The following is a 72,089-nucleotide window of genomic DNA, read 5'->3' on the forward strand; positions in this document are numbered from 1 at the left end:
AAGCGCCCTTTACCTCAGTCGGTCGACACAGACCCAGACACAGACACTGAATCTAGTGTCGACGGTGATGAAACAAACGTATTTTCAAGTAGGGCCACACGTTATATGATCACGGCAATGAAGGAGGCTTTGCATATCTCTGATGCTGCAAGTACCACAAAAAGGGGTATTATGTGGGGGGTGAAAAAACTACCTGTAGTTTTTCCTGAATCAGAGGAATTAAATGATGTATGTGATGAAGCGTGGTTTAACCCAGATAGAAAAATGCTAATTTCAAAAAAGTTATTAGCATTATACCCTTTCCCGCCAGAGGTTAGGGCGCGCTGGAAAACACCCCCTAGGGTGGATAAGGCGCTCACACGCTTATCAAAACAAGTGGCGTTACCGTCTCCGGATACGGCCGCCCTCAAGGATCCAGCAGATAGGAGACTGGAAACTACCCTAAAAAGTATATACACACATACTGGTGTTATACTGCGACCGGCCATCGCCTCAGCCTGGTTGTGCAGTGCTGGGGTCGTCTGGTTGGATTCCCTGACTGAAAATATTGATACCCTGGATAGGGACAGTATTTTATTGACTATAGAGCAATTAAAGGATGCTTTCCTTTATATGCGAGATGCGCAGAGAGATATTTGCACTCTGGCATCGAGAGTAAATGCGATGTCCATATCTGCCAGAAGGAGTTTATGGACGCGACAGTGGTCAGGTGATGCGGATTCCAAACGACATATGGAAGTATTGCCGTATAAAGGGGAGGAATTATTTGGCGTCGGTCTATCGGATCTGGTGGCCACGGCAACTGCCGGAAAATCCACCTTTTTACCTCAGACCCCCTCCCAACAGAAAAAGACACCGTCTTTTCAGCCGCAGTCCTTTCGGTCCTATAAGAACAAGCGGACAAAAGGACAGTCATATCTGCCTAGGGGCAGAGGAAGGGGTAAGAGAGGGCAGCAAGCAGCCCCTGCCCAGGAACAGAAGCCCTCCCAGGGTTCTGCAAAGCCCTCAGCATGACGCTGGGGCCTTACAAGCGGACTCAGGAACGGTGGGGGGTCGACTCAAGAATTTCAGCGCACAGTGGGCTTGCTCACAGGTGGACCCCTGGATTCTGCAGGTAGTATCTCAGGGTTACAGGTTGGAATTCGAGAAGTCTCCCCCTCGCCGGTTCCTAAAGTCTGCTTTGCCAACGTCTCCCTCAGACAGGAAGACGGTATTGGAAGCCATTCACAAGCTGTTTGCTCAGCAGGTGATAGTCAAGGTACCCCTCCTACAACAGGGAAAGGGGTATTACTCCACACTATTTGTGGTACCGAAGCCGGACGGCTCGGTAAGACCTATTCTAAATCTGAAATCCTTGAACCTGTACATACAGAAATTCAAGTTCAAGATGGAGTCACTCAGAGCAGTGATAGCGAATCTGGAAGAAGGGGACTTTATGGTGTCCCTGGACATAAAGGATGCTTACCTGCATGTCCCAATTTGCCCTTCACATCAAGGGTACCTCAGGTTCGTGGTGCAAAACTGTCATTATCAGTTTCAGACGCTGCCGTTTGGATTGTCCACGGCACCTCGGGTCTTTACCAAGGTAATGGCCGAAATGATGATTCTTCTGCGAAGAAGAGGCGTATTAATTATCCCTTACTTGGACGATCTCCTGATAAGGGCAAGGTCCAGAGAACAGCTGGAGGACGGAGTAGCACTAACCCAAGTAGTGCTGCAACAACACGGGTGGATTCTGAATTTTCCAAAATCTCAGTTGACCCCGACAACACGTCTGCTGTTCCTGGGAATGATTCTGGACACGGTTCAGAAAAAGGTGTTTCTTCCGGAGGAGAAAGCCAGGGAGTTATCCGAACTTGTCAGGAACCTCCTAAAACCAGGGATAGTGTCTGTACATCAATGCACAAGAGTCCTGGGAAAGATGGTGGCTTCTTACGAAGCGATTCCATTCGGCAGATTCCACGCACAAACTTTTCAGTGGGATCTGCTGGACAAATGGTCCGGATCGCATCTGCAGATGCATCAGCGGATAACCTTATCGCCACGGACAAGGGTGTCTCTTCTGTGGTGGTTGCAGAGTGCTCATCTGTTAGAGGGCCGCAGATTCGGCATACAGGACTGGGTCCTGGTGACCACGGATGCCAGTCTGAGAGGCTGGGGAGCGGTCACACAAGGAAGAAACTTCCAGGGAGTATGGTCAAGCCTGGAGATGTCTCTTCACATAAATATACTGGAGCTAAGAGCGATTTACAATGCTCTAAGTCTGGCAAAACCCCTGCTTCAGGGTCAGCCGGTGTTGATCCAGTCGGACAACATCACGGCAGTCGCCCACGTAAACAGACAGGGAGGCACAAGAAGCAGGACAGCAATGGCAGAAGCTGCAAGGATTCTTCGCTGGGCGGAAGATCATGTGATAGCACTGTCAGCAGTATTCATTCCGGGAGTGGACAACTGGGAAGCAGACTTCCTCAGCAGACACGATCTACACCCGGGAGAATGGGGACTTCATCCAGAAGTCTTCCACATGATTGTGAACCGTTGGGAAAAACCAATGGTGGATATGATGGCGTCCCGCCTCAACAAAAAACTGGACAGGTATTGCGCCAGGTCAAGAGATCCTCAGGCAATAGCTGTGGACGCTCTGGTAACACCGTGGGTGTTCCAGTCAGTGTAGGTGTTCCCTCCTCTGCCTCTCATACCAAAAGTACTGAGAATTATACGGCAGAAGGGAGTAAGAACGATACTAGTGGTTCCGGATTGGCCAAGAAGAACTTGGTACCCGGAACTTCAAGAGATGCTCACGGAGGATCCGTGGCCTCTACCTCTAAGACGGGACCTGCTTCAGCAGGGACCGTGTCTATTCCAAGACTTACCGCGGCTGCGTTTGACGGCATGGCGGTTGAACGCCGAATTCTAAAGGAAAAAGGCATTCCGGAAGAGGTCATTCCTACACTGGTAAAAGCCAGGAAGGAGGTGACTGCACAACATTATCACCGCATTTGGAGAAAATATGTTGCGTGGTGTGAGGCCAGGAAGGCCCCCACGGAGGAATTTCAACTGGGTCGATTCCTACATTTCCTGCAAACAGGATTGTCTATGGGCCTCAAATTGGGGTCCATTAAGGTTCAAATTTCGGCCCTGTCGATTTTCTTCCAAAAAGAATTGGCTTCAGTTCCTGAAGTTCAGACTTTTGTAAAAGGAGTACTACATATACAGCCCCCGGTTGTGCCCCCAGTGGCACCGTGGGATCTTAATGTAGTCTTGGATTTTCTCAAATCCCATTGGTTTGAGCCGCTCAAATCGGTGGAGCTGAAGTATCTCACATGGAAAGTAACCATGCTACTGGCCCTGGCTTCAGCCAGGAGAGTATCAGAATTGGCGGCTTTATCATATAAGAGCCCATATCTGATTTTCCATTCGGACAGGGCAGAACTGCGGACGCGTCCTCATTTTCTGCCTAAGGTGGTGTCAGCTTTTCACCTGAACCAGCCTATTGTGGTGCCTGCGGCTACTAACGAGTTGGAGGATTCCAAGTTGTTGGACGTGGTCCGGGCATTGAAAATATATATTTCAAGAACGGCGGGAGTCAGAAAGCCTGACTCACTGCTTATATTGTATGCACCCAACAAGATGGGTGCTCCTGCTTCAAAGCAGACGATTGCTCGTTGGATTTGTAGCACAATTCAACTTGCACATTCTGTGGCAGGCTTGCCACAACCTAAATCTGTCAAGGCCCATTCCACAAGGAAAGTGGGCTCATCCTGGGCGGCTGCCCGGGGAGTCTCGGCATTACAACTCTGCCGAGCTGCTACTTGGTCAGGGGCAAATACGTTTGCAAAATTCTACAAATTTGATACCCTGGCTGAGGAGGACCTTGAGTTCTCTCATTCGGTGCTGCAGAGTCATCCGCACTCTCCCGCCCGTTTGGGAGCTTTGGTATAATCCCCATGGTCCTGACGGAGTCCCCAGCATCCACTTAGGACGTTAGAGAAAATAAGAATTTACTTACCGATAATTCTATTTCTCGTAGTCCGTAGTGGATGCTGGGCGCCCATCCCAAGTGCGGATTGTCTGCAATACTTGTACATAGTTATTGTTACAAAAAAATCGGGTTGTTATTTGTTGTGAGCCGTCTGTTCAGAGGCTCCTACGTTTGTCATACTGTTAACTGGGTTCAGATCACAAGTTATACGGTGTGATTGGTGTGGCTGGTATGAGTCTTACCCGGGGTTCAATATCCTTCCTTATTGTGTACGCTCGTCCGGGCACAGTATCCTAACTGAGGCTTGGAGGAGGGTCATGGGGGGAGGAGCCAGTACACACCACCTGATCCTAAAGCTTTATTTTTGTGCCCTGTCTCCTGCGGAGCCGCTATTCCCCATGGTCCTGACGGAGTCCCCAGCATCCACTACGGACTACGAGAAATAGAATTATCGGTAAGTAAATTCTTATTAATAGTAGCGGTCATAGTAGGAGGGGCCACAGATTTCCAATTGGATGCTATTAGACATTTGGCTGTGTTCAGAATATGTTTAATTAGGGGTCGTTGGTGGCGCGAGGTGTCAGGGATGGGGCGGGAAAGTAGTGAATAAAAGGGTGAGTCTGGCACGGTTAAGTGCGTAACTTCTAGAACCAATTTATGAATTTGTCCCCAATATTGACGAATTGTTGGACAAGACCACCAAACATGCAACAAGGTCCCCCTGCAACCACATAATCTCCAGCACTCGTCCGAGCACGTTGGATAAATAGAGTGTAATCTAGTAGGTACCAGCGATAGTACAATTTATATGAGTTTTCGGCTATACGAACTGAGATAGAGCTTTTGGTAATTTCCTGTCTAATATCCTCCCATTCCTCTACGGTTAAGACCTCCCCCACCTCCCTCTCCCACGCCAACTCGTGACTCTCCTTGGGGGGGATATTGTGTGACAGTAACACTCGGTATATGCGTGAAAGGAGTCCCTTCGTTAAGCGAGAGCCGCAACACCACATTTCCAAAGGGGTAAATTGAATTTAATTTTATTAATTTTATGTCTTCTAAGCGGAGCTGACAGCCGCATGTGTACCAGGTAGGGAGGCCAATCCCGGGCCATTTTTTCAATCCCGGGTATCGGGATTGAAAAATGCCCAATCCCGGGATTGGCTTTTAATTATATGGCCGCCCCCTTGCCCCGCCCCGCCCGCATAACTAACCGTATACCGCGGGTGAGGAACTCCACATTCTCTCTCCCCCAGCGGCGACTGACAGCGCAGCGTGACCTCACGCTGCGCCAGAGGAGCTGGAAGGAGGAAGCCGGGCATCGTCTGAGCGTCCTGTGGACGCTCAACGCTGATCCCTCAATCCCGACCATTTCTGGCCCTAGTACCAGGTACTTGTGCAGGAACAGTAACCGGATGGCATTAACACACAGATAAAACTAAAAACATCTAACAATTATGTCGTCACACTCACCCGATCCGGCAAGCAGAGTGTCGCCCTGATAAGAGCTGTCCTGTGCGATATGAAGACTTGCAGGTTTAAGACCCGGAAGACCTATTGCACATGACAAGCCCCCCACAGAAGACACTGGGAGGGATCTAATTGGATCCCTCTCAGTGCCCTTTGTGAAAAGAAGCACATAGGCTTCTGTTAGGCAAAGCCATCTACAGATGGCGTTACCTACCGGGTCCAAGCCCCAGAATGTATTGCATTCTTGAACTTGGTGCATATGAGAAATGACATTTGATGAGATAGGGTGGAGTGGTTCTGGATCATACAAATTTGGGTCTTTATAGGGACCTAGGAGTGCAGGGGGCATAACCACACCCACCATGATGCTGTGACCATGCCCCGTGGGTCACACACAGTGGCACCATAGACACTTACCATAAGAGGGGGCGTGGTCACAGCCACTCCTGGGGCCACACCCCAAAAGAAGCCTCAGTGGTCCTGAATGTTGACATAAATATATACTGCCGCTAGGTCATGCCACCAAGACATATTGGTAGTGGATTAAGGCCCTCATTCCGTGTTGTTCGCTCGTTATTTTTCTTCGCATCGCAGCGATTTTCCGCAAACTGCGCATGCGCAATGTTCGCACCGCGCCTGCGCCAAGTAAATTTGCTAAGAAGTTTGGTATTTTACTCACGGCTTAACGAAAAAATTTCTTCGTTCTGGTGATCGGAGTGTGATTGACAGGAAGTGGGTGTTTTGGGCGGAAACTGGCCGTTTTATGGGAGTGTGTGAAAAAACGCTGGCGTTTTCTGAAAAAATGCGGGAGTGGCTGGAGAAACGGGGGAGTGTCTGGGCGAACGCTGGGTGTGTTTGTGACGTCAAACCAGGAACGAAAAGGACTGAACTGATCGCAGTGGCAGAGTAAGTATCGAGCTACTCGGAAACTGCAAAGAAATTTCTGATCGCTATTCTATTCGCTATTTTGCGAATCTTTCGTTCGCTATTCTGCAAAGCTAAGATTCACTTCCAGTAGGCGGCGGCTTAGTATGTGCAAAGCTGCTAAAAGCAGCTAGCGAGCGAACAACTCGGAATGAGGGCCTAAAACATCTCAACAGGATTTACAGGAGAGTTCTGAGAGAAGATAATGGGATTGTGGGGAAGAGAAGGAAAGCAATGGTACCTGGCCTGAATAGTTAGCCCTGTAAACGGTATCCGGTCAGAAGGTCAACGTTAGAGGGTCAACATGGTTCAAAATGTCGACATCTGAACTGTCACCATGTCAAATGTCAACAGTCTGAGGATGACCAATCATATAAAACCCCTGTAAACAAGCTAACACAATCATAGAAACTACAGTATATAAAGTTCTGTCACAAGAATATTCTTACACGTCCATTGTTTAATATTTACTTGAGAGAAATACATAGTACATCTTTTCTTTTACAACTGCTAGAACACTGCTGAATGTGTCCCCCTCATTCGCATATAAATGGCGCCGGCACTAGGTTGGCAATGCCAGAAGTAAATGCAGAAGGGAAACACGTATATATTTATGATATAGGATGCTAGGCAGCGAGTCCATTAGTTGTGTGACCCCCCCCAAGTTCCTCCAGTCCTGTCGTTCCCCTCCGTGCTCTCTCCCAGGTGGGGCGTGCTTCCAGTCACCGGGAACAGGCATAGGATGTAGATATATGTTCTGTGGGACGCCTGTACACTGCCATGACTCTGAATCATTTGGTCAGGAGGGGAAGCAGAGGGAACAGCACTCCAAGCAAATGTCCAAGCAGTCTGAAGAGCGACAGCCCTCATCCAGTAGGGCACAGCCGGGCTCCGAGGGCCACAGCCTGGCACAGCACAGTCCATCAGGGCAGAGAGAGCCGCACAGAGCTCCGTCATCGCACTGCCCGCAGCTTACAATACCGAGGACGCTGGAACACAAGATGGAGACTTCACAGAACAGGCCGGCCAGGAGACAGCGAGCGCATCTGTCTAATGAGAGAGAGACTAACATGTTACAGCCAGGAGACAGCGAGCACATCTGTCTAATTAGAGAGAGACTAACATGTTACAGCCAGGAGACAGCGAGCACATCTGTCTAATGAGAGAGAGACTAACATGTTACAGCCAGGAGACAGCGAGCACATCTGTCTAATGAGAGAGAGACTAACATGTTACAGCCAGGAGACAGCGAGCACATCTGTCTAATGAGAGAGAGAGACTGACATGTTACAGCCAGGAGACAGCGAGCACATCTGTCTAATGAGAGAGAGACTAACATGTTACAGCCAGGAGACAGCGAGCACATCTGTCTAATGAGAGAGAGACTAACATGTTACAGCCAGGAGACAGCGAGCACATCTGTCTAATGAGAGAGAGACTAACATGTTACAGCCAGGAGACAGCGAGCACATCAGTCTAATGAGAGAGAGAGACTAACATGTTACAGCCAGGGGACAGCGAGCACATCTGTCTAATGAGAGAGAGACTAACATGTTACAGCCAGGAGACAGCGAGCACATCTGTCTGAGAGAGAGACTAACATGTTACAGCCAGGAGACAGCGAGCACATCAGTCTAATGAGAGAGAGATTAACATGTTACAGCCAGCGGACAGGGAGCACATCTGTCTAATGAGAGAGAGACTAACATGTTAAAGCAAGGGGACAGCAAGCACATCTGTCTAATGAGAGAGAGACTAACATGTTACAGCCAGGGAACAGCGAGCACATCTGTCTAATGAGAGAGAGACTAACATGTTACAGCCAGGAGACAGCGAGCACATCTGTCTAATGAGAGAGAGAGACTAACATGTTACAGCCAGGAGACAGCGAACACATCTGTCTATTGAGAGAGACACTAACATGTTACAGTCAAGGGACAGCGAGCACATCTGTCTAATGAGAGAGAGAGACTACCATGTTACAGCCAGGAGACAGCGAGCACATCTGTCTAATGAGAGAGAGAGACTAACATGCTACAGCCAGGGGACAGAGAGCACATCTGTCTAATGAGACAATGAGAGAGACACTAACATATTACAGCCAGGGGACAGCGAGCACATCTGTCTAATGAGACAATGAGAGAGACATTCACATGTTACAGCCAGGAGACAGCGAGCACATCTGTCTAATGAGAGAGAGACTAACATGTTACAGCCAGGAGACAGCGAGCACATCTGTCTAATGAGAGAGAGACTAACATGCTACAGCCAGGGGACAGAGAGCACATCTGTCTAATGAGACAATGAGAGAGAGACTAACATGCTACAGCCAGGGGACAGCGAGCACATCTGTCTAATGAGAGAGAGACTAACATGTTACAGCCAGGAGACAGCGAACACATCTGTCTATTGAGAGAGACACTAACATGTTACAGTCAAGGGACAGCGAGCACATCTGTCTAATGAGAGAGAGAGAGACTACCATGTTACAGCCAGGAGACAGCGAGCACATCTGTCTAATGAGAGAGAGAGACTAACATGTTACAGCCAGGAGACAGCGAACACATCTGTCTAATGAGAGAGACACTAACATGTTACAGCCAAGGGACAGCGAGCACATCTGTCTAATGAGAGACACACTAACATGTTACAGCTAGGAGACAGCGAGCACATCTGTCTAGTGAGAGAGAGACTAACATGTTACAGCCAGGAGACAGCGAGCACATCTGTCTAATGAGAGAGAGACTAACATGTTACAGCCAGAAGACAGCGAGCACATCAGTCTAATGAGAGAGAGACTAACATGTTACAGCCAGGGGACAGCGAGCACATCTGTCTAATGAGAGAGAGACTAACATGTAACAGCCAGGGGACAGCAAGCACATCTGTCTAATGAGAGAGAGAGAGACTACCATGTTACAGCCAGGAGACAGCGAGCACATCAGTCTAATGAGAGAGAGAGACTAACATGTTACAGCCAGGGGACAGCAAGCACATCTGTCTAATGAGAGAGAGACTAACATGTAACAGCCAGGAGTCAGCGAGCACATCTGTCTAATGAGAGAGAGACTAACATGTTACAGCCAGGAGACAGCGAGCACATCTGTCTAATAAGAGAGAGACTAACATGTTACAGCCAGAAGACAGCGAGCACATCAGTCTAATGAGAGAGAGACTAACATGTTACAGCCAGAAGACAGCGAGCACATCAGTCTAATGAGAGAGAGAGACTAACATGTTACAGCCAGGGGACAGCGAGCACATCTGTCTAATGAGAGAGAGACTAACATGTTACAGCCAGGGGACAGCGAGCACATCTTTCTAATGAGAGAGAGACTAACATGTTACAGCCAGGGGACAGCGAGCACATCTTTCTAATGAGAGAGAGACTAACATGTTACAGCCAGGGGACAGCGAGCACATCTGTCTAATGAGAGAGAGAGACTAACATGTTACAGTCAGGAGACAGCGAGCACATCTGTCTAATGAGAGAGAGACTAACATGTTACAGCCAGGGGACAGCAAGCACATCTGTCTAATGAAAGAGAGAGAGAGACTACCATGTTACAGCCAGGAGACAGCGAGCACATCTGTCTAATGAGAGAGAGAGACTAACATGTTACAGCCAGGAGACAGCGAACACATCTGTCTAATGAGAGAGACACTAACATGTTACAGCCAAGGGACAGCGAGCACATCTGTCTAATGAGAGAGACACTAACATGTTACAGCCAGGAGGCAGCGAGCACATCTGTCTAATGAGAGAGAGACTAACATGTTACAGCCAGGAGACAGCGAGCACATCTGTCTAATGAGAGAGAGAGACTAACATGTTACAGCCAGGAGACAGCGAACACATCTGTCTATTGAGAGAGACACTAACATGTTACAGCCATGTTACAGCCAAGGGACAGCAAGCACATCTGTCTAATGAGAGAGAGACTAACATGTTACAGCCAGGAGACAGCGAGCACATCTGTCTAATGAGAGAGAGAGACTAACATGTTACAGCCAGGAGACAGCGAGCACATCTGTCTAATGAGAGAGACTAACATGTTACAGCTAGGAGACAGCGAGCACATCTGTCTAATGAGATAGAGACTAACATGTTACAGCCAGGGGACAGCGAGCACATCTGTCTAATGAGAGACTAACATGTTACAGCCAGGGGACAGCGAGCACATCTGTCTAATGAGAGAGAGAGAGACTAACATGTTACAGCTAGGAGACAGCGAGCACATCTGTCTAATGAGAAAGAGACTAACATGTTACAGCTGGAGACAGCAAGCACATCTGTCTAATGAGAGAGAGACTAACATGTTACAGCCAGGAGACAGCGAGCACATCTGTCTAATGAGACAAGGGCCCTCATTCCGAGTTGTTCGCTCGCAAGCTGATTTTAGCAGATTTACTCACGCTAAGCCGCCGCCTACTGGGAGTGAATCTTAGCTTCTTAAAATTGCGACCGACGGATTCGCAATATTGCGATTACACCTCTCTTAGCAGTTTCTGGGTAGCTCCAGACTTACTCGCCATCTGCGATCAGTTCAGTGCTTGTCGTTCCTGGTTTGACGTCACAAACACACCCAGCGTTCGCCCAGACACTCTTCCGTTTCTCCAGCCACTCCCGCGTTTTTCCCAGAAACTGTAGCGTTTTTTCACACACTCCCATAAAACGGCCTGTTTCCGCCCAGAAACACCCACTTCCTGTCAATCACATTACGATCACCAGAACGAAGAAAAAAACCTCGTAATGCCGTGAGTAAAATACCTAACTGCATAGCAAATTTACTTGGCGCAGTCGCACTGCGAACATTGCGCATGCGCATTAGCGACTAATCGCTCCGTTGCGAGAAAAAAATAACGAGCGAACAACTCGGAATGACCCCCAATGAGAGAGACACTAACATGTTACAGCCAGGAGACAGCGAGCACATCTGTCTAATGAGAGAGAGAGACTAACATGTTACAGCCAGGAGCCGTCGAGCACATTTGTCTAATGAGAGAGAGACTAACATGTTACAGCCAAGGGACAGCGAGCACATCTGTCTAATGAGACAATGAGAGAGACATTCACATGTTACAGCCAGGAGACAGCGAGCACATCTGTCTAATGAGAGAGAGACTAACATGTTACAGCCAGGAGACAGCGAGCACATCTGTCTAATGAGAGAGAGACTAACATGCTACAGCCAGGGGACAGAGAGCACATCTGTCTAATGAGACAATGAGAGAGACACTAACATATTACAGCCAGGGGACAGCGAGCACATCTGTCTAATGAGAGAGAGACTAACATGTTACAGCCAGGAGACAGCGAGCACATCTGTCTAATGAGACAATGAGAGAGACACTAACATGTTACAGCCAGGAGACAGCGAGCACATCTGTCTAATGAGAGAGAGACTAACATGCTACAGCCAGGGGACAGAGAGCACATCTGTCTAATGAGAGAGACTAACATGTTACAGCCAGGGGATAGCGAGCACATCTGTCTAATGAGAGAGAGACTAACATGTTACAGCCAGGAGACAGTGAGCACATCTGTCTAATGAGAGAGAGACTAACATGTTACAGCCAGGGGACAGCGAGCACATCTGTCTAATGAGAGAGACTAACATGTTACAGCCAGGGGACAGTGAGCACATCTGTCTAATGAGACAATGAGAGACACTAACATGTTACAGCCAGGAGACAGCGAGCATATCTGTCTAATGAGGGAGAGACTAACATGTTACAGCCAGGAGACAGTGAGCACATCTGTCTAATGAGAGAGACTAACATGTTACAGCCAGGGGACAGCGAGCACATCTGTCTAATGAGAGAGAGAGACTAACATGTTACAGCCAGGGGACAGCGAGCACATCTGTCTAATGAGAGAGAGACTAACATGTTACAGCCAGGGGACAGAGAGCACATCTGTCTAATGAGAGAGAGACTAAGATGTTACAGCCAGGGGCCAGCGAGCACATCTGTCTAATGAGAGAGAGACTAACATGTTACAGGCAGGGGACAGAGAGCACATCTGTCTAATGAGAGAGACTAACATGTTACAGCCAGGGGATAGCGAGCACATCTGTCTAATGAGAGAGAGACTAACATGTTACAGCCAGGAGACAGTGAGCACATCTGTCTAATGAGAGAGAGACTAACATGTTACAGCCAGGGGACAGCGAGCACATCTGTCTAATGAGAGAGACTAACATGTTACAGCCAGGAGACAGCGAGCACATCTGTCTAATGAGAGAGAGACTAACATGTTACAGCTGGAGACAGCAAGCACATCTGTCTAATGAGAGAGACACTAACATGTTACAGCTAGGAGACAGCGAGCACATCTGTCTAATGAGAAAGAGACTAACATGTTACAGCTGGAGACAGCAAGCACATCTGTCTAATGAGAGAGAGACTAACATGTTACAGCCAGGAGACAGCGAGCACATCTGTCTAATGAGACAAGGGCCCTCATTCCGAGTTGTTCGCTCGCAAGCTGATTTTAGCAGATTTACTCACGCTAAGCCGCCGCCTACTGGGAGTGAATCTTAGCTTCTTAAAATTGCGACCGACGGATTCGCAATATTGCGATTACACCTCTCTTAGCAGTTTCTGGGTAGCTCCAGACTTACTCGCCATCTGCGATCAGTTCAGTGCTTGTCGTTCCTGGTTTGACGTCACAAACACACCCAGCGTTCGCCCAGACACTCTTCCGTTTCTCCAGCCACTCCCGCGTTTTTCCCAGAAACTGTAGCGTTTTTTCACACACTCCCATAAAACGGCCTGTTTCCGCCCAGAAACACCCACTTCCTGTCAATCATATTACGATCACCAGAACGAAGAAAAAACCTCGTAATGCCGTGAGTAAAATACCTAACTGCATAGCAAATTTACTTGGCGCAGTCGCACTGCGAACATTGCGCATGCGCATTAGCGACTAATCGCTCCGTTGCGAGAGAAAAATAACGAGCGAACAACTCGGAATGACCCCCAATGAGAGAGACACTAACATGTTACAGCCAGGAGACAGCGAGCACATCTGTCTAATGAGAGAGAGAGACTAACATGTTACAGCTAGGAGCCGTCGAGCACATTTGTCTAATGAGAGAGAGACTAACATGTTACAGCCAAGGGACAGCGAGCACATCTGTCTAATGAGACAATGAGAGAGACATTCACATGTTACAGCCAGGAGACAGCGAGCACATCTGTCTAATGAGAGAGAGACTAACATGTTACAGCCAGGAGACAACGAGCACATCTGTCTAATGAGAGAGAGACTAACATGCTACAGCCAGGGGACAGAGAGCACATCTGTCTAATGAGACAATGAGAGAGACACTAACATATTACAGCCAGGGGACAGCGAGCACATCTGTCTAATGAGAGAGAGACTAACATGTTACAGCCAGGAGACAGCGAGCACATCTGTCTAATGAGACAATGAGAGAGACACTAACATGTTACAGCCAGGAGACAGCGAGCACATCTGTCTAATGAGAGAGAGACTAACATGCTACAGCCAGGGGACAGAGAGCACATCTGTCTAATGAGAGAGACTAACATGTTACAGCCAGGGGATAGCGAGCACATCTGTCTAATGAGAGAGAGACTAACATGTTACAGCCAGGAGACAGTGAGCACATTTGTCTAATGAGAGAGAGACTAACATGTTACAGCCAGGGGACAGCGAGCACATCTGTCTAATGAGAGAGACTAACATGTTACAGCCAGGGGACAGTGAGCACATCTGTCTAATGAGACAATGAGAGACACTAACATGTTACAGCCAGGAGACAGCGAGCACATCTGTCTAATGAGGGAGAGACTAACATGTTACAGCCAGGAGACAGTGAGCACATCTGTCTAATGAGAGAGACTAACATGTTACAGCCAGGGGACAGCGAGCACATCTGTCTAATGAGAGAGAGAGACTAACATGTTACAGCCAGGGGACAGCGAGCACATCTGTCTAATGAGAGAGAGACTAACATGTTACAGCCAGGGGACAGAGAGCACATCTGTCTAATGAGAGAGAGACTAACATGTTACAACCAGGGGACAGCGAGCACATCTGTCTAATGAGAGAGAGAGACTAACATGTTACAGGCAGGGGACAGAGAGCACATCTGTCTAATGAGAGAGACTAACATGTTACAGCCAGGGGATAGCGAGCACATCTGTCTAATGAGAGAGAGACTAACATGTTACAGCCAGGAGACAGTGAGCACATCTGTCTAATGAGAGAGAGACTAACATGTTACAGCCAGGGGACAGCGAGCACATCTGTCTAATGAGAGAGACTAACATGTTACAGCCAGGAGACAGCGAGCACATCTGTCTAATGAGAGAGAGACTAACATGTTACAGCTGGAGACAGCAAGCACATCTGTCTAATGAGAGAGACACTAACATGTTACAGCCAGGAGACAGCGAGCACATCTGTCTAATGAGGGAGAGACTAACATGTTACAGCTGGAGACAGCAAGCACATCTGTCTAATGAGAGAGACACTAACATGTTACAGCCAGGAGACAGCGAGCACATCTGTCTAATGAGACAATGAGAGAGAGACACTAACATGTCACAGCCAGGAGACAGCGAGCACATCTGTCTAATGAGACAATGAGAGAGAGAGACTAACATGTCACAGCCAGGGGACAGCGAGCACATCTGTCTAATGAGAGAGAGAGACTAACATGTTACAGCCAGGAGACAGTGAGCACATCTGTCTAATGAGAGAGAGAGACTAACATGTTACAGCCAGGAGCCGTCGAGCACATTTGTCTAATGAGAGAGAGAGACTAACATGTTACAGCCAAGGGACAGCGAGCACATCTGTCTAATGAGACAATGAGAGAGACATTCACATGTTACAGCCAGGAGACAGCGAGCACATCTGTCTAATGAGAGAGAGACTAACATGTTACAGCCAGGAGACAGCGAGCACATCTGTCTGAGAGAGAGACTAACATGTTACAGCCAGGAGACAGCGAGCACATCTGTCTAATGAGACAATGAGAGAGACACTAACATGTTACAGCCAAGAGACAGCAAGCACATCTGTCTAATGAGAGAGACACTAACATGTTACAGCCAGGAGACAGCGAGCACATCTGTCTAATGAGAGAGAGACTAACATGTTACAGCCAGGAGACAGCGAGCACATCTGTCTAATGAGAGAGAGACTAACATGCTACAGCCAGGGGACAGAGAGCACATCTGTCTAATGAGAGAGAGACTAACATGTTACAGCCAGGAGACATCGAGCACATCTGTCTAATGAGACAATGAGAGAGACACTAACATATTACAGCCAGGGGACAGCGAGCACATCTGTCTAATGAGAGAGAGACTAACATGTTACAGCCAGGAGACAGCGAGCACATCTGTCTAATGAGACAATGAGAGAGACACTAACATGTTACAGCCAGGAGACAGCGAGCACATCTGTCTAATGAGAGAGAGACTAACATGCTACAGCCAGGGGACAGAGAGCACATCTGTCTAATGAGAGAGAGACTAACATGTTACAGCCAGGGGACAGCGAGCACATCTGTCTAATGAGAGAGAGACTAACATGTTACAGCCAGGGGACAGAGAGCACATCTGTCTAATGAGAGAGACTAACATGTTACAGCCAGGGGATAGCGAGCACATCTGTCTAATGAGAGAGAGACTAACATGTTACAGCCAGGAGACAGTGAGCACATCTGTCTAATGAGAGAGAGACTAACATGTTACAGCCAGGGGACAGCGAGCACATCTGTCTAATGAGAGAGACTAACATGTTACAGCCAGGGGACAGTGAGCACATCTGTCTAATGAGACAATGAGAGACACTAACATGTTACAGCCAGGAGACAGCGAGCACATCTGTCTAATGAGGGAGAGACTAACATGTTACAGCCAGGAGACAGCGAGCACATCTGTCTAATGAGAGAGACTAACATGTTACAGCCAGGGGACAGCGAGCACATCTGTCTAATGAGAGAGAGAGACTAACATGTTACAGCCAGGGGACAGCGAGCACATCTGTCTAATGAGAGAGAGACTAACATGTTACAGCCAGGGGACAGAGAGCACATCTGTCTAATGAGAGAGAGACTAACATGTTACAGCCAGGGGACAGCGAGCACATCTGTCTAATGAGAGAGAGACTAACATGTTACAGGCAGGGGACAGAGAGCACATCTGTCTAATGAGAGAGACTAACATGTTACAGCCAGGGGATAGCGAGCACATCTGTCTAATGAGAGAGAGACTAACATGTTACAGCCAGGAGACAGCGAGCACATCTGTCTGAGAGAGAGACTAACATGTTACAGCCAGGAGACAGCGAGCACATCTGTCTAATGAGACAATGAGAGAGACACTAACATGTTACAGCCAAGAGACAGCAAGCACATCTGTCTAATGAGAGAGACACTAACATGTTACAGCCAGGAGACAGCGAGCACATCTGTCTAATGAGAGAGAGACTAACATGTTACAGCCAGGAGACAGCGAGCACATCTGTCTAATGAGAGAGAGACTAACATGCTACAGCCAGGGGACAGAGAGCACATCTGTCTAATGAGAGAGAGACTAACATGTTACAGCCAGGAGACAGCGAGCACATCTGTCTAATGAGACAATGAGAGAGACACTAACATATTACAGCCAGGGGACAGCGAGCACATCTGTCTAATGAGAGAGAGACTAACATGTTACAGCCAGGAGACAGCGAGCACATCTGTCTAATGAGACAATGAGAGAGACACTAACATGTTACAGCCAGGAGACAGCGAGCACATCTGTCTAATGAGAGAGAGACTAACATGCTACAGCCAGGGGACAGAGAGCACATCTGTCTAATGAGAGAGAGACTAACATGTTACAGCCAGGGGACAGCGAGCACATCTGTCTAATGAGAGAGAGACTAACATGTTACAGCCAGGGGACAGAGAGCACATCTGTCTAATGAGAGAGACTAACATGTTACAGCCAGGGGATAGCGAGCACATCTGTCTAATGAGAGAGAGACTAACATGTTACAGCCAGGAGACAGTGAGCACATCTGTCTAATGAGAGAGAGACTAACATGTTACAGCCAGGGGACAGCGAGCACATCTGTCTAATGAGAGAGACTAACATGTTACAGCCAGGGGACAGTGAGCACATCTGTCTAATGAGACAATGAGAGACACTAACATGTTACAGCCAGGAGACAGCGAGCACATCTGTCTAATGAGGGAGAGACTAACATGTTACAGCCAGGAGACAGCGAGCACATCTGTCTAATGAGAGAGACTAACATGTTACAGCCAGGGGACAGCGAGCACATCTGTCTAATGAGAGAGAGAGACTAACATGTTACAGCCAGGGGGCAGCGAGCACATCTGTCTAATGAGAGAGAGACTAACATGTTACAGCCAGGGGACAGAGAGCACATCTGTCTAATGAGAGAGAGACTAACATGTTACAGCCAGGGGACAGCGAGCACATCTGTCTAATGAGAGAGAGACTAACATGTTACAGGCAGGGGACAGAGAGCACATCTGTCTAATGAGAGAGACACTAACATGTTACAGCCAGGAGACAGCGAGCACATCTGTCTAATGAGAGAGAGACTAACATGTTACAGCCAGGAGACAGTGAGCACATCTGTCTAATGAGAGAGAGACTAACATGTTACAGCCAGGGGACAGCGAGCACATCTGTCTAATGAGAGAGACTAACATGTTACAGCCAGGGGACAGCGAGCACATCTGTCTAATGAGACAATGAGAGACACTAACATGTTACAGCCAGGAGACAGCGAGCACATCTGTCTAATGAGGGAGAGACTAACATGTTACAGCCAGGAGACAGCGAGCACATCTGTCTAATGAGAGAGAGACTAACATGTTACAGCCAGGGGACAGCGAGCACATCTGTCTAATGAGAGAGAGACTAACATGTTACAGCCAGGGGACAGCGAGCATATCTGTCTAATGAGAGAGAGACTAACATATTACAGCCAGGGGACAGCGAGCACATTTGTCTAATGAGACAATGAGAGAGACACTAATATGTTACAGCCAGGAGACAGTGAGCACATCTGTCTAATGAGAGAGACTAACATGTTACAGCCAGGGGACAGCGAGCACATCTGTCTAATGAGACAATGAGAGACACTAACATGTTACAGCCAGGAGACAGCGAGCACATCTGTCTAATGAGGGAGAGACTAACATGTTACAGCCAGGAGACAGCGAGCACATCTGTCTAATGAGAGAGAGACTAACATGTTACAGCCAGGGGACAGCGAGCACATCTGTCTAATGAGAGAGAGACTAACATGTTACAGCCAGGGGACAGCGAGCATATCTGTCTAATGAGAGAGAGACTAACATATTACAGCCAGGGGACAGCGAGCACATTTGTCTAATGAGACAATGAGAGAGACACTAATATGTTACAGCCAGGAGACAGTGAGCACATCTGTCTAATGAGAGAGAGACTAACATGTTACAGCCAGGGGACAGCGAGCACATCTGTCTAATGAGAGAGACTAACATGTTACAGCCAGGGGACAGCGAGCACATCTGTCTAATGAGACAATGAGAGAGACACTAACATGTTACAGCCAGGAGACAGCGAGCACATCTGTCTAATGAGGGAGAGACTAACATGTTACAGCCAGGAGACAGCGAGCACATCTGTCTAATGAGAGAGAGACTAACATGTTACAGCCAGGGGACAGCGAGCACATCTGTCTAATGAGAGAGAGACTAACATGTTACAGCCAGGGGACAGCGAGCATATCTGTCTAATGAGAGAGAGACTAACATATTACAGCCAGGGGACAGCGAGCACATTTGTCTAATGAGACAATGAGAGAGACACTAATATGTTACAGCCAGGAGACAGCGAGCACATCTGTCTAATGAGAGAGAGACTAACATGTTACAGCCAGGGGACAGCGAGCACATCTGTCTAATGAGAGAGAGACTAACATGTTACAGCCAGGAGACAGTGAGCACATCTGTCTAATGAGAGAGAGACTAACATGTTACAGCCAGGGGACAGCGAGCACATCTGTCTAATGAGAGAGACTAACATGTTACAGCCAGGGGACAGCGAGCACATCTGTCTAATGAGACAATGAGAGAGACACTAACATGTTACAGCCAGGAGACAGCGAGCACATCTGTCTAATGAGGGAGAGACTAACATGTTACAGCCAGGAGACAGCGAGCACATCTGTCTAATGAGAGAGAGACTAACATGCTACAGCCAGGGGACAGAGAGCACATCTGTCTAATGAGAGAGAGACTAACATGTTACAGCCAGGAGACAGCGAGCACATCTGTCTAATGAGACAATGAGAGAGACACTAACATATTACAGCCAGGGGACAGCGAGCACATCTGTCTAATGAGAGAGAGACTAACATGTTACAGCCAGGAGACAGCGAGCACATCTGTCTAATGAGACAATGAGAGAGACACTAACATGTTACAGCCAGGAGACAGCGAGCACATCTGTCTAATGAGAGAGAGACTAACATGCTACAGCCAGGGGACAGAGAGCACATCTGTCTAATGAGAGAGAGACTAACATGTTACAGCCAGGGGACAGCGAGCACATCTGTCTAATGAGAGAGAGACTAACATGTTACAGCCAGGGGACAGAGAGCACATCTGTCTAATGAGAGAGACTAACATGTTACAGCCAGGGGATAGCGAGCACATCTGTCTAATGAGAGAGAGACTAACATGTTACAGCCAGGAGACAGTGAGCACATCTGTCTAATGAGAGAGAGACTAACATGTTACAGCCAGGGGACAGCGAGCACATCTGTCTAATGAGAGAGACTAACATGTTACAGCCAGGGGACAGTGAGCACATCTGTCTAATGAGACAATGAGAGACACTAACATGTTACAGCCAGGAGACAGCGAGCACATCTGTCTAATGAGGGAGAGACTAACATGTTACAGCCAGGAGACAGCGAGCACATCTGTCTAATGAGAGAGACTAACATGTTACAGCCAGGGGACAGCGAGCACATCTGTCTAATGAGAGAGAGAGACTAACATGTTACAGCCAGGGGACAGCGAGCACATCTGTCTAATGAGAGAGAGACTAACATGTTACAGCCAGGGGACAGAGAGCACATCTGTCTAATGAGAGAGAGACTAACATGTTACAGCCAGGGGACAGCGAGCACATCTGTCTAATGAGAGAGAGACTAACATGTTACAGGCAGGGGACAGAGAGCACATCTGTCTAATGAGAGAGACACTAACATGTTACAGCCAGGAGACAGCGAGCACATCTGTCTAATGAGAGAGAGACTAACATGTTACAGCCAGGAGACAGTGAGCACATCTGTCTAATGAGAGAGAGACTAACATGTTACAGCCAGGGGACAGCGTGCACATCTGTCTAATGAGAGAGACTAACATGTTACAGCCAGGGGACAGCGAGCACATCTGTCTAATGAGACAATGAGAGACACTAACATGTTACAGCCAGGAGACAGCGAGCACATCTGTCTAATGAGGGAGAGACTAACATGTTACAGCCAGGAGACAGCGAGCACATCTGTCTAATGAGAGAGAGACTAACATGTTACAGCCAGGGGACAGCGAGCACATCTGTCTAATGAGAGAGAGACTAACATGTTACAGCCAGGGGACAGCGAGCATATCTGTCTAATGAGAGAGAGACTAACATATTACAGCCAGGGGACAGCGAGCACATTTGTCTAATGAGACAATGAGAGAGACACTAATATGTTACAGCCAGGAGACAGTGAGCACATCTGTCTAATGAGAGAGACTAACATGTTACAGCCAGGGGACAGCGAGCACATCTGTCTAATGAGACAATGAGAGACACTAACATGTTACAGCCAGGAGACAGCGAGCACATCTGTCTAATGAGGGAGAGACTAACATGTTACAGCCAGGAGACAGCGAGCACATCTGTCTAATGAGGGAGAGACTAACATGTTACAGCCAGGAGACAGCGAGCATATCTGTCTAATGAGAGAGAGACTAACATATTACAGCCAGGGGACAGCGAGCACATTTGTCTAATGAGACAATGAGAGAGACACTAATATGTTACAGCCAGGAGACAGTGAGCACATCTGTCTAATGAGAGAGAGACTAACATGTTACAGCCAGGGGACAGCGAGCACATCTGTCTAATGAGAGAGACTAACATGTTACAGCCAGGGGACAGCGAGCACATCTGTCTAATGAGACAATGAGAGAGACACTAACATGTTACAGCCAGGAGACAGCGAGCACATCTGTCTAATGAGGGAGAGACTAACATGTTACAGCCAGGAGACAGCGAGCACATCTGTCTAATGAGAGAGAGACTAACATGTTACAGCCAGGGGACAGCGAGCACATCTGTCTAATGAGAGAGAGACTAACATGTTACAGCCAGGGGACAGCGAGCATATCTGTCTAATGAGAGAGAGACTAACATATTACAGCCAGGGGACAGCGAGCACATTTGTCTAATGAGACAATGAGAGAGACACTAATATGTTACAGCCAGGAGACAGCGAGCACATCTGTCTAATGAGAGAGAGACTAACATGTTACAGCCAGGGGACAGCGAGCACATCTGTCTAATGAGAGAGAGACTAACATGTTACAGCCAGGAGACAGTGAGCACATCTGTCTAATGAGAGAGAGACTAACATGTTACAGCCAGGGGACAGCGAGCACATCTGTCTAATGAGAGAGACTAACATGTTACAGCCAGGGGACAGCGAGCACATCTGTCTAATGAGACAATGAGAGAGACACTAACATGTTACAGCCAGGAGACAGCGAGCACATCTGTCTAATGAGGGAGAGACTAACATGTTACAGCCAGGAGACAGCGAGCACATCTGTCTAATGAGAGAGAGACTAACATGTTACAGCCAGGAGACAGCGAGCACATCTGTCTGACGAGAGAGAGACTAACATGTTACAGCCAGGTGACAGCGAGCATATCTGTCTAATGAGAGAGAGACTAACATGTTACAGCCAGGAGACAGCGAGCACATCTGTCTAATGAGAGACTAACATGTTAAAGCCAGGGGACAGCGAGCACATCTGTCTAATGAGACAATGAGAGAGACTAACATGTCACAGCCAGGAGAGACAGTGAGCACATCTGTCTAATGAGAGAGTGACTAACATGTTACAGCCAGGAGACAGCGAGCACATCTGTCTAATGAGACAATGAGAGAGACTAACATGTCACAGCCAGGAGACAGCGAGCACATCTGTCTAATGCAGAGGTTCCCAAAACTGTGTGCTGTGGCTCCCTGGGGTGCCTCGGGACACTTGCAGGGGTGCCCTGGGTTGGTGGTCCAGGACCAATTCAAATTATTCATGGTCGATATAATTGGCAAAATCAGTGCTGGTGGCCACCAGTCATAAAATATGTGGCCAGACAGAAGCAAATCTTGTCCCTCACCACACAACTGACCCTAAGGATGACATATAAACACGATCTACTTAATGTAATATTTCTTTCTAAATTTCTCAATAAGACATTTTTGGCCTAGGGGTGCCGTGAAAAAATAAGAATTTACTTACCGATAATTCTATTTCTCGTAGTCCGTAGTGGATGCTGGGGACCCCGTAAGGACCATGGGGGGGATAGCGGCTCCGCAGGAGACTGGGCACAAAAGTAAAGCTTTAGAACTACCTGGTGTGCACTGGCTCCTCCCCCTATGACCCTCCTCCAAGCCTCAGTTAGGATACTGTGCCCGGACGAGCGTACACAATAAGGAAGGATTTTGAATCCCGGGTAAGACTCATACCAGCCACACCAATCACACCGTACAACTTGTGATCTGAACCCAGTTAACAGCATGATAACAGAGGAGCCTCTAGAAAAGATGGCTCACTACAGCAATAACCCGATTTTTTGGTAACAATAACTATGTACCAGTATTGCAGACAATCCGCACTTGGGATGGGCGCCCAGCATCCACTACGGACTACGAGAAATAGAATTATCGGTAAGTAAATTCTTATTTTCTCTAACGTCCTAAGTGGATGCTGGGGACTCCGTCAGGACCATGGGGATTATACCAAAGCTCCCAAACGGGCGGGAGAGTGCGGATGACTCTGCAGCACCAAATGAGAGAACTCCAGGTCCTCCTCAGCCAGGGTATCAATTTTGTAGAATTTTACAAACGTATTTGCTCCTGACCAAGTAGCTGCTCGGCAAAGTTGTAAAGCCGAGACCCCTCGGGCAGCCGCCCAAGATGAGCCCATCTTCCTTGTGGAGTGGGCATTTACAGATTTTTGGCTGTGGCAGTCCTGCCACAGAATGTGCAAGCTGAATTGTACTACAAATCCAACGAGCAATAGTCTGCTTAGAAGCAGGAGCACCCAGCTTGTTGGGTGCATACAGGATAAACAGCGAGTCAGATTTTCTGACTCCAGCCGTCCTGGAAACATATATTTTCAGGGCCCTGATAACGTCTAGCAACTTGGAGTCCTCCAAGTCCCTAGTAGCCGCAGGCACCACAATAGGTTGGTTCAGGTGAAACGCTGAAAACCACCTTAGGGAGAAACTGAGGACGAGTCCTCAATTCCGCCCTGTCCGAATGGAAAATCAGATAAGGGCTTTTACAGGATAAAGCCGCCAATTCTGACACGCGCCTGGCCCAGGCCAGGGCCAACAGCATGACCACTTTCCATGTGAGATATTTTAACTCCACAGATTTAAGTGGTTCAAACCAATGTGACTTTTGGAACCCAAAAACTACATTGAGATCTCAAGGTGCCACTGGAGGCACAAAAGGAGGCTGTATATGCAGTACCCCTTTTACAACGTCTGAACTTCAGGGACTGAAGCTAGTTTTTTTGGAAGAAAATTGACAGGGCCGAAATTTGAACCTTAATGGACCCCAATTTCAGGCCCATAGACACTCCTGTTTGCAGGAAATGTAGGAATCGACCCAGTTGAATTTCCTCCGTCGGGCCTTACTGGCCTCGCACCACGCAACATATTTTCGCCAAATGCGGTGATAATGTTTTGCGGTTACATCCTTCCTGGCTTTGATCAGGATAGGGATGACTTCATCCGGAATGCCTTTTTTCCTTCAGGATCCGGCGTTCAACCGCCATGCCGTCAAACGCAGCCGCGGTAAGTCTTGGAACAGACAGGGTCCTTGCTGGAGCAGGTCCCTTCTTAGAGGTAGAGGCCACGGATCCTCCGTGAGCATCTCTTGAAGTTCCGGTTACCAAGTCCTTCTTGGCCAATCCGGAGCCACGAATATAGTGCTTACTCCTCTCCATCTTATCAATCTCAGTACCTTGGGTATGAGAGGCAGATGAGGGAACACATACACTGACTGGTACACCCACGGTGTTACCAGAGCGTCTACAGCTATTGCCTGAGGGTCCCTTGACCTGGCGCAATACCTGTCAAGTTTTTCCCAACGGTTTATAATCATGTGGAAGACTTCTGGGTGAAGTCCCCACTCTCCCGGGTGGAGGTCGTGTCTGCTGAGGAAGTCTGCTTCCCAGTTGTCCACTCCCGGAATTGCTGACAGTGCTATCACATGATTTTCCGCCCAGCGAAGAATCCTTGCAGCTTCTGCCATTGCCCTCCTGCTTCTTGTGCCACCCTGTCTGTTTACGTGGGTGACTGCCGTGATGTTGTCCGACTGGATCAACACCGGCTGACCTTGAAGCAGAGGTCTTGCTAAGCTTAGAGCATTGTAAATGGCCCTTAGCTTCAGGATATTTATGTGAAGTGATGTCTCCAGGCTTGACCATAAGCCCTGGAAATTCCTTCCCTGTGTGACTGCTCCCCAGCCTCGCAGGCTGGCATCCGTGGTCACCAGGACCCAGTCCTGAATGCCGAATCTGCGGCCCTCTAGAAGATGAGCACTCTGCAACCAACACAGGAGGGACACCCTTGTTCTTGGTGACAGGGTTATCCGCTGATGCATCTGAAGATGCGACCCGGACCATTTGTCCAGCAGGTCCCACTGGAAAGTTCTTGCGTGGAATCTGCCGAATGGGATTGCTTCGTAGGAAGCCACCATTTTACCCAGAACCCTTGTGCATTGATGCACTGAGACTTGGCTCGGTTTTAGGAGGTTCCTGACTAGCTCGGATAACTCCCTGGCTTTCTCCTCCGGGAGAAACACCTTTTTCTGGACTGTGTCCAGGATCATCCCTAGGAACAGAAGACGAGTCGTCGGAACCAGCTGCGATTTTGGAATATTGAGAATCCAATCGTGCTGCCGCAACACTACCTGAGATAGTGCTACACCGACCTCCAACTGTTCCCTGTATCTTACCCTTATCAGGGAATCGTCCAAGTAAGGGATAACTAAAACTCCTTTCCTTCGAAGGAATATCATCATTTCGGCCATTACCTTGGTAAAGACCCGGGGTGCCGTGGACCATCCATACGGCAGCGTCTGAACTGATAGTGACAGTTCTGTACCATAAACCTGAGGTACCCTTGGTGAGAAGGGTAAATTTGGACATGCAGGTAAGCATCCTCGATGTCCCGAGACGTCATGTAGTCCCCTTCTTCCAGGTTCGCAATCACTGCTCTGAGTGACTCAATCTTGAATTTGAACCTCTGTATGTAAGTGTTCAAAGATTTTAGATTTAGAATCGGTCTCACCGAGCCGTCCGGCTTCGGTACCACAACAGTGTGGAATAATACCCCGTTCCCTGTTGCAGGAGGGGTACCTTGATTATCACCTGCTGGGAATACAGTTTGTGAATGGCTTCCAAAACTGTCTCCCTGTCAGAAGGAGACATCGGTAAAGCCGACTTTAGGAAACGGCGAGGGGGAGACGTCTCGAATTCCAATTTGTACCCCTGAGATATCACCTGAAGGATCCAGGGGTCTACTTGCGAGTGAGCCCACTGCGCGCTGAAATTCATTGAGACGGGCCCCCCACCGTGCCTGATTCTGCTTGTAAAGCCCCAGCGTCATACTGAGGGCTTGGCAGAGGCGGGAAAGGGTTTCTGTTCCTGGGAACTGGCTGATTTCTGCAGCCTTTTTCCTCTCCCTCTGTCACGGGGCAGAAATGAGGAACCTTTTGCCCGCTTGTCCACGAAAAGACTGCGCCTGATAATACGGCGTCTTCTCATGTTGCTTCCAAATGCCGTTTGAAATCCGCATCACCTGACCACTGTCGTGTCCATAACCCTCTACTGGTAGAAATGGACAACGCACTTAGACTTGATGCCAGTCGGCAAATATTCCGCTGTGCATCACGCATATATAGAAATGCATCTTTTAAATGCTCTATAGGCAAAAATATACTGTCCCTATCTAGGGTATCAATATTTTCAGTCAGGGAATCCGACCACGCCAACCCAGCACTGCACATCCAGGCTGAGGCGATTGCTGGTCACAGTATAACACCAGTATGTGTGTAAATACATTTTAGGATACCCTCCTGCTTTCTATCAGCAGGATCCTTAAGGGCGGCCATCTCAGGAGAGGGTTGAGCCCTTACAAGCGTGTGAGCGCTTTATCCACCCTAGGGGGTGTTTCCCAACGCACCCTAACCTCTGGCGGGAAAGGATATAATGCCAATAACATTTTAGAAATTATCAGTTGTTATCGGGGGAAACCCACGCATCATCACACACCTCATTTAATTTCTCAGATTCAGGAAAACTACAGGTAGTTTTTCCTCACCGAACATAATACCCCTTTTTGGTGGTACTCGTATTATCAGAAATGTGTAAAACATTTTTCATTGCCTCCATCGTGTAACGTGTGGCCCTACTGGAAGTCACATTTGTCTCTTCACCGTCGACACTGGAGTCAGTATCCGTGTCGGCGTCTATATCTGCCATCTGAGGTAACGGGCGCTTTAGAGCCCCTGACGGCCTATGAGACGTCTGGACAGGCACAAGCTGAGTAGCCGGCTGTCTCATGTCAACCACTGTCTTTTATACAGAGCTGACACTGTCACGTAATTCCTTCCAACAGTTCATCCACTCAGGTGTCGACCCCCTAGGGGGTGACATCACTATTACAGGCAATCTGCTCCGTCTCCACATCATTTTTCTCCTCATACATGTCGACACAAACGTACCGACATAGAGCACACACACAGGGAATGCTCTGATAGAGGACAGGACCCCACTAGCCCTTTGGGGAGACAGAGGGAGAGTTTGCCAGCACACACCAGAGCGCTATATATATACAGGGATAACCTTATATAAGTGTTTTTCCCCTTATAGCTGCTGTATCTTTAATACTGCGCGTAATTAGTGCCCCCCCTCTCTTTTTTAACCCTTTCTGTAGTGTAGTGACTGCAGGGGAGAGCCAGGGAGCTTCCCTCCAACGGAGCTGTGAGGGAAAATGGCGCCAGTGTGCTGAGGAGATAGGCTCCGCCCCCTTATCGGCGGCCTTATCTCCCGTTTTTCTATGTATTCTGGCAGGGGTTAAATGCATCCATATAGCCCAGGAGCTATATGTGATGCATTTTTTGCCATCCAAGGTGTTTTTATTGCGTCTCAGGGCGCCCCCCCCCCCCCCCAGCGCCCTGCACCCTCAGTGACCGGAGTGTGAAGTGTGCTGAGAGCAATGGCGCACAGCTGCAGTGCTGTGCGCTACCTTGTTGAAGACAGGACGTCTTCTGCCGCCGATTTTCCGGACCTCTTCTGTCTTCTGGCTCTGTAAGGGGGCCGGCGGCGCGGCTCTGGGACCCATCCATGGCTGGGCCTGTGATCGTCCCTCTGGAGCTAATGTCCAGTAGCCTAAGAAGCCCAATCCACTCTGCACGCAGGTGAGTTCGCTTCTTCTCCCCTTAGTCCCTCGATGCAGTGAGCCTGTTGCCAGCAGGTCTCACTGAAAATAAAAAACCTAAAACTAAACTTTTCACTAAGCAGCTCAGGAGAGCCACCTAGTGTGCACCCTTCTCGTTCGGGCACAAAATCTTAACTGAGGCTTGGAGGAGGGTCATAGGGGGAGGAGCCAGTGCACACCAGGTAGTTCTAAAGCTTTACTTTTGTGCCCAGTCTCCTGCGGAGCCGCTATCCCCCCCATGGTCCTTACGGAGTCCCCAGCATCCACTTAGGACGTTAGAGAAAAATTCTGATATTCTAGGGCGCCGTGATTCAAAAAAGTTTGGAAACCACTGGTCTAATGAGACAATGAGAGAGAGACTAACATGTCACAGCCAGGAGACAGCGAGCACATCTGTCTAATGAGACAATGAGAGAGAGAGACTAACATGTCACAGCCAGGGGACAGCGAGCACATCTGTCTAATGAGAGAGAGAGAGACTAACATGTTACAGCCAGGAGACAGTGAGCACATCTGTCTGAGAGAGAGAGACTAACATGTTACAGCCAGGAGACAGCGAGCAAATCTGTCTAATGAGAGAGAGACTAACATGTTACATCCAGGAGACAGCGAGCACATCTGCCTAATGAGAAAGAGACTAACATGTTACAGCCAGGGGACAGCGAGCACATCTGTCTAATGAGAGAGAGACTAACATGTTACAGCCAGGAGACAGCGAGCACATCTGTCTAATGAGAGAGAGACTAACATCTTACAGCCAGGAGACAGCGAGCACATCTGTCTAATGAGAGAGAGACTAACATGTTACAGCCAGGAGACAGCGAGCACATCTGTCTAATGAGAGAGAGACTAACATGTTATAGCCATGAGACAGCGAGCACATCTGTCTAATGAGAGAGAGACTAACATGTTACAGCCAGGAGACAGCGAGCACATCTGTCTAATGAGAGAGAGACTAACATGTTACAGCCAGGAGACAGCGAGCACATCTGTCTAATGAGAGAGACACTAACATGTTACAGCCAGGAGACAGCGAGCACATCTGTCTAATGAGAGAGAGAGACTAACATGTTACAGCCAGGAGACAGCGAGCACATCTGTCTAATGAGAGAGAGACTAACATGTTACAGCCAGGAGACAGCGAGCACATCTGTCTAATGAGAGAGAGACTAACATGTTACAGCCAGGAGACAGCGAGCACATCTGTCTAATGAGAGAGAGACTAACATGTTACAGCCAGGAGACAGCGAGCACATCTGTCTAATGAGAGAGAGAGACTAACATGTTACAGCCAGGAGACAGCGAGCACATCTGTCTAATGAGAGAGAGACTAACATGTTACAGCCAGGAGACAGCGAGCACATCTGTCTAATGAGAGAGAGACTAACATGTTACAGCCAGGAGACAGCGAGCACATCTGTCTAATGAGAGAGAGACTAACATGTTACAGCCAGGAGACAGCGAGCACATCTGTCTAATGAGAGAGAGAGAGACTAACATGTTACAGCCAGGAGACAGCGAGCACATCTGTCTAATGAGAAAGAGAGACTAACATGTCACAGCCAGGAGACAGCCAGCACATCTGTATAATAAGTGGTATGTTTTTGAAGCTTTAGTAAACTTATGACAGAGAGACAGAGAGAGAGAGAGAGAGAGAGAGAGAGAGTAATGACATGTTCATGTATATGCGTTACTCTTATTTCCGCTAATGAATCCCAGGCTTGGAGGCCACACGAGCTGCAGTAACTATGCTTAGAGCTAATGCACAGATGTCAGTATAGTGGTCAGGGAATTAATGCTAGAGGGTCCGTGCACTCAGAAGCCAGAGAATTATCCACAAGCACGATCAGGGCTGATACCAGAGGATCTGTACAGTATACTTGGACATCAAAAGAGTTATCAGTATGCAGGGTCAGAGTTTGGCACCCCTGAGGAGACTCTGGAGGACATGAGGTTATACAAGTCACTGGTATATAGACAATGTTATCTGGCAGCTCTACAGCCAATGTGTTGGGTGAATATAGTGTCTGGGGCTCCCCAGTCCATATAATTACTTCCATCAGACCATACATACACTCATTGGAAGAAATGTATTTTTTGGAGGAACCTCTACCAGCATCTGAGACCCATGCAAACAACCTCTCCTGTGCCTTCACATCTCTGCCCACCTAGTGCTCACTGACATGGATGGTCCTCGATGACTGACAAGGTGGCGAAATGCGTTAGAGAATACCATATCTATTAATAAAGATTTTATGAACTTGGTCAAGAATGAAGATCGGCCTTCTCACTCAGCCCTAGTTACAACCCTGGAGGATACTCCAACAATTGTAGCACGATTTGTGAAAGCCACTGCCTAATTTTAAATTGCCAATAGGACTGAATGTTAAAGTACGCTTGTGTAGATTTATATTAATTGTAGACCTATGTGTTAAACATTATATTTATCATTAATAATTATCATTAATTGTAATTCTATTTATTTTACATATTATGTATTTACATATGTTTATATGTCTTTAGCTATTACAGTTCCATCTAGACTTGTTTTTTATGCTCACATCCTCTATCCCTCTTCCTTCCAATCTCTGTCCTAGTCCTAGTTTTCTGTTCCAATCCTTCTCACCATTTTCTGACCACCCAGTTGTCCCCGAACCATCACATTCCCATTAAACCAACTCATGATACTCCAGACTGTGCTGCCTTGTTGTCTCCCATATAGTATGATTCTACCTTTCTGCCTCCGCTCTTCCCTCCTAGTCCTTGATCTCTATTTTTCCCCACTGAAACATCCTCGCTCCTTCGTATTCTCATCGCATTATCCTTGCCATGTTTGGAGCACGGTTTATCTTCCATCCGAGGAGACAAATAATGTGAGGTAGGCATCCAATTTTGGTGGTCATTCCGAGTTGATCGCTCGCTAGCAGTTTTTAGCAGCCGTGCAAACGCTATGCCGCCTCCCACTGGGAGTGTATTTTAGCTTAGCAGAAGTGCGAACGAAAGGATCGCAGAGCGACGGCAACATTTTTTTGTGCAGTTTTAGAGTAGCTCAATACCTACTCAGCGCTTGCGAACACTTCAGAATTGTTCAGTTCCTGTTTTGACGTCACAAACACGCCCTGCGTTCGCCCAGCCAAGCCTGCGTTTTTCCTGGCACGCCTGCGTTTTTCCGAACACTCCCTGAAAATGGTCAGTTGACACCCAGAAACGCCCACTTCATGTCAATCACTCTGCGGCCAGCAGTGCGACTGAAAAGCTTCTCTAGACCTTGTGTGAAACTACATCGATCGTTGTAATAGTACTTCGCGCGTGCGCATTGCGCCACATACGCATGCGCAGAAGTGCCGATTTTTTTGCCTCATCGCTGCACAGCGAACGAATGCAGCTAGCGATCAGCTCGGAATTACCACCCTTGTCCATAACCGCCAACGTGCACCCTCCATACCTCCATAACTTTCTCTTTCATCTCTTCCTTTGGAGTCCACACTAGCTGCCTGTCCAATGTGCTCCACCACAGTTCTGCTGTCTTTGATCGTCCCAAAGGTCCAATGTCCCAATATATTTGGCTCCTTGTCTCACAAATGTCTTATCTACCTAGTCTCATCGTTGGTGATTCCAACATTTCCACTGTCAATCCTACTGTCTCTGCCATCACGTAAGTCTTTTGCATTCTTTCACCTTTGGTCTCTCACTATGTACTTTCTCTCCTACCCACTGTGATAGACACTCAGTTGACTTGTCTCCTCCAACCTCAGCCCCAACTCAATCTTCTCTAACTTGGACTTCCTGCTCTTTCAGTGTAACTTCCTTTCCTTCAGCCTTACCTTATCTTATGCCACTCCATACGTAAACTACACATATATAAATTATTGCTCAATACAAAACCAGAATATGCAGGGTCACCCGCCCAGCGGACGACTCGCTGTGACTGAGATATAGAGGACTAACCAGGCCTGGGTGGGCAGACTGAGGAGTTCCAGAGCTAGGTTTTTGAGAACATACAATTACACCACGTCATATATGCCAGGGACTACTTATATAACAGAGTCCTACTAAGGGGACATCTACCACAAAAAGTGCGGATCCACATTGCTTCTTTACAGGCGTATCGGCTTGTACACTACTTAGCGTATATAAGTGACCCACCCCCTGTACAATGATTCACCATCTAGCTTTGTGGGTTTGTCGTTATACTGGAAAATGTACATGATGGAAAAAGGACAAGGTCACTTTAAAGACCGTCTAGTACACAAGCACCGTCATTCATTTCATTCATATTGTCCCCTAAAATACAGCTCAGTTCCTACGTTTCTTCACATTTGTAAGGTTAAAGGTGTAAGTTATCGTACCTGCATCTACAAAGCATCACCTTCACTGTCACCGAGGGGATGTAGACAGCGTGCCGACAATCAAGAGGTTGATACGATAATGTGTCACAGAATTATGTTGCCATGGTTAAAATGTCGACACAGTCAAAATGTCTACATATGAAATGCTGACACTATCAAAATGTCGATAGAAATTTTAGGATTGGAGTTAGTGCAAGAGTTAAGGTTAGGGGTAGTATTAGGCTTAAAATCGGGGGCCGACATTATGTAACTGTCGACATTTTGTCACTATCAACATTCCAAGTCGACACAGTGTTTGTCGGCATGCTGAACATGACATTTTTTCTGTCTACACGTTGTTCCTGTCGACATTCTAAATAGTGACTGCTGACATTCGATTCTCGACAAAAGTGCATCGCTAGCGTTGACAGCTGGACTGGAAACAAGCAAGGAGCCGGGCTCCAATTGGCTGGAGTTGTTCAAGTGCCTAAGTGGTATTCAGTGGTAGGACATATGCGCAAAAGGAGGCTCCCACAAGAGTCCGCGTGTAGATTAAGATACATTTATTAAGTGTTCAGTGCAGGGCTGACAGTAGGCAGCAGTTTGAGGAAACAGACAGCCATCATTTGGCACAGGCAATAGACAGAGGGGGAACTAGGGACCCGCGGTTAGTCAGTGATAGCACACTTCCGAGATTTCCATGGCCAGTTCCAGACACTCAGCCGTGTTCTGACACAGGTCCAGGAACTCACAGTGTAGGTTAGTGCAGCATTCTGAGGGACAGCAGCAAAGGTCTTGGAGGTCTGGGAGACAGATGAAGGAGCAGAGAGAGTACAGGCCCGTGCTACAGGTGCCCGGAATGAGAACGAGACAGTCGGAGAAGTGGCAGAAGAGACATGCGAGGATCAGAGAGGCTGAGAGGTCCGACACTGCCGGGAAAGAGATACAGTAAGGGTTAAACACACTTATGGACAACATAAACCTGCCTAGGCCTCACTAGCGTTCCTATCTTAGGTGCAATGTGTGTAGCTCACACGGGCCCCTGAGTCCAAGGGGGGCCCACACCGCACACATTGCACCCATATTTTCATGCTCACCTCTTCGAAGTTCACCGCCGGGCGCTGCTGCGGCAGCCGTCGCGGCAAAAAAAAAAACACATAAAAAATGGCCGTCGCGCATGCGCAGTTCTACTTTTGTCTCCAAAACACGGCGGGCGCCATGTTTCGGAAATTGTGCGCATCCGCAGTAGACTCAGGCATATTGCCAGAGCCTACGGCGCTGTGGAGAGGAGGGGGCCCACCCGTCTTAAGACGCACCTCCTACCACCAATAGGTCAGGGCCAGATTAACAATGGGGCAGATGGGACTACAGCACTAGGCCTGTACATAACAATAGGCCCGTCACCATGACAGCATGACGGCGACCAGCCGTCCTGATGGCCACACGGTCAGCCATAAATCATAGCTATTCTATAATGCTCACAAAATGATTGACATATTTAGCCCACGTGGCTCTGGCCACACCCACCCATCACTGGCCACACCTCCTCCACCTCTCACAATAGTCCCTAGATCATTTTTAAACCCAGGCCCTTCATCCGGCCCTGATAGTGAATCATCATTGAGAAATAAACTGAAACAGGGAAAGCATTTATTAGGTGACGGAGAGTAAGGCGGTACAGGAGAAGAGGTCTGGTCAGAAGACAATGAAAACGTGTTTATCGGCATTGTAAAGCAGGGGGCGTGGCTACGGTGCAGCGATTCCGCACCGCCCACTTTAAGGCAGGCAGCTGTGGGAGACTCAAATGCTTTTAAGGGCGCCCCGGGAGACCTGATTGGCCCATTTGCCCAACCCTGCACAATTTACAATCTTTTGATTAATTTTTTTTTCTTTAAGTATAACAAGCCCATTTTATTGTGTTAATAGTTGTTTGTTGCAAATTTTAATTAATTTAACATAATTAGGCAGCAAGTAATGGCCGCAATTTATTACTATACCTATACTGAGCGCATTATTGGCTTGTATGCAGCCTGGCCTCTTGGATGCTGCCAGTGTGCGTGCACCTTCCCAGCAGGCCAGCTGCTCCTGATTGCACGCTGTACCATCCCAGCCTAAGCTTGGTGCCTGTCGCTGCCTGCAGGGGAAGATAAATGGTTGCTGGCAGGCGGCAGGAGACCAGTAATTTATTTCCTCCCCCAAACGTGTCTCATAAAAAAGAAATAGCTGCATGTGCAGGTTCCACGGGCCCGCTGATTGCAATGTCAGTCTCCCTATACATTAAAAAGAGTAATTTCCACATGCATTACGCAGAGAAGACTTCATTAGGATGCACAGCGAGCGGCTCTATGCAGCCTCTAAAGTCATTCCGTTTAAAAGGGTTGTGCGCTCTTAGATAACTTTCATTTATTGGCCTGAGACGGCCCCTCGCTATCTATCATGTATCCGACAGCTGCGTATCGTCAGCCGGGATACAGCTCAGAGCTGTCTTAACAGCAGTGTAGGCCCCTGGGCACAGAAATGCACTGGGCCCCCTACCCACCCATCAGCGGTAGGGGTGGGGGTGCTATCAGCGGCAGCTTTGATGTCCCGCGGGCAGTAGGGGGTTCTATCTTTCGTTCAGCATGTAGGACCCAGAGAAATAATTTCTGCTAATTACTCTTTTACTGCACAGATGGGACAGGGAGGAGAGCACTAAACTGTAGAAGGGGACATTGGGCTGAATGAAGGGGCCAGGGTATGTGACTTCCAGGGTGGTACGGGGTGTTTAATACACATGGGAGGGGTGGATAGTGGACTGGGCTTACTATTCATTGTTTTCCGGTGGGGGGCAGCTCGCGTGACTGCAGATATATCCAATTCCTGGAAATGGATTTCTTAGCTTTAATGGGATAAAAATAAACTAGATAGTTCCACCTGTCAGAAGGTTCTGGGGACTTGGGGATCAGAGTTCAGGAGCCAGAGCAATCCACCAAAGAAAATATAAAACTGCATACCAGGAGTGTGGAGCTGGAGCAGGGACCAGTTGCTGGAAGGCTGATATCTCTGGTTCTGGGCATAGCAGAGACAAGCTGCCAGTGTCCACCAAAAGAGGAGAGTCCCAGCTTTTGGAGTATACCCTCAGAAAAACTCTAAGTCAGACAGAACTCGAGGTATCTGGCTGGAAAAAGCAATTAACAGGCTTGGATGGGGACCACTGCTTTGAAGTCAGATATCTCCGGTTCCTCATGGCCGATTTTCAAAAATCTGGTACCCCTGGAAAGAGGGGACCCTCAGCTATCAGATAAGGGCCCTTTTACTCCTGGGGCCCTAGGGCAAGAGCCCATTGAGCCCATACGAAAAGACGGCCCTGATACAGCTGCATGTGCTGGGCTTTGTGGAGCCCATTGTGGGCCTAAATTAGGAGCAAATCAAAAACACGGAGCCGTATAATAGCAAAGGGCCCGATTCAGATGTGGGCGGAGGAGCAATAATATGGTAATGCGGCGTCAAGCCTCCTGCTTCATTACTGATCTGAGCTGAGTCCTACGACGCACAATCAGATCTTCTGTGACCCCAATGGCCGGCTGCATGACCCAAAGAGGCCAGGAAATCTCCATTCTCGGGCGAAGATCCTGGCCCATCCCTCCCTAACAACAATGGCGACACGCCTCCATTTTGGGAAACAGAAGCCGCCACCGCCCAGCCCCTACACGGCATCAGACTGTCAATCACTAACAGTCTGATACCGTAGTGCGACCGACCTCATGTACCCATACGTCACATGTACAGTACAGGTCTGACACACGTGCAAACTACCGAGCATTGTCACTTTTCTGCATGTCAATCAGGCAGGGGCGGGAGGGGGGCGGCAACGCTCCGTTTCTTAGGCGGAAATGGAGCGTTGCAGGGGTGGGGGCCAGCAAACGTGGGGCGGTGCGAACGGGGGCGTGATTGCGGCGTCTGCGTGACTTCACACGCAGCCGCCGCAATTGCAAATATAGTGGCAGGCCTACTGTGGCAGGAGGCATCCTTAATTTCTGCCAACAAGAAGAAATTGCGATGCGAAGGGGGGGGGGGGCGCTCAGCATGGGGGGGAGGCGGCGGTCAGCATGCTGGGCGGCCTTGCCCTGCGATGAGCGCCCCCAGCATGCGAACAGAAGGATTGCAAATAGCAGAATTTGCAATCCTTACTGAATTAGGGCTATTGATTTTATTTTTTGCACGCAGGGTAAATACTGGCTGCTTTGCATGTAGCGAACAATGGCAGCTTTGCTTTTACACTGCAATTTAAAATGAATCTAGGACACGTCCCTTCCCAATTTTTAGGGGCAAGCTTATCCATCACCCAGATCAAGCCTTGAAAAGTGATAAATAGAACAGGGATACAGGGGTCTATTCATGAAGCAGTGAAAAGTGTGGAGAAGTGAGCTTGTGGAGAAGTTGCCCATGGCAACCAATCAGCTGCTCCGTACAATTGTATAGAATGTAAATTATAAATGTTACTTCAATGTTGATTGGTTGCCATGGGCAACTTCTCCACTGTCTCACTACTCCACACTTTTCACTGCTTCATGAACAGACCCCAAAGTACCAGCCAACCGGCTCCTAACTGTCATTTTTCAAACACAGCATGTGACATGGAAGTTAGGAGCTGATTGGCTGGTACTTTATCTCCATCCACTTTAGCGCTCTCCAAAGGTTGATCTATCTATCTATCTATCTATCTATCTATCTATCTATCTATCTATCTATCTATCTATCTATCTATCTATCTATCTTTAAATCTAGAGATGAGATGGCCGGAATTGTCGCACAACTCGCACCCTGATGATCCCCTGTCTGTCTATCTGTCTGATATCTCTCATGTATGTATTTTCCTGTAGTTATCCTCCTTATTAATCCTCGTTTCCCTCCTATAAGTTTCTTCCTCGCCGCTCACCGTCTCCTGCGGCTTCCTCTATGTGGCTGGCGGAGAGTTTGGGCCCCTTCCTGCTGCTCCTCCGGGAGGGTCTCTGAGATGACTTCTGTTTCTTGCAGGCGGTTTCTGGACCTCTGAGGGTCGGCTGTACAGGAGGCTGCGTCACTGCCGGAACATCTCCTGGGGAATATAATAGATATCACTACCATACACTGACATACTGTATATACGACTGAGGCGGGCACAGCTGTCAGACATGTTTGCTTTGTATTCATTCCTGTGCCCGTCATATGAGCGACCCCCCATTAAATAACCATTACTGTAATATGGACGTTACATTGCTTACTTTATCTGCGAATACAAACCAGGGACGTGTTTGGTGCAATGTGAGCAGGGTTTTTCTGAGAAAGCACGCAGGTAAACTGGGTCGATCCGTGCCGCGTACAGCTGCAAGTCTGAAAGGGGTGTACAAAATCCCGGATGTGACCCGACTTTGTAACCTGAAAGGGGTATAAATGTGGTGTATATGGACTCACACCACAGCATATGCCGCTGGACTGCCATGCTTTTATATACAGTATGTTTATTGTTTATACTTGCCGATGCTCCCTGAATGTCAGGGAGACTGCCTGAAATACTGGTGATCTCCCTAACTCCCTGAAGGGTCTAGCAATCTCCCTGAGGCAGGGCCTTGTAGGCATAACAGTGATGACATCATCACTCTCCGCCTACCATGGAGGAATCCCTGGGACGAAGAATAAAGGCTGTGTGCTACAATAAAATGGCCGCCACTCTCCTGCCCACTGATGGCTACAGGAGTGGCTGTGTCTCAAGATGTGTGATGATTTACAGGTGAAGTGTGCTCATTTACTGGCGATTAGGGATGGCCATTGAAGGGGAAACCATTGATGTATTAACCCATTGATGGGCATTCCTATTGTGGGCGGCAGGCCAATCAGGGAAGGGGGGGAGGGGGACTGAATGGGGGCAGATGTAAGGGAGAGAGTGCTACATTACAAGGGGTGAGTGCTGCATTACAGGGTATGTGTGCTGCATTACAGGGGGATGTGTGCTGCATATTCAGGGTGTGTGTGCTGCATTACAGGGGATGTGTGCTGCATTACAGGGGATGTGTGCTGCATTGCAGGGGATGTGTGCTGCATTAAAGGGGGGATGTGTGCTGCATTACAGGGGATGTGTGCTGCATTACACAGGGTGATTGCTGCATTACAGGGAGAAAGTGCTGCATTACAGGGGATGTGTGCTGCCTTACAGGGGTGTGTGTGCTGCATTACACCGGGTGATTGCTGCATTACAGTGAGAAAGTGTTGCATTACAGGGGATGTGTGCTGAGTCCAACGGATCCACAAACACCACCTGCCCTGACAGGGAGAGAGTGCTGCATTACAGGGGATGTGTGCTGCATTACAGGTGTGTGTGTGTGTGTGTGTATTGCATTGCAATGCAGTGTGTGTGTGCTGCATTACAGGAGATGTGTGCTGCATTACAGGGGATCGGTGCTGCCTTACAGGTAGAAAGTGCTGCATTACAGGGGATGTGTGCTGCATTACAGGTAGAAAGTGCTGCATTACAGGGGATGTGTGCTGCTTTACAGGGGATGTGTGCTGCATTGCAGGGGATGTGTGCTGCCTTACAGGTAGAAAGTGCTGCATTACAGGGGATGTGTGCTGCATTACAGGTAGAAAGTGCTGCATTACAGGGGATGTGTGCTGCTTTACAGGTAGAAAGTGCTGCATTACAGGGGATGTGTACTGTCACTGACCTAGGTTGGGGGTGTTGTGAACTCGGGGGTTCTCCCGATGGTAGGGGAGAGGAACCACAGTTGGGTCGGAACAGGGATGGCTTGATATAGGTCTTCCTCATACAGGACTCTGACAGTAAAGCTTGGTGAAAATATTAAAGAACTTTATTGCAGGAAGGGAGCAACACAATGTCACATAGCAGAGAAGGAACGTATGGGGGGAATGTCCAGGCCTATAGGAGAACTTGTAAGCAATGTTAAAGATTCTGGGAAAAGAAGTACTTGTGAGTGTTGGTACAAGATAATAGTGGGTGAAGAACTTGTGAGTGATGTTTTTAGAAATACGGATGATTTGAAGAACTGGTGAACGGTGGTTAAAGACTCTGATGATTTGAAACACTTGTGAGCGGTGGTTAAAGACACTGATGATTTGTATGACTTGAGAGCGGTGACTAAAGATACTGATGATTTATAGAACTTGAGAGCGGTGGTTAAAGACACTGATGATTTGTATGACTTGAGAGCGGTGATTAAAGACACTGTAGAACTTGAGAACGGTGGTTAAAGACACTGATGATTTGTATGACTTAAGAGCGGTGGTTAAAGACACTGGTAACTTGCAAAACTTGGGAGCGGTGGTTAAAGACACTGGTAACTTGCAAAACTTGGGAGCGGTGGTTAAAGACACTGATGACTTGTAGAATTTGAGAACGGTGTTTAAAGACACTGATGACTTGTAGAACTTGAGAGCGGTGTTTAAAGACACTGATGACTTGTAGAACTTGAGAGCGGTGTTTAAAGACACTAATGACTTGTAGAACTTGAGAGCGGCGTTTAGCCCGCAGCCCACGCTGACTCCAAGAAGCACTGGTGACCGGATTGCAGAGGAACACACCAGCCGCTGTATACGCTGGAACTGTGCAGCAACTGGCACCTGGAAGTGCCGGAGACACTGGGTTACGACAGCAGAGAGATTCTCCGGGAACAAGAGCCCTGGTATCCACTTCAGGGGAAAAGACGATACTCAGGCGCCGAGGCTCTGCCCGGCGTCTGCCTTTGAATCTCCCGCCTCCGCTGGATTGGCGGAACAGTCTGATGACATCACCTGCTCCCTGCCCACGTGATGCCGGGTGTCATGGCGGCGCCCCTGCCCCGGGGAACCGCCGGGAGCCGCGCCAGCCAGACGCCGGAGCCCGTGGACCACCGAAGGTGGAGGCCGCAACACAGACCAGCAGGCACGCAGGGGTAAGCGCGGTGAACGCCGCCTATGGCGTGTGACAGTACCCCCTTCTCCAGGAGTGGCCCCCGGACACTTTCCAAGTTTTGTTGGATGTCTGGAATGGAAAATCCGCACCAGTCGGGGAGCCATAACTTCAGTAGCCTTGACCCAGCTCCTCTCCTCGGGGCCAAAACCTTTCCACTCCACCAAATACTGTAGATTCTTGTGAAGATAACGAGAGTCAAGAATAGCTTTGATTTCAAAGTCCATTCCAGCTTCAGACTCTGCAGAGGTTGGCCTCGGGGACTTTAAATGGAACCGGTTTAAAATAATGGGGCGTAGGAGAGAGACATGAAAGGAATTTGGTATCCGGAGGTGGGAAGGCAATCCCAATTTGCAGACAACCGGGTTCAGGACTTGTAACACGGGGTAAGGACCAATAAACTTTGGGGCGAACTTCATAGTGGGCACCCTTAACCGGAGGTTGCGGGTGGAAAGCCATACCCTGTCACCAACCTTGTATTGGGGAGCTGCTTGTCGCTTCCTATCCGCAAAGAACTTATAGCGGCCGGAGACTCTCTTGAGATTAGCATGAACTCGACTCCAAATTTGGCTGAAGTGCCGAAGAGTAGAGGCTGCAGCAGGAACATCCTCCGGAGGACAAATGGGTAATTCAGGAACTTGAGGATGGAACCCATAATTAATGAAAAATGGGGACTCACCAGTCGAAGAGTGGTACAGATGATTATGGGCAAACTCGGCCCATGGCAACAGTTCCACCCAATCATCTTGCGAGGGAGAAAGATAAACACGGAGAAAAGTCTCTAAATCTTGATTGACGCGTTCAGTTTGCCCATTGGTTTGTGGATGGTAAGCGGATGAAAACTTGAGTTTTATTTGTAAGGCCATACAGAGGGCTCTCCAGAATCTTGCAGTGATTTGTACCCCCCGGTCAGAGACGATTTCCTGAGGTAAGCCGTGCAGGCGGAAATGTCCTCGGATAAATAACAAAGCCAACTTGGGAGCTGATGGTAACCCGGTCAAAGGTACAAAATGTGCCATCTTAGAGAAACGGTCGATAATTACCCAGACAGTATTGTGACCCTTGGAGAGGGGCAATTCGGTGACAAAGTCCATAGAGATATGGGTCCAAGGCCTCTGAGGAATGGACAGTGGATGCAACAACCCCGCAGGAGGCAAACGAAGAATTTTGTGCTGAGCACACTGAGGACATGAGTTGACATAATCTTGAATATCCTTCTTCATAGTGTCCCACCAGTAAGACCTTCGTAGAAACTCCCACATCTTTTGAACTCCAGGATGACCGGATAACTTGGAAATATGAGCCCACTGCAACAACCTTGGTCGAAATTTAGCTGGCACAGACATTCTCCCAGGAGGAGGACCCAGAGCGGTGGGAGCCGCTGACATAGAAACTGGACTGAGAATCAAAGACTTCTCAAAGGAATTCTCCTCATCCGAAGCTGTTAAGGAACGGGATAAAGCATCAGCCTTGGTGTTAAAAGTCCCAGCCCGGTACTTAATAACAAACGAAAATTGGGTAAAGAAGAGCGCCCATCTAGCTTGACGGGGATTCAAGCACTGGGCCGTCTTGAGGTACAGCAAATTCTTATGATCAGTGAAAATTGTAATTAGGTGTTTAGCACCTTCCAAAAGATATCTCCATTCCTCCAAGGCAGATTTTATTGCCAAAAGCTCTTTGTCTCCAATGGTGTAATTCTGTTCCGCAGGAGAGAATTTGCGAGAATGGAAACCATATGGATGTAACTTCCCATCTGGAGCGTACTGCGAAAGCACGGCACCTATGCCTACCATGGAAGCATCAACCTCCAAAAAGAATGGTTTTGAAAAATTTGGTTGTTGAAGTACTGGAGCGGACATAAAGGCTGCCTTTAACTGAGCGAACGCTGCTACAGCTTCAGAGAACCAATGACTTGGGTCAGAACCCTTCTTGGTTAGGGCAGTAATAGGTGCCACGATGGTAGAGAATCCCTTTATGAATTTCCGGTAGTAATTTGCAAAACCCAGAAATCGTTGTACCGCTTTCAAGGAAAGAGGCTGAGTCCAGTCCCGGATGGCAGTGAGTTTCTCTGGATCCATACGAAGCTCCGTGCCCGAAATGATGTAACCAAGAAATGGAATAGAAGGAACCTCAAAAGTACATTTGGAAATCTTGCCATAAAGATGATTCTCTCGCAATCGAAGAAGTACCTCTTTGACCTGTATTCTGAGCTCTGTGAGATTTTTAGAAAATATCAGAATGTCATCCAAATATACCACTACACTTAGGTATAGCATATCCCGAAAGACTTCGTTAATGAATCCCTGGAAGACGGCAGGGGTGTTGCTGAGGCCAAACGGCATTACCAGATACTCGTAATGGCCGTCCCTGGTATTGAAGGCCGTCTTCCATTCGTCCCCCTGTCGGATACGTATCAAATTATAAGCTCCCCTTAAATCAAGCTTGGTGAAAACTCGGGCTCCGTGAACTCTATCAAAAAGCTCCGTAATGAGTGGCAAAGGATACTTATTCTTAATGGTGACATCATTTAGACCACGATAGTCAATACATGGTCTCAGCCCTCCGTCCTTCTTCTTCACAAAAAAGAAACCCGCCCCCGCCGGGGAGGTAGAGGGGCGGATGAATCCTTTCTGCAGATTAGACTTGATATAGTCCGACATAGGTCATGGGTCTCAGGCAATGATAAGGGATAAGTGCGACCCCGAGGTGGCATTTTCCCCGGAATGAGCTCAATGGGGCAGTCCCAGGGTCTATGCGGTGGTAGCTGATCAGCCGCTTGCTCCGAGAACACGTCAGAAAACTCCCGATAGGCCTCCGGAATGAGCCCTTCATCTGACTTGGAAGATACACGGAGCGGATAGACAGGGATGAGACAATTCGAATAACAAAAAGAACTCCAAGATATTATTTGTGTCGAACTCCAGTCGACGTGAGGGTTGTGAAGTTTAAGCCAAGGAAGGCCAAGAACCAGATCGTGGGGCATCTCCCGAATCACTAGGAACTCCAGGTGTTCTTGATGCAGAGCTCCCACTTGCAGTTTGATTGGTACTGTACAACTTGAAATCAGACCGTTAGAAATTTGGGTACCATTGATAGCAGTCAACGTAATAGGTCGTTCGACCGACCGTAGCTGAAAACCCAGTTCCTGGGCACAGGAAAGGGAAATAAAATTCCCTGCAGCCCCTGAGTCCAGCAGAGCCTTAACGGGTTTGGCTATTGACTCGGAGAACAGAGACACAGAGAGTAAACAGTCCACTGACGGAGAAGGTTTAGAAGAAACCCCTAGCTCGACTCCTCCGGAACAAGCTAGGACTGCCCGTTTCCCGGACGAGACTTGCAAACCTTGAGAAAGTGATCCGCGGCTCCACAGTAGAGGCAGAGTCTACCCTCACGACGACGCTGACGTTCTTCTGGGGACAGCCGAGATCGATTAATCTGCATAGGTTCATCAGGACTTGGAATAACCGTTTGCTTAGACGGAAGAGATCGGACCCTTGATCGATCTGACCGACTACGTTCGCCACCTCGTTCCTGCATGCGAAGATCCACCTTTACACAGAGCGAGATCAACTGTTCTAAAGAATCTGGCAAATCTCTAGTGACCAACTCATCCTTTAGACGATCGGAGAGCCCGTTCCAGCAAGGGCATCATTATTCCAGCGCAGTTCTGAGGCTATGGTCTGAAAATTAATTACATACTGTCCCACTGAACGAGAGCCTTGTCGAACACGAAGCAAGTCTGCAGAGGCAGCGGTCGTCCTGCCGGGCTCATCAAAGATCCTCCGGAATGATGTAATGAAATTGGTGTAACTAGAAACCAATGGATCAGATCGCTCCCATAACGGAGACACCCAATCCAACGCTGAACCCTCAAGCAAAGAAATAATGTATGCCACCTTGGACCGATCAGTAGGGAAGTTATGTGAAAGAAGTTCAAAATGTACCTCGCACTGATTGAGAAAACCACGGCAATTCTTTGGATTACCATTATATCGAGAAGGAGTAGGGAGCTGAAGGCGTGACCTGGTTCCAGAGGAGGATGGAACATTACTAGAGACAACCACTGGAGCGGGTACTGGAGCTGGGGCCGGTACTACTGAAGCCAGAGAAGTCTGAATTTGATCCAGCCGGCCAGATAATTCCTGGAGATAATGCATCACCTGGCTCTGTGCTGCTTCCTGACTTTGTACTCGAGAAATCAAGTCCTGGATGGTACTTGCCTCTGGGCTCCGATCCCCCGGGTCCATGAGGCCTGAGTATACTGTCACTGACCTAGGTTGGGGGTGTTGTGAACTCGGGGGTTCTCCCGATGGTAGGGGAGAGGAACCACAGTTGGGTCGGAACAGGGATGGCTTGATATAGGTCTTCCTCAGGGTGTGGTTCGTCAAATCAACAGTGTCTAGGTCGACAATGTTTAGGTCGACCACTATAGGTCGGCAGTCACTAGGTCGACATGGATGGAAGGTCGACAGGGTTTCTAGGTCGACATGTGCTAGGTCGACAGGTCTAAAGGTCGACATGAGGATTTTTTTTTATTTTTTTGGTGTCGTTTTCTTCGTAGAGTGGCCGGGATCCCAAATTAGTGCACCGCGTCCCCTCGCATGGCTCGCTTCGCTCACCATGCTTCGGACATGGTGCCTTCGCTCCGCTACCGCTTCGCTCGGCACACTTTACCGTTCCAGTCGTAGTCCACGTGGATTGTTAAGTATGAAAAAATTGAAAAAAAGAAAAAAAAATTGAAAAACTCATGTCGACCTTTAGAACTGTCGACCTAGCACATGTCGACCTAGAAACCCTGTCGACCTACCATCCATGTCGACCTAGTGACTGTCGACCTATATTGGTCGACCTAAACATTGTCGACCTAGACACTGTCGATCTTCAGACCGGATCCCCTTCCTCATACAGGATTCTGACAGTAAGGCTTGATGAAAATATTAAAGAACTTTATTGCAGGAAAGGAGCAACACAATGTCACATAGCAGAGAAGGAACGTATGGGGGGAATGTCCAGGCCTATAGGAGAACTTGTAAGCAATGTTAAAGATTCCGGGAAAAGAAGTACTTGTGAGTGTTGGTACAAGATAATAGTGGGTGAAAGAACTTGTGAGTGATGTTTTTAGAAATACGGATGATTTGAAGAACTGGTGAACGGTGGTTAAAGACTCTGATGATTTGAAACACTTGTGAGCGGTGGTTAAAGACACTGATGATTGTATGACTTGAGAGCGGTGACTAAAGATACTGATGATTTATAGAACTTGAGAGCGGTGGTTAAAGACACTGATGATTTGTATGACTTGAGAGCGGTGATTAAAGACACTGTAGAACTTGAGAACGGTGGTTAAAGACACTGATGATTTGTATGACTTGAGAGCGGTGGTTAAAGACACTGATAACTTGCAAAACTTGGGAGCGGTGGTTAAAGACACTGGTAACTTGCAAAACTTGGGAGCGGTGGTTAAAGACACTGATGACTTGTAGAATTTGAGAACGGTGTTTAAAGACACTGATGACTTGTAGAACTTGAGAGCGGTGTTTAAAGACACTGATGACTTGTAGAACTTGAGAGCGGCGTTTAGCCCGCAGCCCACGCTGACTCCAAGAAGCACTGGTGACCGGATTGCAGAGGAACACACCAGCCGCTGTATACGCTGGAACTGTGCAGCAACTGGCACCTGGAAGTGCCGGAGACACTGGGGTACGACTGCAGAGAAATTCTCCGGGAACAAGAGCCCTGGCATCCACTTCAGGGGAAAAGACGATACTCAGGCGCCGAGGCTCTGCCCGGCGTCTGCCTTTGAATCTCCCGCCTCCGCTGGATTGGCGGAACAGTCTGATGACGTCACCTGCTCCCCGCCCACGTGATGCCGGGTGTCATGGCGGCGCCCCTGCCCCGGGGAACCGCCGGGAGCCGCGCCAGCCAGACGCCGGAGCCCGTGGACCACCGAAGGCGGAGGCCAGAACACAGACCAGCAGGCACGCAGGGGTAAGCGCGGTGAACGCCGCCTATGGCGTGTGACATGTACTGCATTGCAGTAGTATGTTCTGCATTACAGGAGGTGAGTGCTGCATTACCAGGGATGTGTGCTGCATTACAGGGGGTGAGTGCTGTATTACAGGGGGTGTGTGCTGAATTACAGGGGAGAGTGCTGCATTACAGGGGAGAGTGCTGCATTACAGGGGAGAGTGCTGCATTACAGGGGGTGAGTGCTGTATTACCGGGGGTGTGTGCTGAATTACAGGGGAGAGTGCTGCATTACAGGGGAGAGTGCTGCATTACAGGGGAGAGTGCTGCATTACAGGGGGTGAGTGCTGTATTACCGGGGGTGTGTGCTGAATTACAGGGGAGAGTGCTGCATTACAGGGGAGAGTGCTGCATTACAGGGGGTGAGTGCTGCATTACAGGGGTGAGTGCTGCATTATAGGGGATGTGTGCTGCATTACAGGGGGTGAGTGCTGTATTACCGGGGGTGTGTGCTGAATAACAGGGGAGAGTGCTGCATTACAGGGGAGAGTGCTGCATTACAGGGGGTGAGTGCTGCATTACAGGGGTGAGTGCTGCATTATAGGGGATGTGTGCTGCATTACAGGGGGTGAGTGCTGTATTACCGGGGGTGTGTGCTGAATTACAGGGGAGAGTGCTGCATTACAGGGGAGAGTGCTGCATTACAGGGGGTGAGTGCTGCATTACAGGGGTGAGTGCTGCATTATAGGGGATGTGTGCTGCATTACAGGGGGTGAGTGCTGCATTACATGGGGTAATTTCGGCCTATTGGGGCCAGCGGCAATGGCTGCCTGTACGGACCCTTTGTTGGTGCATTGGCTGATACAATTGAGAAGGGCAGTTGGTCTCTGTAAGCTTATTGTTGTCATCTAGTTGGCGTAAGACTCCCCCTTCTTTCTTCTGACACCATCATTTATTCTAGACTTGTAAAATAAAATGCTGACCACTATTTGACCCCTCCATGGATGTCTGTGTCATTATTGTAGATAATCTGTTATTATTAGGTAAGTCGAAGGCGACCTGCACCAGGTTTCAGTCTGACATACGCCGATAGGGCGCGTACAGCAGTAACACTCTGATAACCCTGCCCTCTGTCACCATACCGTACCATGCTCCACCACGATTTCACTGAAATTGACTTTTGCAGTTTTCTTGGTGGCAGGAAGACACTCAGAGGTCCTCACCAAGGCCGCAGGGCTGCCCGATGCACCGTCACTCATCTTGTGGGACCTGGGGGAATAGACGCACTCCTAGTCATAGGTGCCTGCATTCAACGCATACTTGCCTACCTGACCCTCTCCATGAGGGAGAAAATGCTCTGTTCCTTGACTTTCCTGGTAATGTAGGATTGCCATCACCTGCTAAGTAATTTAACACAAAACTTTGGAAATTTGCACAAGCTTGAGTGACGTTTTTTCAACGCTCGAGTGATCGTAGTGTCATACCTCCCAACATGACCCTCTCCAGGAGGGACACAATGCTCTGCTTCTGGACTTTTCTCTTAATTTATGTTTGACGACACCTGTTTTGGACAGGTTGATGGATAAGAAAGGTGTTTCAGCACAGGTGATGGCAATCATAAATTAAGAGAAAAGTCCAGGAGCAGAGCTTTCTGTCCCTCCTGGAGAGGGTCATGTGGGAGGTATGTAGTGTGATTGACAGGAAGTGGGTGTTTCTGGGCGGCTACTCAGCGTTTTCAGGGAGTGTGCTAAAAAACGCAGGCATGCCAGGTAAAAACGCAGGAGTGGCAGGGGAAACGGGGGAGTGGCTGGCCGAACGCAGGGCGTGTTTGTGACGTCAAACCAGGAACTAAACGGACTGAGGTGATCGCAATCTAGGAGTAGGTCTGGAGCTGCTCAGAAACTGCAGGGAATTATTTAGTAGCAGTTCTGCTAACCTTTCGTTTGCTATTCTACTAAGCTAAGATACACTCCCAGAGGGCGGCGTCCTAGCGTGTGCACTGCTGCTAAAAGCAGCTAGCGAGCGAACAACTCGGAATGAGGGCCATTGTTCCACAAGAATCCAGAGCACCTTACTTAGGGCCCGATTCAGCACGAACTGTAGTTGTGCGACAAATTGCACAACAACAACCCTTTTCTCTAACATGCGGGGGGAGGCCCAGCACAGCCCCCCCCCCCCCCCCCGCTAACATGCGAGCACATCGCTATACAGCGATGCGCTTGAATGATTAGGGTTGACTTGCCCCCTGCCTATGCAACCTAGCTGGCTTTGCGTTGTCCAGACCATGCCCCACATCACTATGCAATCCCAGTCTAAGACCTAGCGCATGCGTACACCACCGTGCGCGCAGGCGCAGAAATGCGGAAATTGTCAAATTGCGATTTTCTGCACTTCTGCGGGGCTAGCTGAATTAGCCACTTAGTAGCGTAGACAGAAGCAGTGCTAACAGGAAAAAAGTGACGCAGACAGTGAAAAAGTCGACAGTGCTTATGGAATACAGGTACAAAAGGTCGACATGTTAAAATGGTCGACACACATATGGTCAACACAGCTTTTTTTTGGGTTACTTTGCCATCCACGTGGGCTACGACTGGGAATAGTAACCCGTGCACCTTATATGTGAGGAGACGGGTACACTAATTGGGGTTCCATGTGCTCTGACGGCGAAAAAATAAATAAAAATTATGTGTCAACCTTTTTTCATGTCGACCTTTTGACCTTGAAAAACTTTTCCATGTTGGCCTATTGACTTTAGGGGATCCTGACAGCCAGCAAATTAACTGCAACCCGACTATAGACCTAATTCTTGTAGATTTAATGATCCACACCCATATTCCCTACCACATGGACTCACACAAACTAGGGTTAACCTACCAGTATGTTTTTGGATTGTGGGAGGAAACCTACGCAAGCACCGGGAAAACATACAAACTCTACACAGTTAGTGAGAATCTAACCAATGACTTCAGTGCTGTGAGGCAGGAATGCTAACCATTATGCCAACTGTGGTGGTGATTCAGACCTGATCGCTGGGCTGTTAACTTTGCTGTCCTGCGATCAGAGAGTCGCCGCCCCAGGGGGAGTGTAAATTCACCGTACAAGTGTGCGATCGCATGTGTACGCTGAGCTGCAAAATTCCAGTGTGTGCAGTGTGTGCGCAGCCCAGGACTTACTCCTCCAGTGCGATGAGAACAGGCTGATCAGGGCCGGAGCTGACGTCACACACCCACAAACGGCTCCCTCCTGTCAATCACCTTACGAACGCCCAACCAAATTAAATTTTTCCACCGTCCTGACGCTGACTGGCGATGCCCGTTGTTGTTGGTCGACGCGCATGCGTATAGCGGAGCATACGCATGCACAGTTAATGGCTGATTGCCCGCTGCGCGAAAACGCACAGCAGCAGTCAGGTCTGAATGAGGCGCTGTGCTGGAAGGCGGCTATGCACTACCATCTGTGTCTCCTGGTACTCTCCTATGACACAGACACACAGTAGCCTGTAGTATTTACCAACCCTGAACACACAGGGGTAAATTTACCAAGATGGGAGTTCTATTTAAGATGGGATGTTGCCCATAGCAACCAATCAGATTCTACTTCTCATTTATCTAGCACAAGCTTTTTCAACCAGTGTGCCGCGACCAGTTGCAAGGTGTGCTGCGGAGCCAGAGCAGCTTCCAGCTCCTTCAGAGTGAACTGTTGGCCTGGGCTCTTCTGAGAAGATTAGTCATGCTGATATCATAGGACACAGCCGCCACATCTCACCACCCAGCCAACCCACCCGCCTGCGTACACATCTTCCAGTTCCTGCCTGCATACACAACTTTCCTTGCCCACCCGCCACATCTGCCCGACTGCCCGCTGCTCAGTATAAGCAGCACTCCACTATAAACAACCCCCCCGCCACTGAGGGACATGGAGGAGGACAGCTGACCAGTAGGGGCTAATGTTTGTTATTTTATTTCTCCTGTGTGGAACAATAGGATTTATGTGGGGAGAATAAGGATTTATGGGGGGAACAATGTGAATAATTCATGTGGGGAGCAATAGGATTTATGTGGGGAGAAATGTGACTGATTTATGTATTGAGCAACATGATTTATGTGGGGAGCAATGTAATTGATTTATGTGGGGAGCAATAGGATTTATGTGTTGAGCAACATGATTTATGTGGGGAGCAATGTGATTGTTTTTTTCTGTGTAGGCCAGTGTATGTGTGGATTTTTTTTTACTGTGAGGGACAATGTGTGTGTTTTTTTTTTTTTCTGTGGGGAACTGATGGTGTGCCTTGGCAATCTTAAAATATTGGCCCTCATTCCGAGTTGATCGCTCGCAAGGCGAATGTAGCAGAGTTACACACGCTAAGCCTACGCCTACTGGGAGTGTATCTTAGCTTCTTAAAAGTGCGACCGATGTATTCGCAATATTGCGATTAGCACACCTCGTAGCAGTTTTAGAGTAGCTTCAGACTTACTCTGCCTGTGCGATCAGTTCAGTGCTTGTCGTTCCTGGTTGACGTCACAAACACACCCAGCGTTCGCCCAGGCACTCCCACCGTTTCTCCGGCCACTCCTGCGTTTTTTCCGGAAACGGTAGCGTTTTCAACCTCACGCCCCTAAAACGCTGTGCTTCCGCCCAGTAACACCCATTTCCTGTCAATCACATTACGATCGCCGGAGCGATGAAAAAGCCGTGAGTAAAAATACTATCTTCATAGCAAAGATACTTGGCGCAGTCGCAGTGCGAACATTGCGCATGCGTACTAAGCGGATTTTCATTGCGATGCGATGAAAAATACCGAGCGAACAACTCGGAATGAGGGCCATTGTTCGGTGTGCCGCGAGTAAAAAAAGGTTGAAAATCACTGATCTAGTACCTTCTAGAAGATAATACCTGGAACCTGATTGGTTGTTATGGGCAACATCCCATCTTAAATAGAACTCCCATCTTAGTAAATTTACCCCACTGTCACCTACAGTTTAATCTTCTAACAGAGATATCTGAGATATCTCCTGCGTATCAATGTCCACCCCAGCACCCATATAGGAAGGCATAAACGCCTTGTCTTACCTGATATTTTAAAACATGGACCACCTGTCTCATACTGTATCACTTATATATGCCAGCCCCCCCACACACACACACAAACTGTCCCCTCCTGTCACCACACACACACACACACACACACACACACACACACACACACACTGTCCCCTACTGTCACCACACACACACACACACACACACACACACACACACACACACACACACACACACTGTCCCCTCCTGTCACACACACACACACACACACACACACACACACACACACACACACACACACACACACACACACAAACTGTCCCCTCCTGCTGTCACTACACACACACGCACAGCCTGTCCCCTCCTGTCACCACACACACACACACACACACACACACACACACACCATACCCTCCAACATTGTACACGTAAAAACCGGTACAAACAAGGAAAGGGGGCGTGGCCGCGGGTAAAGGGGGCGTGGCCACGCCCCCTTTCCTATACTTTCAATGGAGATGCAGTGAGTCAAAAATCGGTACAAAGCCCTTTTTGGCCGGTACAGACCTTAAAAAAACGGTACTGTACCGGCCAAAAAGGTACAGTTGGAGGGTATGACACACACACACACACACACACACACACACACACACACACACACACACACACACACACACACACACACACACACACACCCTGTCCCCTCCAGTCACTACACACACAGCCTGTCCCCTCCAGTCACTACACACACACACAGCCTGTCCCCACCAGTCACTACATACATGCAGCATTCCCCCCCGTCACTACACACACACACACACACACGCAGCCTGCCCCCCCCCCCCCCGTCACTACACACACACCCTGTCCCCTCCAGTCTCTGTACACACACACACACACACACACACACACACACACACACACACACAAACTGTCCCCTCCAGTCACTACACACACACACACACACAAACTGTCCCCTCCAGTCACTACACACACACACACACACACACACACACACACACACACACACAGCCTGTCTCCCCCCCCCCCCCAGTCACTACACACACAGCCTGTCCCCTCCAGTCAACGCACACAGCCTGTCCCCTCCAGTCACTACACAGGGCACACGCACACACACACACACACACACACACACACACACACACACACACACACACACAGCCTCCCCCCCCCCTCCCCCCCTGTCCCCTCCATACACGTATAGTCCACATCTATAATTTCACATAAATGTTTCAATGACGGGTCCATTCATTCCCCCCTGAAGTTTCTCCTCACGGTGCAGTTGCTGAAGTTATCTCACTCACCTTTCTATGTGGTGTAAATGAATTTAATGCTGCTCGCTCATCTGTCTCCTGAGCTTGTGTTGGTATTCACACCCTCCTATCTCATTCACTCACATCATTAAATTGTGGATGGTGTTAAAAAGCTTTTGCTGGCGTCACTGTATCCTGAGGTGAGGGAGGGAGGGAGAGATGTACAGAGGGATGAGAGGGACTAGGGAGACGGGGAAAGGAAAAATATGATACACATCAATAGGAAACACAGGGACACACACCCTGTCCCAGTACACAAAGCATGTCCCCTCCTGTCACTACACACACAAACTGTCCCCTCCTGTGACTACACACACGCACAGCCTGTCCCCTCCTGTCACTACAGACACACACACACACACGCACACACACACACACAGCATGTCCTCTCCCTGAGTCCTCAGTGTCTTAGGGGCCCATTTATCCAAAAATATTTGTGGCTATTTCCCTGAAAACACCCATTTTGGGGGGTTAGTTTCTTCTGAACGTATATGTAGGAGGGACCGCAGCACATATCTCGGATACCTGTTGCGATCCCTCCATTCTCGATGGCAGCCACAACCCTCATAGATTTCTATGGGGGATACAATACTGTCAGATTTATCAATTTACGGAATGCACAGTATTCCTGACATTAACCCTCGCAGCTAACGCTCCTTAAAGAATCGGGCAGACTCAGCCAAAATTCCTGCACCAACGGAACTCAGAGGCTATTACATTTAGGTGGTGGCTGAATCAGATGCAAAATGACTTTATGCGTGATGCAGCGGCAGCCTGATTCCATATGATAATGTGAGATTCCATGCAATGAAGCTGCTCCATCATTAGTTTCACCAATTGCACCAGCCAGAGCCGGATTATGGGGGGGGGGGGGGGAGTACCCCCGAGCCCCCTGTCTTAGGGGGCCCCTGGACGGAGCTGCTCTGCCCCTGCTCTTGTGTTGCTGTCTACACTCTTCAGACTCCGCCGCCAATCAGCGGAGGCTGGAGATTGCCTGAATCAGTCCCTGTGCTGCCAAGAGGAGGGGGGAGGGAGGTGCATGCTGGACATCACACTGTCGCCGGGAGTCTTCTCTCCCCCCTGCAGTGTGGGGCCCTCTCCCCGACGGCTCCTGTTGTGTCTGGAGGTGCATGCATCGTTGGTGGTCGGTCGCGTTGGGGTGCTGGGGGGAGAGGCAAGTAGCGGGTGCAGCCGGGGGGTGGTTGCTGGCGGGAGGACCCCCCCGAGGTCTTAATCCGGCCCTGGCACCAGCCAAATGCTACTGTAGGTGGAAGATATCCCCCAGAAACAGGCTTCCTTTCTCCATACGCACGACTCAGCATCGAACAAAGCTTTAGCTACATGCCCATGATATTCCCAGAAGACAAAACATGTGATCACATTGTCACCGCCCAGCTCCTGCCCCAAAATGCCCATTTCATGAGAGGCCTGATCCGGAAAAAGATATGACTGTGACAGAGATACACAAAAATGCGTAAATTGACATCTGTGCAGGCGCTGCGTGATATTCCCCCAATTTAAAATCAGCCCCAAGGTGTAATCAGGCAGAAAACTGGGGCCAATTAAGAAGTTGTGATTGATTGGAACATAAAGCATTGAATAAACATAATTCATTAAATAAGTATTATTATTATTATTATTATATATTAAATGGACATCATTATATATTAAACATGATTATTTATTAAATATTATTAACAGTCACTGATTTTTTTCCCAATCAAATACAAAAGGCCAAAAAGGAATGAAAGAGGGAGGGGAATGAAAGAGAGCAGGAAAGAGGAGGGGAGTGGTAGAGAGCAAAGAAAAGGAGGGGAGTGGTAGAGAGCAGGGAAGAGAAGGGGAGTGGGAGAGAACAGGGAAGAGGAGGGGAGTGGTAGAGAGCAGGGAAGAGAAGGGGAGTGGTAGAGAGCAGGGAAGAGGAGGGGCATGGTAGAGAGCAGGGAAGAGGAGGGGCATGGTAGAGAACAGGGAAGAGGAGTGGAGTGGTAGACAGCAGGGAAGAGGTGAGGTAGAGAGCAGGGAAGAGGAGAGGAATGGTAGAGAGCAAGGAAGAAGAGGGGAATGGTAGAGAGCAGGGAAGAGGAGGGGAGTGGTAGAGAGCAGGGAAGAGGAGGGGAGTGGTAGAGAGCAGGGGAGATGAGGGGAATGGTAGAGAGTAGGGAAGAGGAGGGGAGTGGTAGAAAGCAAGGAAGAGGAGGGGAGTGGTATTGTGCAGGGAAGAGGAAAGGAATGGTAGAGAACAGGGAAGAGGAGGGGAATGGTAGAGAGCAGGGAAGAAGAGGGGAATGGTAGAGAGCAGGAAAGAGGAGGTGAGTGGTAGAGAGCAGGGAAGAGGTGAGTGGTAGAGGGCAGGGAAAAGGAGGGGGATGGTAGAGGGCAGGGAAGAGGAGGTGAGTAGTAGAGAGCAGGGAAGAGGAAGGGAGTGATATTGAGCAGGGAAGAGGGGAATGGTAGAGAGCAGGAAAGAGGAGGTGAGTGGTAGAGAGCAGGGAAGAGGTGAGTGGTAGAGGGCAGGGAAAAGGAGGGGGATGGTAGAGGGCAGGGAAGAGGAGGTGAGTAGTAGAGAGCAGGGAAGAGGAAGGGAGTGATATTGAGCAGGGAAGAGGGGAATGGTAGAGAGCAGGAAAGAGGAGGTGAGTGGTAGAGAGCAGGGAAGAGGTGAGTGGTAGAGAGCAGGGAAGAGGAGGTGAATGGTAGAGAGCAGGGAAGAGGAGGTGAGTAGTAGAGAGCAGGGAAGAGGAAGGGAGTGATATTGAGCAGGGAAGAGGAGGGGAGTGGTAGAGAGCAGGGAAGAGGAGGGGAGTGGTAGAGAACAGGGAAGAGGAGGGGAGTGGTAGAGAGCAGGGAAGAGGTGAGGTAGAGAGCAGGGAAGAGGAGAGGAATGGTAGAGAGCAGGGAAGAGGTGAGGTAGAGTGCAGGGAAGAGGAGGGGAATGGTAGAGAGCAGGGAAGAAGAGGGGAATGGCAGAGAGCAGGGAAGAGGAGGGGAGTGGTAGAGAGCAGGGGAGATGAGGGGAATGGTAGAGAGCAGGGAAGAGAAGGGGAGTGGTAGAGAACAGGGAAGAGGAGGGGAGTGGTAGAGAGCAGGGAAGAGGTGAGGTAGAGAGCAGGGAAGAGGAGAGGAATGGTAGAGAGCAGGGAAGAAGAGGGGAATGGTAGAGAGCAGGGAAGAGGAGGGGAGTGGTAGAGAGCAGGGAAGAGGAGGGGAGTGGTAGAGAGCAGGGGAGATGAGGGGAATGGTAGAGAGTAGGGAAGAGGAAGGGAGTGGTAGAAAGCAAGGAAGAGGAGGGGAGTGGTATTGTGCCGGGAAGAGGAAAGGAATGGTAGAGAACAGGGAAGAGGAGGGGAATGGTAGAGAGCAGGGAAGAAGAGGGGAATGGTAGAGAGCAGGAAAGAGGAGGTGAGTGGTAGAGAGCAGGGAAGAGGTGAGTGGTACAGGGCAGGGAAAAGGAGGGGGATGGTAGAGGGCAGGGAAGAGGAGGTGAGTAGTAGAGAGCAGGGAAGAGGAAGGGAGTGATATTGAGCAGGGAAGAGGGGAATGGTAGAGAGCAGGAAAGAGGAGGTGAGTGGTAGAGAGCAGGGAAGAGGTGAGTGGTAGAGAGCAGGGAAGAGGAGGTGAATGGTAGAGAGCAGGGAAGAGGAGGTGAGTAGTAGAGAGCAGGGAAGAGGAAGGGAGTGATATTGAGCAGGGAAGAGGAGGGGAGTGGTAGAGAGCAGGGAAGAGGAGGGGAGTGGTAGAGAACAGGGAAGAGGAGGGGAGTGGTAGAGAGCAGGGAAGAGGTGAGGTAGAGAGCAGGGAAGAGGAGAGGAATGGTAGAGAGCAGGGAAGAGGTGAGGTAGAGTGCAGGGAAGAGGAGAGGAATGGTAGAGAGCAGGGAAGAAGAGGGGAATGGCAGAGAGCAGGGAAGAGGAGGGGAGTGGTAGAGAGCAGGGAAGAGGAGGGGAATGGTAGAGAGCAGGGAAGAGAAGGGGAGTGGTATAGAACAGGGAAGAGGAGGGGAGTGGTAGAGAGCAGGGAAGAGGTGAGGTAGAGAGCAGGGAAGAGGAGAGGAATGGTAGAGAGCAGGGAAGAAGAGGGGAATGGTAGAGAGCAGGGGAGTGGTAGAGAGCAGGGAAGAGGAGGGGAGTGGTAGAGAGCAGGGGAGATGAGGGGAATGGTAGAGAGCAGGGAAGAGGAGGGGAGTGGTAGAAAGCAAGAAAGAGGAGGGGAGTGGTAGTGTGCAGGGAAGAGGAGGTGAGTGGTAGAGAGCAGGGAAGAGGAGGTGAGTGGTAGAGAGCAGGGAAGAGGAGGTGAAGGTAGAGAGCAGGGAAGAGGAGGTGAGTGGTAGAGAGCAGGGAAGAGGAGGTAAATGGTAGAGAGCAGGGAAGAGGAGGTGAGTGGTAGAGAGCAGGGAAGAGGAGGTGAATGGTAGAGAGCAGGGAAGAGGAGGTGAGTAGCAGAGAGCAGGGAAGAGGAAGGGAGTGATATAGAGCAGGGAAGAGGAGGGGAGTGGTACAGAGCAAGGAAGAGGAGGGGATTGGTAGAGAGGAGGGAAGAGGAGGGGAGTGGTAGAGAGCATGAATACAAAAAAGGGTGAGAAAAACAGAAAAAAGGATAATGAACAAAGAAAGAATAACAAAATAACAAAGTGTATGTCAGGTTCGGTTTTGCTTGTGTCCCCGGAGGGGGCGCTAGTGGGTCAGTGGAGGTAGGATGGAAGAAGTGAGGAGGCTGGTTTGGGTTTCTGCGCATCAGCGCAATGGTGTTTTATTAACATAAAAGTTCACACAATAAGGCAGCAGAATAACGTGCAGGAATAAACAATAAAAAGTATGCAATGGAAATGGTGCAGCTTGGAAGCTGAGAGTCTATGGAGGAAATGGTAATGATGGATAAGTTCACTGGTGTGAGAACCAGAATGGTTTAAAACGTGGAGCCAGCAGAGATGGTAATAAATGTGTAGCAAACCTGGTAGCAGATGCAGGAGACTCAGGTGGAAGTTCACAGAGCAGTTCGTTAAGCACAAGCAGCTAGCAAGCTGCTTCACAGGTGAGGTGATGGAATGCACCTGGAGAGAGTCTCTACTGCAGAGGCTGAAGCACACAGTGGTTGTAGATAGGTGTGGAGCCAAATACAAATGCAGGGATTGCTGATGCTTGTAGTTCCACGGAAATGCAGGAAGGTAACCAGGAACACGGAGGAACAGGTAGGTAACCAGGAACACGGAGGATCCAGGAAGGTAACCAGGAACACGGAGGAATCCAGGCACATGGGTCGCAGGAGTGACACAAAGTTCAGGACAACCACAGGCTCACCCTGCAGCTCCTGATATACCCCCTGGTATGCAGACATTGGTTGGAGTGGGAAAAGGAGGTGCGGCCAAGCTCCGGATTGGCCGCCGTACTCTGACCGATGGAGACTGTCATGGCGGCGCCCATGCCGCGGCCCGGCGGGAACGCGGCGTGCTCACACGCCCGCTGTTACAGGAGCGTTCCTAGGCCCAGGATGACGTCTGGCGGCAGAGGAGCGGACGACAGCAGAACGTAGGGACCCCGGACGGAGTCCGCACCGACGGACAGATGTGGCTGTGGTGAGTCGATTCCTGACAGTACCCCCTCCTTTATGGGTGGGCACTGAACACCCACGTGGCTTGGAAGGATGAGTTCTGTGGAAGACACGGACCAACCTTGGAGCATGGACATCTGACGAATTCACCCAACTTCTCTCCTCAGGACCATAACCGGACCAGTCGATAAGGTATTGTAGACGACCGTACCGGCAACGGGAATCCAGAATCTTCTCTATCTCGAACTCCACGCCCCGCTGAGTTCGCACTTTGGGGCCGACTGGAAGAGCTCTTTGGAAGCGATTCAGGACTAACGGTCTGAGGAGAGAGACATGAAAGGCATTAGGTATTCGTAGAGAAGGTGGTAACTTGAGCTTGTAGGCCACAGGACTGATGACTCTTTCGATGGAAAAGGGACCGATAAACGTGGTGCAAATTTCATCGACGGGACTCTGAGACGGAGGTTCCGGGTGGAAAGCCAAACCTTGTCACCAGGTTTCAGGCTAGGAACTGCACGTCTTTTGCGGTCAGCAAAGAACTTATACCGGCTAGAAGCCTTCTTGAGAGAAGCATGAATCTTCCTCCAGGTTGAAGAGAACTGACTCAAGACAGCAGTGGCAGCAGGAACATCAATGTGAGGAAGTTCTTGAAAATCTGGAACACGGGGATGTTGTCCATATACAGCAAAGAACGGAGTTGTTTCTGTAGCAGTATGGTAGCGGAAATTGTGGGCAAATTCAGCCCATGGGAGCAGGTCCAACCAGTCATTTTGAGAAGACGAAACATAAAGTCTTAAAAAGGTTTCTAACTCTTGGTTTACCCTCTCCGTCTGCCCATTCGTCTGAGGGTGGTAGGCTGACGAAAACTTGAGGTTGACTTGCATGGCAGAACAAAGGGCTCTCCAAAATCTTGCCACAAACTGAACTCCACGGTCAGATATAATTTCAGTGGGTAGTCCATGTAAGCGGAAAATCTCCCGTAGGAAGATTTGGGCAAGCTTTGGTGCGGAAGGAAGACTCTGGAGTGGTACAAAATGGGCCATTTTGGTAAACCTGTCAACCACAACCCAGATGGTATTGAATCCTTGAGAAGAGGGAAGGTCAGAGATTAAATCCATGGACAAGTGTGACCAGGGATGGCTGGGAACAGATAATGGTTGTAACTGACCTGCTGGAGATTGTCGAGGAGTCTTGTGCTGCGCGCACTTCGGGCAGGATGCCACGAAATCTTTGATGTCAACTTTCATCTTCGGCCACCAGTATGTCTCAGAGAGGAACTTGAAAGTTTTCAGGACACCAGGATGCCCAGTGAATTTGGACTGATGAGCCCAAGACAGCAACTTGGAACGGAGTTCTGGGGAAACAAAAGTCTTACCAGGAGGTGGAGCAGGAGAAACTTGAGACAAAGCAAATACCACTGGACTCAGGATAAAATGCGGAACCGAGTCGGACGTCTCCTCTTCGGACTCCATAGATCGGGATAAAGCGTCTGCCTTGATATTCTGAGAACATGGGCGGAAATGAAGCTTAAAGTTAAAACGAGAGAAGAACATAGCCCACCGGGACTGGCGAGGATTGAGGCACTGGGCTGCCTTCAAATAAAGCAGATTTTTATGATCCGTATAGATGTTGAACGGAAATTTGGCCCCTTCCAGAAGATACCTCCATTCCTCAAGGGCCAGCTTGATCGCTAGTAGTTCTTGATCTCCAATGGAATAGTTAGCTTCTGCAGGGAGGAATTTACGAGAATAAAATCCACAAGGGTGAATCTTCCCATCAGTTCCCTTTTGGGAGAGAATAGCTCCAACTCCTACTGTGGAAGCATCCACCTCCAACTCGAATGGCTTGTTTACATCCAGTTGAGACAGAACTGGAGCAGACATAAAGGCCAGCTTGATCTTTTGAAATGCAGCTAAAGCTTCTTCTGACCAGTTGGAATGATCTGCCCCTTTCCGAGTTAAGTTGGTAATAGGAGCGATGAGAGTTGAAAATCCTCGGATAAACTTCCTATAATAATTGGCGAATCCCAGGAATCGCTGAATAGACTTGAGACTACTTGGAATGGACCAATTGGCAATGGCTTCCAACTTTGTCGGGTCCATCTGGAGATCCGATCCGGAAATTATATACCCCAGGAAGGGTATGGAGGGAACTTCGAAGGTACACTTGGATAATTTGCCGTAGAGACGGTTCTCACAAAGACGTCGGAGGACCTCACGGACTTGCAGACGATGAGAAGAGAGATCTTGGGAGAAGATGAGGATATCATCCAGGTAAACTACGAGGTATTTGTATAGAACGTCACGGAAGATTTCGTTAACAAAGTGCTGGAACACTGCTGGGGCATTGCTCAACCCGAATGGCATTACCAGGTACTCGTAATGACCATCTCGAGTATTAAAAGCTGTCTTCCATTCGTCACCACTACGGATTCTGATGAGGTTGTAGGCACCGCGGAGATCTAACTTGGTGAAGATGCGGGCTCCCTTAACTCTATCAAACAATTCAGTGATGAGTGGTAATGGATAACTGTTTTTGATGGTAATGTCATTGAGACCCCGGTAGTCAATGCATGGACGTAATCCTCCATCCTTTTTTTTAACAAAGAAGAAGCCCGCACCAGCGGGTGAAGATGAGGGACGGATAAATCCTTTCTGTAAGTTCTCCCTGATGTAGACGCTCATCGCCTCAGTTTCAGGAACGGATAACGGATAGGTACGCCCCCTTGGTGGTTTCTTGCCGGGAATGAGGTCAATGGGGCAATCCCACTCTCTATGGGGCGGCAGAACATCAGCGGCCTTTTCACTGAAGACGTCAGAGAAATCTTGGTAAGCCGCAGGAAGATTTGACTGGGTTTTGACTTCAGAAGACTTGATAGGACAAACTTGGGCTAAGCAGGACTGGCGACAATGCGAACCCCAGGAAGTGAGTTGTAACGTAGACCAATCAATCTGCGGATTATGTAGTTGGAGCCAGGGCATTCCCAACACGATCTCCTGGGTTGCCTGAGGAATAACTAAAAACTTTATTAATTCAGAATGCAGGAACCCGACTCCCAGAACCACTGGTCTGGTTTGGTGAGAGATATTCCCCTTGGAGATTCGGCTACCATCTACTGCAGTGATGTAGACTGGATATGAGAGTTCGCAGATAGGCAAACAAAACTTATCTACCGCAGCCTGAGTGATGAAGTTTCCTGCGGCTCCACAGTCCACTAACGCAGATGCAGACTGAAGACCTTCTGTAGTCTCTAAAGTCACAGGAAGAATGAGGTCTTGGTTTGAAGGAGCTTGTCTAGAAGATCCCAACTTGACTCCTCCTTTACAAGTCAGGATCTGGCGTTTCCCGAACGCACTGTACAAGAATTGATCTGGTGACCTGCAGCCGCACAATAAAGACACAGTCTCTCACGGAGTCTTCTTGACCGCTCCTCAGGAGTTAAGCGGGACCTATTAACTTGCATAGGCTCATCAGAAGGTGGAGGCTGAAATTGTACTGAAGGTACCATTCTTGACTTGCGCGGGTCACTACGAGCACGCTCACTGTTGCGTTCGCGGATGCGAGAGTCCAACTTGATGCATAGAGAAATCAGTTCAGGCAATTGCTCAGGGACATCGCGGGTTGCCAGTTCATCCTTGATCCGATCTGAAAGTCCATGCCAGAAGGCTGCTACCAGGGCTTGATTATTCCACTGAATCTCTGCGGCTAACGTCTGGAACTGGATGACATATTGTCCCATACTCCGGGTACCTTGACGAAGCTGAATAAGGTCTGCAGAGGCTGATGTTGCACGACCTGGCTCGTCAAAGATACGTCTGAAGGTTGACACGAATTCAGCGTAGTTGTTCATCAGAGGGTCAGCACGTTCCCACAGAGGAGACACCCAGCTCAAGGCAGAACCAGAGAGCAGTGAGATAATGTAGGCAACCTTGGATCTTGACGTGGGGAAATTGTGTGATAATAATTCAAACTGGATTTCACATTGGTTAAGGAACCCGCGACATAGCTTCGGACTGCCATCATATTTGCTAGGCACGGGCAGGTGCAAGCGTGACACTGGAGCTGATGCAGCCGGCGTAGAAGAACTCACAGCACTTGCAGGTGCTGGGGTAACTGGAACTGGAGTAGCAAGTACACTAGGCAGGGTTTGCTGTAGTGTATCAATCCGGGAGGACATCCCTTGCAGAAACTGGAACATCTGCTGCTGCACAGCCTCTTGACCATCCAAGCGGGAGAACAGATTTTGTAAGGCCCCTGACCCCACACTCTGACCACCGTCCGAGTCCATCGGTCCAGAACTTACTGTCAGGTTCGGTTTTGCTTGTGTCCCCGGAAGGGGCGCTAGTGGGTCAGTGGAGGTAGGATGGAAGAAGTGAGGAGGCTGGATTGGGTTTCTGCGCATCAGCGCAATGGTGTTTTATTAACATAAAAGTTCACACAATAAGGCAGCAGAATAACGTGCAGGAATAAACAATAAAAAGTATGCAATGGAAATGGTGCAGCTTGGAAGCTGAGAGTCTATGGAGGAAATGGTAATGATGGATAAGTTCACTGGTGTGAGAACCAGAATGGTTTAAAACGTGGAGCCAGCAGAGATGGTAATAAATGTGTAGCAAACCTGGTAGCAGATGCAGGAGACTCAGGTGGAAGTTCACAGAGCAGTTCGTTAAGCACAGGCAGCTAGCAAGCTGCTTCACAGGTGAGGTGATGGAATGCACCTGGAGAGAGTCTCTACTGCAGCGGCTGAAGCACACAGTGGTTGTAGATAGGTGTGGAGCCAAATACAAATGCAGGGATTGCTGATGCTTGTAGTTCCACGGAAATGCAGGAAGGTAACCAGGAACACGGAGGAACAGGTAGGTAACCAGGAACACGGAGGATCCAGGAAGGTAACCAGGAACACGGAGGAATCCAGGCACATGGGTCGCAGGAGTGACACAAAGTTCAGGACAACCACAGGCTCACCCTGCAGCTCCTGATATACCCCCTGGTATGCAGACATTGGTTGGAGTGGGAAAAGGAGGTGCGGCCAAGCTCCGGATTGGCCGCCGTACTCTGACCGATGGAGACTGTCATGGCGGCGCCCATGCCGCGGCCCGGTGGGAACGCGGCGTGCTCACACGCCCGCTGTTACAGGAGCGTTCCTAGGCCCAGGATGACGTCTGGCGGCAGAGGAGCGGACGACAGCAGAACGTAGGGACCCCGGACGGAGTCCGCACCGACGGACAGATGTGGCTGTGGTGAGTCGATTCCTGACAGTGTACGTGTATTGGAGGCGTGGGGTGGGTTGCTAGAGCCAAGAGAAGTTGAGTATGAGGTTACTATCGTAATAGATGTCCACGTGGATAGTAAATGAAGCAAATGTTAGGAAAACATGTGAAACCCCCCACAAAACATGTGTTGACCATTTGTGTGTCGACCATCATCATGTCGATCTATTGTATCAGTCAATCTTTCATCTGTCAATCTTTTGTGCCTGTCGACTTAATGCATATCAACCACATGGTGTTTACCTATTGGCTGTCGACCAATACATTGTCGATCTATTATCTGGATACCATTATGAAAAGAGTAAGAGACTGATTCGGAGTCATGCGCTGATGCATATTTTGACGCAGTGCGTCTAATGCTATTGCCACGGACTATTTAATAAATATTGGAGCGCCCACTCGCAGTGTCCTGCAGCGGTGCAGTTCCATCTCAGTGTGTCTTTAGATGAACCATCACACCTTGCTACAGCTCTATGGAAGGTGCAGCTTCTCAGTCTGACCACAGACTCCTGTGAGAGCGGTTCAGTGTCTTTGGATGCAGCTGCTTACAGCGACACCCCCCCATCTGCCTAGCTTCCCCTCTCGTTGCCACCCAGGAACGCCCACAGAATTCTACAGTCCCTGCGTCTGATTCTGCTCTGCGTCCCTGAGCACTAAGAATCGGAGGGAATGCTGAGATATAAAACATCAGCCAACTGCCGGCAGCATCAACCCTGGGTGTGGCTCAGAACCAGGTCCTACATGTGGTATACAGTGTGTCTGTCTTTATTCATTTTACATTATTGAATAGTTTTTTGTGAGTCGGCTTTCACAGGGAAAGAGTTTCAAAGAGTAAGCACTATTAAAATGATCATTTATTATAGAGGAAAAAAAAGTTTAACATATTGTCATTTTCCTTGTGCAGCGCTATGAACACACTGTGACACCTTGTAGAGAAAAAAAAGATAATTTATGTATACTGTATATCTATACATATAGGGTGGTATGTAATGAAGTCGGAGTGCGGCGGCCGTACGGGATACCGAATGAACTCGGACGTTATTTTTAAAGAGGCAATCATGTACAAGGCATGGTTTAGCCTTGTGAATGATTGCCCCTGATAAAGCTGATTATCTTACAGGACAGAAAAAGCATTACCTTTGACTTATATTTGTGCAGGCCGCCGCAACCGCTAAGCGTGTGTGTGTAACCCCTAACAGATAGCTACACGTGAGGCGGAATACACTTTATAACCCCTAGCAGGAAAGGAACACGACACCAATTGTATTTAAATATGTTGGGGTCCAACCCACCAACAGTTATTTACTAACAGGGGGTTAAAATAATAATACAATCACAATAAGAGATACAGGCTACAATCAATGGTACATACGTTTGGTTTCGCCAGCGCCACACGGTCCGGTGCTCAGTCAATCAAGCAAGATGACCTTCAGAGAATGTGTGGCCGGCCAGGCAGCTTGGCTTTTTATACATTTGTTCAGTTCATGATACAATAGACACTGTATGCTCTTCTTCCATTGGTTCGGGGGTGGGACATATCCTGTGCACTGGGGATCATTGGTTAGCTCAAGCGGTGGGCGATGGCTAAGTCTTGAGATGTGATTTCTGTTGTTTGCATCTGAGTTCCCGCCCCATGACCAGTTAAACCCACCACATTAATCATACATAAATCTGGTATTATTAATAACTTATTGTTGTAATATGTGACAATGGCCCTCATTCCGAGTTGTTCGCAAGTTTCTTCGGTCGCGCAACATATTCGCATTTTTGCGAACACATTGCACAATAGCGAAAATCCGCCCCAACCGGGAATTTGCTATTTCGCACGCAGTATTATACAAAGTAGGCGTATGCCAAATGACAACGCACAAATGCGTACCCATCGCAATTTCACAATCCTCATCTTAAAAATCCTAACTTCTCGTAAATTTACACATTCCTCTTAAAAATGCTCACGCTTTTGCGGAAAGACGCACAGCAATGGGTTTTATTCCCCCCCAAGTTAAATTACACCTTTCAATTCAACAAGCCATCCTCAATTACGAATCTAATTAGTGTAATGAATGATTGTGGTAATGACCAATTAAGTCTTCAAAGAATACCTACAGAACACTTTGTAGGCATAATTGGCCATTACCATGTTTGTTTTTAAATAAGTTAAATAGATGTGTAAACTGTGCGGGGGCTAATGTTACATAGCATATTTTAGTGTGGATGTGTAGTGTGTGAATATATGTGTTTACATGTTTTTCTAAACAATAAGCTCCTAACTGACATAATTTGATTGTTTGTAAATAATAAGATTAATAATCGTAAGTGTGATGTGTGTTTTTTGTAAGGTAACCAATTTCTGCTTGGCAATATGCTGTTCCGTTATTGCATTTAAAAACACAACACCCGCTTAACTGCAAAAAATTGTTTTATTTTTTTAACACTTTTTTTTTTGCCTTTAGTGTAACTGTTTTTTTTTTTAAATAAAATAAAATGTAACAAAATTTTTGTAGCTTCTCTACATCAGACATCATGGCCTGCAAATGGGTGCTTAAGCTGGCCAGGATGCCAGGCAGGCTTGTGGGATCTCCAACTGCATCATCTGAAATGCAGAGCAAATATAATTTGTAAAAAATTAATCACATTACCTATTACACAAGCAACCCACAAAGTACACTTTAATGGCAAAGGGACTACATCATGGATGTTTGAATGTTAAAACAGTACCATACCAACACACAAGCATGCTCAGCAATGTTTGTAATTATTAATTTTTAAAATTACAAAGTGTACCACACCATGATGTACATTTACTAAGATGGGAGTTCTATTTAAGATGAGATGTTGCCCATAGCAACCAATCAGATTACACATATCTTCTCGAAGGTGCTAAATAAATGAGAAGTTGAATCTGATTGGTTGCTATGGGCAACATCCCATCATGAATAAAACTCCCATCTTAGTAAATGTCACCCCATGCTGGGATTAATTCACATCTGGAGTGAAGCAGACTTGTATTTTTAGGTGTTTGGCCTGCATCATCACACTGCATATCAACATCTTCAGAAGGACAACATATCCTAGCATGCCCACACTCCCTGAAAGCCTGCCTTACTACATAAGGTGAAACCTGTTTTATTTATGTAATAAAATATTTTTTTGGAGTGTAACTTTCACAACACAAAACATTGTGTCCTTAGCCTGGCTAACAAAGTGAAGCATGCGAGTTGATTGTGCAAATATTAGGAATACCCAGGCACAAGTGTAAAAGAACAACAACATACTAAACTCCACTCAGGTCTAACTGTTTCACTGACAACCTAGCACATATAAACCCTGTTGTCCTGGCAACCCTGTCGACCTACTGAGTGTCGACCTAGAGTGGACACCCTAAACATTGCAGACATAGACACTGTACATCTAATGATACTCACATAAATGTAAATGCAACATCTATACCGTGAAGAAGAACACAAACCTTTTTCCGTGGGCCAAGATTGACCACAGTACAACACTGCATGTATTTTAATTTTAAGTTGAAGTAGGTAATCAATACATTTTAAATGTTGAAACACTTACTCTCAGCTGCCACATGCGGACTCCCAGGAATCTCAGCTGGGGCTTCTGCTGCCCATTCACTCGGTGGGGAAGGGGGCTGGATGGGGGAAGGAGGCTGGATTGGGGAAGGAGGCTGGATTGGGGAAGGGGGCTGGATTGGGGAAGGAGGCTGGATTGGGGAAGGGGGCTGGATGGGGGAAGGAGGCTGGATTGGGGAAGGAGGCTGGATTGGGGAAGGGGGCTGGATTGGGGAAGGAGGCTGGATTGGGGAAGGAGGCTGGATTGGGGAAGGGGGCTGGATTGGGGAAGGAGGCTGGATTGGGGAAGGGGGCTGGATTGGGGAAGGAGGAGGGATTGGGGAGCTATTTTCAGAGGGTGGGTCTGATTCAGAGGGGGAGGGGGACAGAGAGGGGTATTGGTAAAGAGAGGGGGAGGGGGCCTGAGAATGGGCCTGGGAAGAAGAGGGGGATGGGGAGACAGAAGGGGAGGGGGCCTGAGAATGGGCCTGGGAAGAAGAGGGGGATGGGGAGACAGAAGGGGAGGGTACCTGAGAATGGGCCTGGGAAGAAGAGGGGGATGGGGAGACAGAAGGGGAGGGGGCCTGAGAAGGGGCCTGGGAAGAAGAGGGGGATGGGGCAACAGAAGGGGAGGGGGCCTGAGACGGGGCCTGGGAAGAAGAGGGGGATGGGGCAACAGAAGGGGAGGGGGCCTGAGAAAGGGCCTGGGAGGAAGAGGGGGATGGGGCAATAGAAGGGGAGGGGGCCTGAGAAGGGGACTGGTGTGGGCTCCCAGCAGCAGCAGCTTGCCGTTGTGCTCGCCCTAGAATGACATATGTAATATTTAGGTTGTAGCATAAAAATTTATAACATCAGCATATTCCTATTACTCTGTTCTGTCCCATGTTAAAGAGACAGGCTAACATTAATAAGTTTTTTTATTGTTAAAACTGGTGATGTTGCCCATAGCAACCAATCAGATTATAGGTAACATTTATTAAGCTGCTTCTATCAGATAATATATAGAATCTGATTGTTTGATATAGGCAACATCACCAGTTCTAAAAACCTCCCACCTTATAAAATTAAACCCACTGAGCAAGTTATTGGGTTCAGTTGACAGGCTGTGTAGCAACTCTGCACAACAACATTCACTTTTGCAGAAGCACCTTGCTACACAGTCAGTACTGCTTGCCCTACCCACACACACTGTGTCATGTTTATTCTACAATAGTTTATTGTCATTGTGCAAATTTTCACACTCTCACTTAGTGAAAGTAGGCAAAGTTTATGCTAAAATTCTCAGTGTTATTTACTGTAATATTTTACTTACTGCGCCTACGTATGTCACGGATTTGTTGGCGGAGTTCCGCCAACAGGTCCGGCGTGCGCCTGCGGAGGTCGCTCCAGCGCCTCTCCAATTGAATGATGGTCCTCCTGCTGCGGGCGCGGGTTCTCAATAAGCGGCGGACCTCCGCGTAGGCCTCACGCTTTACCCTATTTGGGATAAAGGGCCCTGCGCGGCCTACGCGGCGGTCCATTACTGCTACCAGGACGTGCAGCTCGCGGCGGGTAAAAGCTGCTGCACGCATGATGGCAATGGCGTTTTCCATATATGGGCTTATATTTATAGTGTGTGGTGGCATGTGATTGGTTGTAATTGCATGGTGTCATCTGTAATAAACTTTATTGATATGTGTACATTAATGTGCAGGACAATTTGTACAGTTCTCATGGGCGGAGATTCGCACCCGCGGACAAACACACACACATCGGAGATTCGCACCCGCGGACACACACACACACACACACACACACACACACACACACACACACACACACACATCATTGAGATATGGCTTCAAATCATAGACATATTAGTCTACACATATATATATATATATATATATAGAGAGAGAGAGAGAGAGAGAAAAGAGGGTAATGGCGGCACTCAGAGTCTTTCACAACGAGGTAAATCAAAGCAGATAGTGCATTTATTGTCAACGTTTCGGGGGGCGAACCCCCTTCCTCAGGACACTGCAAACTAGTGACAATACAGTGAAAACAACTTAAATACCTCACCTTTCCCGGGTCCCAGCGTCTCCGGCCGCGTCCGCGCCGTCCAGTGTATGGAGCCCGCACTTCCGGTGACATGTGGCATGCGGCGCCCGGAAGTAGCGTCATCCCGCTACACAGACCCGCTGATGACGTGGCTGTAAACAGAGGGGAGCCGGTAACCATGGAGACGCAGCGCAGCAATGCAATGCCGCGCCGCGTCACGTGACACAACAATGACAGTGAAAACATTATAGAAAGTGCATACAATACTGAATATTGCTAAAACCAGGTGTTTTAAAACACACTGCTACATGGTGTGAACAACAACTAAAACTAAAAAATGAAAAACATGAATAGATATATATACATTTGCAAGGGCTACCTGCTAACATCGAGTATGTATAGCCAGAATTAATCCTGTAACAATGAATCAAGTAAAGTATCCTGCATTTATCATATACTATAATCATCGCATAATGTGCAAAATGTGCTTAAATGCTTGACATATAGATCACGAAATGCTAGTAGCGGCCTAGACATGCACGTGGAAACCTGTTATATCTGCAATCAGATTGGAAAATGATATGTTTCATAAAAATACTCTAGCTGTAAAAAATTTATGGTACTCTAAGGTATTTTAAATATATTTAAAAAAAACAAGAAATGACAGGCTTCTGGAGCGAGATGTATTTTAAAGAAAACAATGTAAATTAAGTTGTTCATTTAGGCCTCTGGGGTGGATGGTATCTAATTTGAAAATCCAACGGGCTTCCAGTTGGAGTAATTGACTCGCTCTATCTCCACCTCGGGGAGAAACAGGAATATGATCCACAATGTTATATCGTATTGCTGCCAAATTATGGCGCATCTGTGCAAAATGACGGGCGACCGGTTGGTCGCTTTTGCCGGTATTAAGGGCAGCCCTAATGGCAGATCTGTGTTGGGCCATCCGTTCCTTAAAAAGACATTGTGTCTTACCCACGTAATACAGGCTGCAAGGGCAGATCAAAACATATATTACAAATGAGGAACTGCAGGTCACAGGCCATGTGATGTTAATTTTTCTCCCTGTATGCGGGTGTAGAATAAAATCTCCCGTAAGCATGTAGCTGCACGTAGTGCAGCCCAAGCATTTGAAGCAGCCTGGCTTGCGGCTCAAAAAATGTGTGGCTGCCGTGGATGTTTTAAAATCGGTGACATCGTTTTTAACCACTAGGTCTTTGATGTTGGCACTACGTGTCTAGCATGGCATTATTTTAGTGTGTTTAAGGGACGATAAACAGGGATCCGTGCTGATCATTGGCCACATTTGTTTAATGCGCTTGTTGGTCCTGGAGCTAGTGGTGTTGAACTCGTTAACCCAAGTTATTTTATCGCTGTTTACTTTAGAACTCTCACCCCTCAGTACATCACTTCTACTTTGGGCCATGACCTTTTCACGTGCCTGTTTGAGAATGTCATTGGGATAACCCCTCTGACGAAATTTTTCTGACATAGAATCTAACTGTCTTTCAAGGTCGTCAGGTTCACTTGTGATTCTGCGGACCCTGAGAAATTGCGAGTAAGGGAGACCCCTCACCAAGGATCTTGGGTGAAAACTGTCTGTGGGCTTACTATATAATGCAGTGAGGATCCTACCATCACGGATCATGATTTTGATATCCAAAAAGCAAATTTCATTAACATGTGAATTAAGAGTAAATTTGACCGGACTGGATGACTCATTGTGTTCCTCAATTAGGGTGCACAACTTTTGGGGTTCATGTGTCCAAAACAAAAGCAGGTCGTCTATATACCGGAAATATAATGAAATGTGTTTGGAAATAGACACCTTCTCAAAGAAGAGGTTACGTTCTATCTCCCACATGTATGCATTGGCCAGGGACGGGGCCACAGCTGACCCCATGGCACAACCTTTCATCTGGATAAAAAACCCGCCATTAAACAAAAAATAGTTATGTGTTAACGTAAATTCCAGTAATGTGATGAATAAATCTATATCTGGCCCAGTATATAATATATTGTTGGTGATAAGGTGTCTTACTGCGGATAAACCCGCTTGGTGCGGTATACACGTATATAAGCTTGCTACGTCTAAAGTATTGAGCGTAGTTTGATTATCAATAGGCCCAAAAGCAACCAACTTCTTCAGTAAAGTGTTGGAATCTTTCAAGTGGGTGAAAACACAATGTCTTTTTAAGGAACGGATGGCCCAACACAGATCTGCCATTAGGGCTGCCCTTAATACCGGCAAAAGCGACCAACCGGTCGCCCGTCATTTTGCACAGATGCGCCATAATTTGGCAGCAATACAATATAAAATTGTGGATCATATTCCTGTTTCTCCCCGAGGTGGAGATAGAGCGAGTCAATTACTCCAACTGGAAGCCCGTTGGATTTTCAAATTAGATACCATCCACCCCAGAGGCCTAAATGAACAACTTAATTTACATTGTTTTCTTTAAAATACATCTCGCTCCAGAAGCCTGTCATTTCTTGTTTTTTTAAATATATTTAAAATACCTTAGAGTACCATAAATTTTTTACAGCTAGAGTATTTTTATGAAACATATCATTTTCCAATCTGATTGCAGATATAACAGGTTTCCACGTGCATGTCTAGGCCGCTACTAGCATTTCGTGATCTATATGTCAAGCATTTAAGCACATTTTGCACATTATGCGATGATTATAGTATATGATAAATGCAGGATACTTTACTTGATTCATTGTTACAGGATTAATTCTGGCTATATATACTCGATGTTAGCAGGTAGCCCTTGCAAATGTATATATATCTATTCATGTTTTTAATTTTTTAGTTTTAGTTGTTGTTCACACCATGTAGCAGTGTGTTTTAAAACACCTGGTTTTAGCAATATTCAGTATTGTATGCACTTTCTATAATGTTTTC

This window comes from Pseudophryne corroboree, chromosome 8, assembly GCF_028390025.1.
Source record: "Pseudophryne corroboree isolate aPseCor3 chromosome 8, aPseCor3.hap2, whole genome shotgun sequence".
NCBI lineage: Eukaryota > Metazoa > Chordata > Amphibia > Anura > Myobatrachidae > Pseudophryne > Pseudophryne corroboree.